Source organism: Schistocerca piceifrons, chromosome 3, assembly GCF_021461385.2.
Source record: "Schistocerca piceifrons isolate TAMUIC-IGC-003096 chromosome 3, iqSchPice1.1, whole genome shotgun sequence".
NCBI classification, from domain to species: Eukaryota; Metazoa; Arthropoda; class Insecta; order Orthoptera; family Acrididae; genus Schistocerca; species Schistocerca piceifrons.
The window spans coordinates 560,082,609-560,154,697 of NC_060140.1; the positions used below are offsets into that span (position 1 = coordinate 560,082,609).

At 42.7% G+C, this 72,089-nt stretch overlaps 1 protein-coding gene across 1 annotated transcript; it reads left to right on the forward strand.

The window, feature by feature from the left end:
* The first annotated feature begins 21,077 nt into the window (after window positions 1–21,077).
* On the forward strand, window positions 21,078–40,089 carry LOC124788838. The gene is made up of 2 exons (XM_047256121.1): window positions 21,078–21,582; window positions 39,734–40,089. The coding sequence occupies exons 1-2, from the start codon at window positions 21,078–21,080 to the stop codon at window positions 40,087–40,089; spliced, it is 861 nt and encodes a 286-aa protein (XP_047112077.1).
* Window positions 40,090–72,089: the final 32,000 nt, after the last annotated feature.

Here is a 72,089-nt window from a genome sequence, read left to right on the forward strand (position 1 = left end):
TTCAGAAAAAAATATTCTAACAAACAGACTAACTTTGCAAATTTTAAACCTTTACCGAATTACTTTTCCCATAAACAATTGAATTTAAACCTTCCACTGGTCTTTTTAGATAAAACACCTCACATAATTACTATCAGAATCGCCATGGCCGGCGTCGAAGGAAACCTATCACATTACTATACAAAACTTAGCGTTAATGACCGTCGTTCAACAAAAATTTTCTAACAAGTTAAAAAACACTGACTTTCCTTACGCATCATCGGGAAGAAAATACTTTCTTTATTTCGCAACAATTTCACTGCCGTCACTTATTATACAGGAAATCACTGTGGTGGACTTTCGTGGAAACCTACTGTAACAACATAACGCTTACTTTTGCACCGTCGCTGTAGAGGACTTACTTCCTTCTTACTCTTATACGTCGTTTATACCAATGGGAATTCGACTGAGATCCAGCGTCCAGTGATGAGAACTGAGTCTGGTTTCTGAGAGCCTCATGTGTGGTGCTGTAATGGTTTCGTACCTGCACAATACATTACATCTAAACCACGTGTTCACAAGTTTTTCCCCCTATGTACCGAAGTTAAGTGCTGTCGGTGGTGGCCGGCGCTTGGATGGGTGACCATCCTATCCGTCATGCGCTGTTGCCATTTTTCGGGGTGCACTCAGCCTCGTGATGCCAATTGAGGAGCAACTCGACCGAATAATGGGTGCTTCGGTCAAAGAAACCGATCCTCACTACAGGGAGAGCGGTGCGCTGACCACACACCCATCCTATCCGCATCCTCATCTGAGGATGACACGGCGGTCGGATGGTCCCGATGGACTACTTGTTTGTTGCCCCGGTTCGGAAATGTCGTAGATCTTGTCTGTGTACACATGATTACAGTGTTGCCAGATTGCCCAACTTTAACGTCCATTTACTGCTTGAAATATGTGCAAGACGAAATTTTGTGAGTGACTTTTTTTGTATGCGAGTATTTGAGGAATCGCGCTGCGAAGTCCCAGTGCGCTAATTTTTCTTCACCCTGTGTAATCGTAAGTTGAACCAACAGTGCCTTTTTATGGGCCGTACAATGTGCCTTGGAAAGTTGAATACAGGTAAATGAAGATTGTTGTTGTTTGTAATGTAGCCGCGCGGGATCAGCCGCGCGGTCTAAGGCGCTGCAGTCATGGACTGTGCGGCTGATCCCGGCGGAGGTTCGAGTCCTCCCTCGGGCATGGGTGTGTGTGTTTGTCCTTAGGATGATTTAGGTTAAGTAGTGTGTAAGCTTAGGGACTGATGACCTCAGCAGTTAAGCCCCATAAGATTTCACACAAATTTTTTGAACAATTTTGTCGGAAATGTGATAAGTGCGTATTGTAAGACAACCAGCACAGGAAAGTTTTCCATGCATTGACGTAAGTAATTCTGGGCTTTTTTATTTCCAACTTTTTATGTCTTTTTTCCGAAAGGTTTAACTGAGAATGTTAGGGCATATCATAGTAGTTTTGTTTATGTAGGAATCACTAATTATGTCAAAAATTGCGAAGAAATTTATTTGAAAAAAAGCCATACTTGCTTCAGTATCTCGGTAGGTATAAGAAAAACGAATCTGTACACTGTCCGGCAACGGCCTTGCAGCAGTCGTGATACCGGTTCCTGTCGGATCACCGATTTTCAGCGCTGTCGGGCTTTGCTAGCACTTGGATGGGCGACCGTCTGGGTCTGCCGAACGCTGTTGCCTATCTGGCTACACTCAGCCCTTGTGAGGTCAACTGAGGTACTAGAAGCTAAATAGGTTTGCGTCATTCCCCAAGTAAGTTATCCGAGTCATTCATGAAATACATGAGCGCACTATCGGAAAATGATGTGACTGGTTATCACTCTAGCAATTTTCGAGCATAGACTATATCAGTGTCTTGGCCTTAGTGTCATCAGTTGCAGTACAATTATTGTAGGTATTTGAAATCAGTCTTCTCGACTGCTATAAGAATGTGTAGGTTGTTTGTTTTACCATACCTGTTTCGTTTATTGATTTAAAACATTGTCATTGATATGGAATGAAATCTATTTACAATTTTGATTTGTTTTTTTGCTCTAATAACATTTAATTACGGTAAACGTAAAAGTGGGATTTTTACGTACAGCATTTTTTCTAGTTTCCGCTTATTTGAAAGTGTCGTCGGTTTCCTCATTTTCCACATATTTCTGTATTTAGCACCGTTTCTGGCCTGATTTCACCTTGAGTGGCAGGAACTTAAATTTCTGACGTAAAATATTTTCAAGTAGTTCACGTCAAGGAATATATATTGCTGTAGTCCAACGTGAAATTAGGCCAGAAACGATGCTAAGCACAGAAAATACATAATGTTCAAAGCAACACCCCTTCCAGTGCTCATCTCTTCCGACTTCTATTCTCCCACTCTCACTTTATGATGCATGTACGTCTTGTTTATTAACCCTGTATCTTTCCAGTTTATACCAACACTTTTTAAAATTGTTAGAAGCACATTCCAGCTGACACTATCGAATGACTTCTCCCAATCGATAAAACAAATATACACCTCCTAGGCCCTTTCTGTCATTCTTTTACCAGTCATCGTCAGGCAACCTAAGCTAACTCTTCTTCCTGGCGAAACACGTATGGTAAAACAAACACGTATGTTTCTGGTATTGCAAAGTTGGATTTGAAATACGCTGGTCAACAAAAGGCGTGATGTGTTACTGCCGACTAACAGAGTTCGATGGTACTTGGACTACACGCGGATAAAACTTAACACTATGCTGCAGAAGGCAACTGAAATAAAAAACGAATTGAGACAAACATAAATGACAGTTTTATTCATAACCAAAAATTACTCTGAAATCCTGCGATTCTTGATGATCCCCTAGTTCTTACATGGTGACAGTTATTGAACTATATGAAAAAAGTAAATTAGTTACAAACTACGGCGTGCACACCCTTTATTCAACATGTAAACACCACTTACAGATAGCCGGCCGGGGTGGTCGAGCGGTTCTAGGCCCTACAGTCTGGAACCACGCGACCGCTACGGTCGCAGGTTCGAATCCTGCCTCGGGCATGGATGTGTGTGATGTCCTTAGGTTAGTCAGGTTTAAGTAGTCCTAAGTTCTACGGGACTGATGACCTCAGAAGTTAAGTCCCATAGTGCTCAGAGCCATTTCAACCACTTACAGATATTTGAATTTAGATTATGACATGCTCGATATATCTGCCATCATTGGCGATATTGTGTCGCAGACGAATATTGAAATTCAGCATGACCCGCTGAAGTGTCGGAACATCGATGCTGGCGATGACATCCTGAATGGCTGTTTTCAGCTCACCGATGGTTTTGTGATTACTGCTGTACACCTTGTCTTCAATATAGCCCCACGGAAAGGACTTTTCTGAGTTCAGAACCGGAGAATATGGTGACCAGTCGAGGTCCATGCCAGTGGCCTGTGGATATCACATAGCCAGAATGTGGTCCCTAAAGTGCTGCTCCAGAACGTCAAACACACTCCTGCATCGATGGGGTGGAGCTCCATCTTGCGTGAACCACATTTTCTCGAAACCAAGGTCACTCTGGATGTTTTTGTTGTTCTGGTCTTGAGTCCAGAGACTGGTTTGGTGCAGCTCTCCGTGCTACTCTATCCTGTGCTAGCTTCTTCATCTCCCAGTACCTACTGCAACACACATCCTTCTGAATCTGCTTAGTGTATTAATCTGTTGGTCTCCCCCTATGATTTTTACCCTCCACGCTGCTCTCCAACACTAAATTGGTGATCCCTTGACGCCTCAGAACATGTCCTACCAACCGATCGCTTCTTCTAGTCAAGTTGTGCCATAAGTTTCTTTTCTCTCCAATTCTATTCAATACCTCCTCATTAGTTATGTGGTCTACCCATCACTCTGGATAATGGGGGTGAAATCATCTTCCAAAACATTCACGTACCGTTCGGCAGTGACTGTGCCATCAAGGAATATCGCATCGCTCATTCCGTGACTGGACATTGCTCACCACACCCGTTGAGGGTGAAGAGAGTTCTCATTCATGAAATGCGGATTCTGAGTTCCCCAAATGCCCCAGTTTTGCTTATTGACGAACCATTCAAATGAAAGTGGACTTCGTCGCTAAACCAAACCATACATCGCATATTAATTCACTTCATGCCGCGATGCCAATTGCGCAGTTTGAACGCCCTAACGCAAACCGTTCAGAAGTTATGACGATTTCATTTCATATCGTTCAACAGTTGTCACCCTGTAATATGGTATGCGATCACCGCGGACGGCAGTGCCTGCTCTAGAACGTGCTCCGATTCTGGACACACGGTTCGTAAGGAGTTGCTGTGATAGGCATGCCATTACTCCACCAGTGCGGTTGTAAACTGCTGGACCATCGTTGGGCTACGTGAACGTGCTGTTCAACAAAGGTCAATGAACGAAAACCAGTCGCTTCATTGGCCGAAATTCTCTTAGTGCCTACGGACGGCAAACTGAGCCAATGAAGTGGTCGACCTTGTTGCAGTTCCGAGTGCGGTGGTAATATCAAGTTGTTAGCGGTGGGTTGGGCTTGGGTCTCCTCTGAAAGTGCGAACACCAAGTCAAATTTTCCTTGGATCATTAGCGATTTGCAGTGTCTATTAAACGGGAGTGTATTTATTCTGTTTAAAAATGTTGGAGTACCGAGACGATATTAAAGCTGGGAGAGTTTCATCGTAAACAGGAATATTTCTTGGACCGTACTGACTGCGACTGTACAAGCGAATTGGGAAGATTAGCTGCTTGCAGGGAAATAAGTGAACCGGTAAAAAATAATGTCCGCGATGTGCAACGGAAAATTGAATCTCTATTGAGATCGTTTTGTTGCAGGAACGGTTATCCTTAGAGACGTGTCGGCGTTGGAAATTTTAGAGCTTGCTGAATGCAATATCAGTGCGAAATCTGTAACTTCCATTGGGAAAAAATTCAGATTCAAGGTGATACATCAATTTTGTCTCGTTGCTTGCTTCTTTTTAAAAGAGACGTCTTCCAACAGAGTCGTTTCTTCTTCTTCTTTTAGTGATGGACAGCTTCTTGTAGTAAAATAAATGCAGTACATACGACGACTGCTAAAACGTATTTCCTCCCTCAGATGAAAGTGTAATTAAAACGCTACATTATAAAAATAACAAATTGAGAAAAATCTCGACAAGTTATAAGAGCCCATCGGTATACCACATCGCCGATTCCCACGGACCCTAACCACTTGGCTTGTTGAGGATGAGAGACCGAACTGCAGCGCGTTGGCGGCAACACTCGGCCCGGTGCATTAGACACAGTCCGTCCGTTGGCCTTCTTTGGTCTGGTATGTACAAGCCTTTATGAACTCGGTGACTGACATTGGAGTACGTTGCAGAACATACACTTCGAACCGTGGTGATCACACGCCCTATTGTAGCCATGTCCCGGCGTTTGTAATGTCCCCTTATGAATGGCGGTGACTTCTGTGTAATCATTGTCTTTTGTAGTGTCATTTCAAATGGTGCAAATGGCTCTGAGCACTATGGGACTTAAGGGGGGTAGGACGTCAAACGGGCCGACATGGAGCAGGAGAGGCATCGCAGGACATTTTAATTTCCAGTGTCTATACTTTTACAAATAAATTCATAAAATTTTCTCAGCATCACCAGGAAGGATTCAGGATTCACATCCATTGCAGTGGAAGTTCGAAAACATAACAAAATAAATTTCTTTTACGTGTGAAATTTCTTAATTTTTTCAGTTACTAATGGCTGCATTTGTTGCTGTAGGTACACTTTTCTTCATAAGTTAGAGAGATTCTTCGATGAATTTTGCACAGCATACACACCATACTGACAGGTGTATGAAACTCTAGATTTTGTTTAATTTATGAAAAAACGAATGAACTGTTATATTTTAAACTTCATGTTTAGAAAAAACACAAATTTTATACAGGGTGTTACAAAAAGGTACGGCCAAACTTTCAGGAAACATTCCTCACACACAAAGAAAGAAAATATGTTGTGTGGACATGTGTCCGGAAACGCTTACTTTCCATTTAGAGCTCATTTTATTACTTCCCTTCAAGTCAAATTAATCATGGAATGGAAACACACAGCAACAGAGCGTACCAGCGTGACTTCAAACACTTTGTTACAGGAAATGTTCAAAATGTCCTCCGTTAGCGAGAATACATGCATCAACCCTCCGTCCCATGGAATCCCTGATGCGCTGATGCAGCCCTGGAGAATGGCGTATTGTATCACAGCCGTCCACAATACGAGGACAAAGAGTCTCTACATTTGGTACCGGGGTTGCGTAGACAAGAGCGTTCAAATGCCCCCATAAATGTAAGTCAAGAGTGTTGAGGTCAGGAGAGCGTGGAGGTCATGGAATTGGTCCACTTCTACCAAACCATCGGTCACCGAATCTGTTGTTGAGAAGCGTACGAACACTTCGACTGAAATGTGCAGGAGCTCCATCGTGCATGAACCACATGTCGTGTCGTACTTGTAAAGGCACATGTTCTAGCAGCACAGGTAGAGTATCCCGTATGAAATCATGGCGGTGAATCGAGGAAGTACAGTACATACTGACGAAACTAAAATGAGCTCTAACATGGAAATTAAGCGTTTCCGGACACATGTCCACATAACATCTTTTCTTTATTTGTGTGTGAGGAATGTTTCCTGAACGTTTGGCCCTACCTTTTTGTAACACTCTGTATTTCACTTATATTTAACATATTTCACGCCTATTTGTACACATACTTCACCTGTATCTATAGTGAATTTCGTCCTGCAGTTTCGATTTCAGGCAGCTCAATATCTACGACGCTATACCTTGAAGATAGTGTCGCACAATGACATAATTTTGCAGCTAAGTTCAATGGTATATTCCTATACTGCCTGCGAAACGTTTTGCGAATATAATCGGTTGTAAAGACGTAATAAATTACTATCATGCCTGATGCGTCAGGTTTACTGCATAAACCGCGAAAATGTAGTAAGCGGCAAAATTTTTTCCTTTCATAATTTTGTATGGGTTTGTAAAATGTAAACTTTCACGGCCGGAACTGTCACAATAAATAAATTAAAAAATGGTTCAAATGGCTCTGAGCATTATGTGACTTAACTGCTGAGGTCATCAGCCCCCTAGAACTTAGAACTACTTAAACCTAACTGCCCTAAGGACATCACACACGTCCATGTCCGAGGCAGGATTCGAACCTGCGACCGTAATGGTCGCGCGGTTACAGATTGAAGCTGCTAGAACTGTTCCACAGCGTCCGGCGTAGTGTCGTTTATGGAGCAATTTTACTATATGACACATCATGCGAAAGTAAGTTTTGTCCTTAAGTTTTGCACAGCAGTGGACGGTTAATAAAGACCTTTTAAGCAATCAGTGTGTTAGATGGATACCTTCCGTCTTCATATGAGGCTGCAAATATGTCGTAGGAGTAATGTTTGACGGTCGAGTAATTTTGCGTACGTTCCGGTGATCCTCTCCGAAGACAGCGTAACGTCGGCGAGTCATCCCCCGGGCGGACAAAGAAGAGAGGCCAGACGTCTGGTCCTCCCGGACCCGCCGGAAGAAAGCGGGGCCCGGCCCGTCCCGGCCCGGCCGCCGGCCGCGTGTCTGCGCTCGCCGCTCTGGGTCAAGGGCGGCCGGCACGGCGTGCTGTGGCCGCCGCTGCGCTCTCCCCGCCGCGCAGCCCGCCGGTCCAGGTGGCCGCCGCGGGAAAGTGACACCGCACCGGCTGCCCTGCATGCCGCTTCCGTCGCTTCCGCCGGGTCCCGCCACCCGGTACCCAGTGCCTTCTACCGGTGGCCACGACGGCGGTAACGGCACCGCAACGTCACTTTTTTAACCGACCACGTACCATCAGGCTCCAGAAAATGCTGTCAGTCAAATGAAAACGAAACAGCACCCTACCTAAACTGTTAATCATTTCAAAATTACTATTAATAACTCATAAAGCATTTATCGCAGTGTGAGGCAAGACAGTCAATACCTTTATGGACCAGCTGTGTGGCTCGATTGAAGAATTTTTAGCAAACAGAACACAGAAGAGTTGTTCTCAATGGAGAGAAGTCTACAGACGTTAAAGTAACCTCTGGCGTGCCACAGGGGAGTGTTATGGGGCCATTGCTTTTCACAATATACAGGGTGAGTCACCTAACATTACCGATGGATATATTTCGGAAACCACATCAAATACTGACGAATCGATTCCACAGACCGAGCGTGAGGAGAGGGGCTAGTGTAACTGGTTAATACAAACCATAAAAAAAATCACGGAAGTATGTTTTTTAACACAAACCTATGTTTTTTAAATGAAACCCCGTTAGTTTTATTAGCACATCTGAACATATAAACAAATACGCAATCAGAGCCGTTTGTTGCATTGTAAAATGTTAATTACATTCGGAGATATTGTAACCTGAAATTGACGCTTGAGTACCACTCCTCCGCTGTTCGATCGTGTGTATCGGAGAGTACCGAATTACGTAGGAATCCAAAGGGAACGGTGATGGACCTTAGGTACAGAAGAGACGGGAACAGCACATTACGTCCACATGCTAACACCTTTTTATTGGTCTTTTTCACTGACGCACATGTACATTACCATGAGGGGTGACGTACACGTACACACGTGGTTTCCGTTTTCAATTACGGAGTGGAACAGAGTGTGTCCCGACATGTCAGGCGAATAGATGTTCAATGTGGTGGCCATCATTTGCTGCACACAATTGCAATCTCTGGCGTAATGAATGTCGTACACGCCGCAGTACATCTGGTGTAATGTCGCCGCAGGCTGCCACAATACGTTGTTTCATATCCTCTGGGGCTGTAGGTACATCACGGTACACATTCTCCTTTAACGTACCGCACAGAAAGAAGTCCAGAGGTGTAAGATCAGGAGAAAGGGCTGGCCAATTTATGCGTCCTCAACGTCCCATGAAACGCCCGTCGAACATCCTGTCAAGAGTCAGCCTAGTGTTAATTGCGGAATGTGCAGGTGCACCATCATGCTGATACCACATACGTCGACGCGTTTCCAGTGCGACATTTTCGAGCAACGTTGGCAGATCATTCTGTAGAAACGCGATGTATGTTGCAGCTGTTTGGGCCCCTGCAATGAAGTGAGGACCAATGAGGTGGTCGCCAATGATACATTTACAGTCCACGGTCGCTGTCGCTCTACCTGTCTGAGCCAGCGAGGATTGTCCACGGACCAGTAATGCATGTTCCGTAGATTCACTGCCCCGTGGTTTGTGAAACCCGCTTCATCGGTAAACAGGTAGAACTGCAACGCATTCTCTGTTAATGCACATTGACAGAATTGCACTCGGTGATTAAAGTCATCACCATGTAATTGGTGATGTAGCGACACATGAAACGGGTGAAAGCGGTGTCGATGCAGTATGCGCATGACACTACTTTGACTCAGTCCACCGACTCTCGCAATGTCCCGTGTACTCAAGTGTGGGTTCATGGCAACAGCAACTAACACACCAACAGCACCCGCTTCTCCGGTGACTGGCCTGTTACGGACCCGTTTGCGTGCTACGACCATACCTGTTGCATACAGTTGGCAGTAGATGTTTTGCTATGTGCGGCACGTTGGATGCTCTCTGTCCGGGTACCGTTCTGCATACACCCTGCAGGCTTCAGCTGCATTTCGTCGACACTCGCCATAGATGAGTATCATCTCCGTCTTTTCAGAGTTCGAATACACCATGGTCACAGTTCTTACAACACTACACTATCACAGACGTCTGGTAACACGGTGTACTACAGTTGGTCTGCGTGCGGAGACGACTGCAGAATAACAATAGCAGCAAGCGCTATATGCGGACACTGCGACAGCTAGACCAAACCACAACAGTGCACTACAGCCACACTCGTAAACACGGTCGTCATCATAAACATGTCCCTGCAGATGCTGCTCGCCGACCGTGGCCCGTGTTTGTTACAACACGCAACTGAACGTCGGAGGTTTCAAGCGCCAATTTTAGGTTACAGTATCTCCGGATGTAATTAACATTTTACAATGCAACAAACGGCACTGATTACGTATTTGTTTATATGTGCAGTTGTGCTAACAAAACTAACGTGGTTCCATTTAAAAAAACGTAGGTTTGTGTTAAAAAACATACTTCCGTGCATTTTTGTATGGTTTGTATTAAACAGTTACACTAGCCCCTCTCCTCACGTTCGGTCTGTGGAATCGGTTCGTCAGTATTTGATGTGGTTTAAGAAATATATCCAGCGGTAACGTTAGGTGACTCACCCTGTATATAAATGACCTAGTAGATAGTGTCGGAAGTTCCATGCGGCTTTTCGTGGATGATGCAGTAGTATACAGAGGAGTTGCAGCATTAGAAAATTACATCGAAATGCAGGTAGATATGCAGCGGATAGGCACTTGGTGCAGAGAGTGGCAACTGACCCTTAACATAGACAAATGTAGTGTATTGGTTCAAATGGCTCTGAGCACTATGGGACCCAACATCCGTGGTCATCAGTCCCCTAGAACTTAGAACTACTTAAACCTAACTAACCCAAGGACATCACACACATCCATGCCCGAGGCAGGATTCGAACCTGCGACCGTAGCGGTCGCGCGGTTCCAGACTGTAGCGTCTAGAACCGGTCGACCACCCCGGCCGGCTGTAGTGTATTGTGAATACGTAGAAAGAAGCATCCTTTATTGTCTGATTATATGATAGCGGAACAAACACTGCTAGCAGTTACTTCTGCAAAATACGAGTATCTGGGAGTATGCGTGCGGAACGATTTGAAGTGGAATGATCATATAAAATTAATTGTTGGTAAGGCGGGTGCCAGGGTGAGATTTATTGGGAGAGTTCTTTGAAAATGTAGTTCCGCAACAAAGGAGGTGGCTTACAAAACACTCGATCGACTTATACTTGAGTATTGCTCATCAGTGTGGAATCCGTACCACGTCGAGTTGACAGAGGAGATAGAGAAGATTCAAAGAAGAGTGGCGCGTTTCGTCACAGGCTTATTTTGTAAGCGTGATAGCGTCACGGAGGTGTTTAGCAAACTCAAGTGGGAGACTCTTCAAGAGAGGCGCTCTGCATCTCGGTGTAGCTTGCTGTTCAGGTTTCGAGAGGGTGCGTTTCTGGATGAGGTATCGAATATATTGCAGCTCCTACTTATACCTCCCGAGGAGATCGCGAATGTAAAATTAGAGGGATTCGAGCACGCGCGGAGGCTTTCCGGCCGTCGTTTTTCCCGTGAACCATACGCGACTGGAACAGAAAAGGGAGGTAATGACAGTGGCATGTAAAGTGTCCTCCGCCACACACAGTTGGGTGGCTTGCGGAGTATAAATGTAGATGTAGATGTAGACGTAGAAAATGTCTGCGTTTACCTGAAGAACCATGATTGTATCCAGGCGCTCTCGGGTACCATCATCGTTCCGTAAGCAAACGCAAACATTTTTCCATAGAGGCACTGACCGTCTTGTCTCACAATGGGGTTAATGTTCTAACAGTTATGGCGGTTACTTTTGAAATAGTAATCAGTTTATTTACTTTTTTCCGCAGTTGTCTCGTTTTCATTCGACTGACCCAAACTAGGGCATACAGAAAAGTAATGCCTCCGAATGTTTTATGTGAAAACTCTTAAGATATTTTAAATACAACAAACGTTATTAACGTTCTTCATCTTAACGTTCTCTGCCGGTACAGAGGTCTGAATAGCAGCACGTGACATGGCGGTGTGTAACGCAACTGCGTCAGTGTGTGAGAACAGGGTGCTGTAACCGAGTTCCAAATTCGAAGAGCTCGTCCGTACGCGGAGCATTTGCTCCTTCATCATGACAGTGCCAGACCACACACGAGCGCTGCGACGTCTGCAACAATCCGACGCCTTCGATTCACTGTCATCGATCATCCTCCACACAGTCCCCACTTGGCCACATCTGATTTTCATCTGTTGCCAAAACATAAATGACACCATCGAGGAATTTACTTTGATAGTAATGACGCGATCCAAGCAAAGATTGTGGACCCTTCAACAACTAGATTACAGTTGCGACTCGAGTGACCTGAAGGGTGGCAGTTATCGGTAATGCAGTGAGACACGATTGTAGTTTATCCAATATATTATGGCGAGTGAAATTGCATTGCATTGATGGTCGCGAGGCACCACCTGGGAAAGTTCGCCAACCGAGTGGCTATTATTTTCAGGTGACGCCATATTGGGGCGTTAGGAGTCGATGACGATGAAATGATGATAAATGCAACACAACAACCAATCCCCGTGCACAGAAAACCTCCGACCCGGCCGGGAATCGAATCCGGGCCCGCTGCATGGCAGTCAGATTGCTGACCACTCCGCTAAGGAGGACGAGGATGATATTCACTCCATGTAATGAGCAAGCTGTGAAGGAAATCATCCAGAAATTTGGAAAGGAAATTAATGTTCGAGATTAAGAAATAGAAACTCCTAGACTTGCCGATGGCATTGTAATTCTGCCAGTGACGGCAGTGTTCTAATTAACACCGGTTAAATGGAATGTATGGTGTCTTGGGAAGAGGTTACAAGATGCCCATCACCGAAAGCAAAACACGACGGAGGAAAGTAGGTTGGGAAATGACACACTCGAAAAATGGTTCAAATGGCTCTGAGCACTATGTGACTTAACTTCGGAGGTCATCAGTCGCCTAGAACTTAGAACTAATTAAACCTAACTAACCTAAGGACATCACACACATCCATGCCCGAGGCAGAATTCGAACCTGCGATAGTACCGGTCGCTCGGCTCCAGACTGCAGCGCCTAGGACAGCACGGCCACTCTGGCAGGCGACAAGACAAATATAATTTAGTACAGGATTCGAGAAAAAAATACAGAAAGATGAAAAGAAAGCTATAAAAATGTTAAAAGGGGCAGTAGCCAATTTGTAAGAACTGTTATGGTTTATATGTGATACGTCACGACTGAGAAGGGATACTGTAACCACCGGGGACAGTGCCACAGATCACACGCTGCCACAGATCACCTCAAAGTCATAACACGACACTTACATGCCATTTAACACTCCCAAATCCAAGTGATGGTGGGGGTTTAGACCTTCCAAACGCGTTTCGGAAATAAATAAACAGTGACTGGTAAGAGTAAAGCCGTGTGGAATGGCCACGAGGTTTGAGGCGTCATGTCACGAACTGCTCGGCCCCTCCCGCCGGAGGTTCGAGTCCTCCCTCGGCAGGGGTGTGTGTGTTGTTCTTAGTATAAGTTAGTTTAAGTAGTTTGTAAGTCTAGGGACCGACGACCTAAGCAGTTTGGTTCCTTAGGAATTCACACACATTTGAACATTTTGGTAAAAGTAAACTTGTTGTTTCATTCGATATCAACAACAGTCGCGGTAAACGTTGGCATTTAAAATTATTGCTGTCAATAAACAAACATCGAAGCAAGTGTCCTTTGTAATATTTCCTTTATGACAGTGTTATTCAAGCTGAATGTTTTGTCGGGAATTTTTTCGAAGTACAATATTTAACATAGCTAAATTGTGGCTCACACGATCTCAGTAATGGATAAAACTTTTTATTGTGATGTCTAGATCGCTACAAGTGTGATACCGTGCCGTGTACGCAATTCAGTGTGATAGGTGTTCTTCTATGCGTCTAAATGTTTTTCCGCAAATACTACCTGATGTTTCTTGCACGGTCGTAACTGCACCACCAAATGGACCACGCATCTCAGTACAGAGTACCAATTTTGCGTCCACTTACCCGTTGTTCAGGCGAAAATAGGCGTTAATTGCTTTCCCTTGTCACATGTACAGGGTAGGCATTATTGAACTATATGAAATAAAATTATCATAACTTATGAACTGTTGCGTTAGGACTTTTAAGCTGCACGGTTGGCCGCGGTGTATGATGGGAGTCAGTATGCGCATTATTCGTCAATAGGCAAAACTGGCGCAGTTAGGGAACTGAGAATCCGCATTTCGCGATCGAGAAGTCTCTTCACTCTCAAAGGGTGACTGCATGGTGTGCAATGTCCAGTCTGGAATAATCGATGCGATATTAGCTGATGGCACGGTGACTACCGAAAGGTACATGAAGGTTTTGGAAGATGATTTTATCTCTTTTGTCCAAACTGACTCTGATTTCGACAATATGTCATTCATGCAAGACGGATCTCGACCGCGTCGAAGCAGGAGAGTGTCTGATGTCATGGAGAAGCACTCTGGGAAGAGCATTCTGGCTCTCGGGTACCCAGAGGCCAGTGGCAAAAGCCTCGATTGGCCGCCATATTCTCCGGATCTGAACACATGCAACTCCTTCTTGAGGGGCTTCATTAAAGAAAAGGTGTACAGCAATAACATCAAAATCATTGCTGAGCTGAAAACAGCCATTCAGGATATCATCGACAGCATCGATGTTCCGTCGCTTCAGCGGGTCATGCAGAATTTCGCTATTCGTCTGCGCCACATCATTGCCATTGTCGGCTGGCACATCGAACATCTCATAATCTAAGTCCGAATACGTATAGTGACGTTTACATGTTGAACAAAGCGTGTGCACTTCGTAGATTGTAACTAATTTACGTTTTTTTCATGTAGTTCCATAATTGCCACCCTGTACTTGGAGGTACTACCCAATCTTAAAACTTGTAATAACCAATTACCTGTGTACAAATGAAATAAATCCTGATGTAATGTTTTTCAGTACGCCATCCTCAGTCACCAACACTAATACAAGTACATGTTACATCACGTATAACGTGGCTTCAATCACAAATCTTAGTTATCTTCAAAATGGCTCCGAGCATTATGGGACTTAACAGAATGGTTCAAATGGCTCTGAGGACTATGGAACTTAACTTCTGAGGTTATCAGTCACCTAGAAGTTAGAACTACTTAAACCTAACTAACCTAAGGACATCACACACATCCATGCCCGAGGAAGGATTCGACCCTGCGACCGTAGCGTTCGCGCGGTTCCAGACTGAAGCGCCTAGAACCGCTCGGACACACCGACCGGCTTAGTTATCTTCAGGTCATACAGTCGTTACCGCAGTAATTTGTCTGTAAAGTAAATCAAAACTTTCCACATTGAAATGTCCTGAAGATGCCGGCGAAATACTTTGGAAACAGGGCACCATATACAAGTAAATTGTAGCGATCTATACATTAAAACTGAAAAGTTTTATGGAACTGGATGCTTGTGGCATCAGCAAGTGGACCACCGAGAGAGAAATTGCAAAGAGCCAGCCACATGAGCCGACACAGGGAGACTTCATCAGCTGAAGGTCCCGCGTGTGTGCGTGTCACTGGACAGCGGTGGTGGTGGCGGGGGTGGGGCGGGGCGGGGGCGGTAGCCTCGTGAAAAGAAAAGAAAACCGGTCGCCGCGAAATTACGGGTCAAGCGCGAGAAAGCGGCGAAAGTCAGCCGCTGCAGTAACCGCGCCAGTGAAAACAAACGCCCCGGTCAAACATAACCAATGAAATAACTTTCCCCTAACGGAATCATCATTACACTTACTGTCACCGAAGGGGCGTCGTGTTATTTTTGAAATCATATCCCTTATGACAAGTTCTTATTCTCATTTTTCTCGGCGCGATGTCAAGTGGTGTACAATGTCAGGAAAACATAATATAAGAGCAGCGTATTTCACACAAGAATGATAGATTTAAAGATTAATCTATAGATTTTCACGTTATGATCTTTCACGGATGTGGCTCATGTTAATGTCCTTACAATTAATATTTATTTACACATTTATAGATTGGTTGTAAATTTAATCTAAATATATACTTTGGCTGCGGAAGTCAATGAACATAAGAGTACAATGGTCATAAACGTTACAACTCAATATGAAATAGCATTAGCAGCGTGTGACATTATTAAAGATGTATACATCTATTACGAGGAAGCTCCACTACGAATTTCATTGCTAAAGCAGAAGCGGCCAGCCATTAATAAAAGTCCTTGAGGTTCCTCTTAAACTGTGCATTAGAAGGGGCGCCATTTTTTTTATTTGAAATGGATAAGTTTTTCGAAACGCATTGTTTCCAGTGTATTTGTTCCTGGGTGTTGATTGGAAGGAAGTGCGTGGTGTTAGAACAAATCTACAAATATCACTTCGAATCATATATTCTGAGAGGAAATATTTATGGAACAAATGCTATCAACCTTCCTCACTTTCCACAAGTAATTAATGTTATAGGGGAGAATCTTGTACCTGGGAACAGTTTTTAGACTTTCACGTCTAGTGAGCCCTGTAATACAAGGATAATATGTTTTCTTACTCCATCTTGAAATGATAGCATTTAGTTCATGTGTGCTTTAGTCCTTATTTGAAACTACAAAAATCGTCCCGGAAAAGTACGAAAAAGTAAGAAAACTAAGGTTTTTTCAATTGTGAAAAACTGTCAGCGTTAAAATGGTTATATACCTAAGAATAAATATTCTACAGAAATTTAAAAGTGTTGCACTCGAGAGAACCTCATTAATATTTTATTTAACAGTCTGTGCGTTACATTATTACTCTGATAGATACCAATAATCAGTAAAGTCGAATTAAAAGACCTATTGTCAAACACCAGGTACTTATATTAAAAACGTTTCGAATTAGAATCGACTGGAAACTAAGGTAAATTTTCATTTGCAAGATAGGGAAACTGTTAAGAGATCAAAGAATCTAAGTTCACTTGCAAAGCATCACGTATTCTATGGTAGAAGACATACAGTTTCAAGGTACAAGATAGTGTCCGATTTACGAAGTATGGCTTTACACTACACAAGATTTGCAACTTGCTTTAAAAAGTACAGAATTGTACTCACCGTAAGACACTGTAACTGAGGAATTAAGAATACCTCCCAAATCGCTTTATTGCGTATATTATACAACACTTAAACATGGGGAAGTAGCAATCTTTATAACCTTATGTTGCATAACAACAAATAAATAGAGAAGGCAGAAACCTCTTATAGCTGTGTTTAGTGAACATTATTCGTGCTATTCTAAAATGGGTCACAGCGACCAGGGAACATCAAGAGGCGCTGCTTTCGGTATTGGAGAACTTTACCTTAACTTTGGGGGTTACCACAAAATTTGGCAGCATATAACGTAATGTAATGCAACTGAGAAAATTAGACGAGGTTTTTTATTTCTGTCATCTACTCCTGACCACATTCACATTCCAGAAAACTGTTCACTCATATCATCAGGAAATTAAAGCTTTCAGCTTCTTGTATCTTAAACCCTGATGTTTTATAAAAACGCTTTTTCAGGCTTTGATAACTAAATAAAAAAACACGTTTAATGCCAATGTAGATTTGATTAGCAGATTTGGGTGAAAATGTACTCGAATTGCTACTTATTACAATATTTGTCTCATCTGCAAAATGACATCATCGTTTGTGAATATATTCGATGGAAGAAGCCGTATATAATTACGTTCCAAATCGATAATCACAATAGCTTGATGGCTTTATGAAATTTAAGACATCTCCCAAGCAAACACTTCAATCTGCCATTTGGAAACGGTTGCGACCAGTGCCGCAATGTGGAAGCTGGAGAGATAGTGACTTGGTACTGCAGTACTTAAAGTTCTGGCAAACACTGCTAATCTAGGAAAGAATCATCAAAGAAACGCATCGTGTCATCTATCGCCAAGAATTACATTTTTAGAAACTATGAGTATAATGTCTAAAGATGGAGACAAACATGCTGGTAACCTCATGACTATTCTGTGGGATCACTGTAAAAACTTGAATACCATTGACAGCGACATCACTACGCTATTGACCCAGTATCTACATAATTCTCTTGAAGGAGTCTAATAACGAAGTAAGAAATGAGAACCCAAAGTGAAAGGTTGGAATGAACGACAGCTTGCAAACTCTCGTCGACAGAGGTCTTTTTCATGGAGCTACTTACTTAGTTAACTAGTTAATTAATGTTCCATAGATCATTTAAACGATCCTTATCTAATTGATGTGGAACGAGGAAGTTGACAGGATATGTGTACATGATTAGATTTTCCGTAATTGTTTGTTAATATTAATGAACATATTATTTCTAGTCCTACCAATGCAATTACGCTCAAAAATAGTTTATAGTTTTTTACCAACCAGTAATTTTTAAACAAAATTTCATTCATAGATTAGATGGAGTTGTCCAGAAGAAATGATTTTAGATTAAATTTAAAACCAGATTTGCTTCCTATCAGACATTTTATGTCACTGGGAATATGATCAAAAGGACTTTTTGTAGGTATTGAGCCACTGACAGTTTTAATAATGGGTAATAAAGGCAATTTTTCTTCTAGTGTTGTTGAAATGGGCCTCACTATTCCTGTCAAACTGCAGTTTATATGACGAATTTCATTAGTGACGATATAACTGAGGGTTGGAACTTTAATGGTTGCAACTATTTACTTACAGCTCGTACAAAATAGATACATGTTTCAAATTTTTACCGAACTTCAAAGAAGTGACCAGCACTGTGTATAACCTGTTGCCAGCGATGTGGAAGTCGTAGGATACTGTTAGCAGTGCCAGTTGTGTTGACACTTCGAGCGGCGCGGTCTGTTGTCCGACGAATTTGTAGCAGTTGTGAAGCGAATGCCGTGAAGTGCTTCCTTCAGTTTAGAAATCCAGTTGAACTTACGAGGGCTTAAGTCAGGGGAGTGCAGTAGGTCGTATAGCACTTAGGAGCCCCATCAGTCAAACAAATCACTAACAGCTTGCACTGTACGTGCTTGAGCATTGTCCTCAAAATGATGGTCAGGTCCTACAGAAAGTGTCATCACTTCTGTCTCTAAGCTGGTCGTAAGTTGTGTTCCAAAAATGAACAGCATAGAGACAGAAGTGATGACACTTTCTGCAGGACCTGACCAACATTTTGCAGGAGAATGCCCAAGCACGTACAGTGCAAGCTGTTACTGATTTGTTTGACTGATGAGGCTGCTAAGTGCTATACGACCTACTGCACTCCCCTGACATCAGCCCTCGTAAGTTCGTCTGTATTTGTAAACTGAAGGAAACACTTCACGGCATTCGCTTCACAACTGCTACAAATTCGTCGGGCAACAGACCGCGCCGCTCAAACTGTCAACACAACTGCACCGCTAAGAGTATCCTACGACTTCCACCTCGCTGGCAAAGGGTTATACACAATGCTACTTTGAAGGTCAGTAAAACTTTGAAACACGTGTCTGTGTTTTACGAGCTGTAAATAAATAGTTGCCACTATTAAAAAATGGTTCAAATGGCTCTGAGCACTATGGGACTCAACTGCTGAGGTCATTAGTCCCCTAGAACTTAGAACTAGTTAAACCTAACTAACCTAGGGACATCACAAACATCCATGCCCGAGGCAGGATTCGAACCTGCGACCAGCGGTCTTGCGGTTCCAGACTGCAGCGCCTTTAACCGCACGGCCACTTCGGCCGGCCTGCCACTATTAAAGTTCAAATCCTCGTATATTATTAAGATGCAGTTCAAACGCCTAACTACTAGGAGAGGTTCGTACAAAGTTGCTGGTGAATACAACATATTATTATTATTGTTCGCTTTTGTGGAATAATTATTTTCTTTCTAAATGATGAATTCCCCTAAAAATTATTGTATTACACACTATTCTACGAAAGGATGCAAAAACTTTAGGAAACTGACTTGTTTGCTTCTGGGAGAAACAATTGTACGAACAGGTAAAATAGCTGAACTTAATAGTCTGAGCAGCTCATTAACATGCCTCCTCACGTTTTCTCTAATTTGTACATCCAATAATTTCGATAATTCTAATGTGTTTAATGCCTCCTGTTGACGTCCCACGTCAATTGTTGTACTAAATAAAATAGTGTGTTTTCTAATATTAAGGGAGAGTCCATTATCAGAAGCTCGCTTAATAATTCTTTGAAAGATATTATTAACAATTTATTGTCTCTCTGATGAGATTTATTATGATAATAGTATGGTCTGCAAAAAGTACCAATTCTGCTTGATGAGTGTCAAGTAAAATGTCATTCACATGTACTACGAATAGGAGTGAGCCCAAAGCTGAATTCTGTGTAACTCCCTCAACTAATGACGGAGAAGGAATAGGCCTTGTCTGTGTTGATAGATTCATCCCGTCGCTAATCGTCTAGAGAAATTAAAGCTATCTTAAGACCTAGGTTTGCCCCAGGCTTAAAGTGAATTCGATGCTGTTACCTGAGGGTGCTCTCCACTCTGGGTTTTTTCGTCGTTTTTTTCTTTGGCTATAGAAGTATGATGGAAAATGTAACAGTTTTGAACGATGTTTTCCGATCGTTTGGAAGCACCACTTTATGCTGCTGTAGACAGCGGAACAGGTAACGAAACATGTCGGTTTTCGTTTCCATAGATATGAGGCACTTGTGGTAAACGCAGGTGGGTTTTGTTCGTGACCGCCAGCCACGGCTGACCTTAAGAGTGAAAGAGCGGGACGGCTATCCGGCGCGCAGAAAGCGACGTGAGACGCTCGGGCAGGGAGGGAGTGAGGAAGGGAGGGAGGGAGGCGTCGGCCTCGGGCACACATCCAGACCAGTTTGACCAACCCATATACCAGACCGCGGCGTGGCCGCCTTCCCCTACCACTCTGGCTGGATCGTCCGTTTACTCACTCCTGTTTCCCTTCCACCTCGCGTCTGGAGTGAACTGCCGAACGAACGGAATGCCGAGTACCTCGCCGGCCCAGATGTTCCCCCTCCAAACCGAGGGTCCCCCCGCCAAACACACATTTCGCCCCGGCCCGCGGCACTTTTTTTTTTAGTAGACGGCACATATATACGTATATATATATATATATATATCACCTCTACTTTGCTGACACATTTTACGTTGTCTTTCACGTATCCGCGTTTCCTCCGCAGCCAAAGCTCTCGGCCAGCGCCGCGTTCCCGCTACAAATAAAAGACGGAGACGCGCCTTCCTGGGAGGTCATTCACAGCCGAGCGGCTAGGGACGTCACTCAGCAGCAGCGGACGGGGCCCAGCGTCGAGCGAACAGAGCCGGTGAGGGCCCGACGTGACACACACACGCCTTCCGCGCCCACAATGCGAGCGACAGCCATGCTGGCCAGGTGGCTGCTGATCCTGCTGGCGGTGGCCGGCAGCCGCGCCTTCCCCGCGGCGGACGAGGAGCCCGCGTCCTACCCGGTCGGCCCCGGCGAAGCCGACACCGACGCCGACGCGTCCGCCTCGGCGACGTCGCTGCTGGAGGAGGGAATCGAGGGCGCCTACCGCCTGGTCAAAGACTGCGGCGAGCGGCCGCTGACCGCCTGCCTCAAGATGCGCGCCCTCACGCTGATGGACCGCGCGCTCAGGCAGCCGGGCGACGTGCCGCTGGTGGAGGGCGTGGCGCTGGTGCGGACGACGCCCGTCTCCGGCGCCGCCACCGGCAGGGCGCTCACCCAGGAGGAGCTGGACGCGACGCTGCCGCGCGACGCCGACGAGAAGGACGCCCAGGTGGAGACGATGCTCGTCGACAGGGTGGCGCGTTTCCTGCAGAGCCATACGCTGCAGCTCAAGGTGCCCGACTCCGCCATCTCCGAAGTCCGCAGGACACTCGACGAAGGTACGACCAGGGCCCTCTTGTTCTCTATTACTTATAAGCCGCATGTGTTTCACTAGTGCTGTAACAAGCTACATTTTGAACGTTCGTGACACGTTAAAACTGCGTCTCCCAATCAGATCTGATGCTCTGAAAATACATTCTTACTACCTCTTCTCCATATCGAAGAAAATTTTCAAACTTCCACTAGTTTTGCACGTACCAGTACCGGTACTCAAGCGTGGGCTACAACGCTGTTTTAACATGTCTCGAACCTTTGGTCCGACGAGCAAATCAGTAGTGATTACTCCTCGCAATAGCTCAACAAATAGAGTATTCAGCTTTATTGACGATACAAAAGTGAAGACGGACAGCAGTCACTCGTAGAATCCGTAGTTTATTTCAGATCACGATTTCGTTTGTTTCTGCTAGTGTCAACTGTCACACATTTTACTCAGACATAGTTATGTCTATATGACTCTTCTGGTAACGCACAGATGATGTCTATGTTATAGTCGAAATCTAGACCTGCAATAAAACACGCATTCTGTGAATGACTACCGTTCCTCTTTACATATGAATATTCGACGGTCGCACCACTGATATCCAGTGGATTCCTCTCTAGTTTATAGACGATTTTGTCATTCAGTAGTAGTAATTAAATCCACATAGTCGATGTCTTCATGTATGTAACTCATTGCACTGGTATCTAAAAAAACCTTCAGGTTGTTGGTTAATACCAATATTGATCAGAACAATCTGATTATCACAGGCACAAAATGTAATGCGTCTTAAAGCTGAGTATCGAAACTATTAAATAAATAATTGCCAGAGCTGTCTCCACAAGTGGAACTGTCAAATATTGCAATACTGTTTCTTTGTTTTAGGCACAGAATCGTAAACTCATAGCTCTATGTAACGATCATTTGATTATATATTACAAGTTATGTATTACAGCTATAAGGGGATTTCAAATGAGACGGAGAAAAGTAAGTAAACTGTTTATAGTTTCAAAAGTAATCCTAAAAATTTTAATATATTTATGCCACTGTGCGATCAATGCCTTAATAGGAAAATGTTTGCGGATGCCTACGGAACAATGATTGTACCCAGGCGGCTACCGCTGCGTCCGAAATAATTCGGCGGCCACGAATGCCTTTCTTCATGGTTCCAGAACTATGAAAATCGCATAGAGTCAGATCGGGTCGGTATGGAGGATGTATAAGGGCTTCCCAGCAAAACGTGGACAGCGTAGTCGAAAACACGGTGGCACATGTCGGCGGACAGTATCATGCAATACAGTGATGCCGTCCGTCAACGTTTTAGGGCCTTTGGACTTGATGGTGCTCTTCAATTTCTGAAAAGTGTCCATAGTTATGGTGATTACTTTTGAATAACGAACAATTTACTTACTGTTTCTTATCTGTCTTATTCTCATTTGACTACCGCTGATACGGTCCAACTCCCATTCTCTTATTCCAACCTCTTTATCACTACGTACGAGGAGTTTCATTGAGTTAGGGATTGAAATTTAATGGTGCTCTGTCTATGTAATTGACTCGATAATTTTTGTGGTCTTCTTACACTTAGTTTCACCCTGCTGGTGATACACTATTAATAGATCTAACTTCTACACCTTTTAATGCCAACTATATGTAACAACGTCAATGATTCGCTCTTCACAATCCAGTTTCTTCCCCTGTCCTTCAAGCTTCACTTACTCTTTTGCAGGTAGTTATTTAGACGCCCCTTTCTTCTTCCACCTAAATTTCTTCTTAGTATCCGTTCTCCATACGCTCTTTTTTAAAATCTCCGTACTCCATACTGAAAATGATTCGCAGTTTCCTTACATCAGTTTATTTGAGTGATTGCTTGAAGAAGGTCATGTCTTTGTAAATTAAGCGAACAAAAGATATTTCGAATTTTTATTTATTTTTATATTGGAATGTAATAATGGTATTGTTCTTGTGGTCAATTTGATCGACGTAGTCAGTGCTACGTTCGCTGTTTAAATTCTCTCCATATTCTCATTATTAATCTGCGAGCATTACAGAAGTATGTAAGATCTCTTAGCTTCTTAAGAGTCTTGAACATATATATTCAGCGCAACAGCAGTAGAAATCTTACATCGAGATGACATGAACACCTGTTTTGTAATTTTTTACACATATACGAGAAACACTTTCTCCGTCTCTCCCTCTCTCTCTCTCTCTCTCTCCCACACACACGCACACACACACACACACACACACACACACACACACCGGACATTTCATCTGCGTTAGAGGGAAGAGTTTTATAAAAATTATACCACGTTGCAGAAGCCCTTTAATAAAGTTTGTATCATATGACGTTCACGATCGGTAAGGAAGACAGCCGGCCGGTATTTTGATAGGTACTGGATATCTTTCTTCCACTGAATACTATACAAGAATTTCATTTAGGGAACAGCCATTTTAGAAACAGTTCCATATCATTTTCTTAGTGCCGTGTTGATCGGCTATCTGCACGAACACCCGTGCTGAGAATATAACTGATACCATTCGTTTGATTCAATAATCATTTACATCGGTTGTCTTGCAAATTGTCTTCCATCAAAGCATGAAAATACTAAAGGAACTGCAAGCCGAATACACAATTCTCAGGAGAGTAAACTGCCACAGGAACATCTGTGTGCAGTATCGTCAAAGAACAGTTAACTTTTTCTCTGCACTCATACGCGCAACCGATAAACACAGCATTTGACAATCAGTTCAGATAATTACGGAATATTAAAGTGTCATAACCGTGTAACTTAATTATTTCTCTAGGAAAACCAGGTAAAACGATACTGTGAAATAAGATCCTTAATTTCAACGACCAATTTTTTTCAAATATTACAAAAATGAATGTGCTGTTCTCTCTTAGTAGATCATTTGTGAGTTAGTACGCATGTAAAGAGTAAATACTTCATTAGTTATCTTCTCGCGTGTATGGTAGAAAAATTCCAAGCGGATATTCAAATTCTGAAACGGCATATTTTTGAAGTCCTCTTACTATTGAATCCAGAATAGGTACTGAACATTCAAATGACTTGTTCAGAGTTTTCGTTCTGCGATATTTGTAAGAGTAGACTTGTGTCCTAGACCACAGTTTCCCTTTCGATTAGTCCACTTCCAGATAGAAAATACGCGTCTCGTTGTTGAACGTATCTGTGCAGAGTCATCTGTTTTGCGAAGTACGGTGCTGCTCGGCGTGACAAGCCGTGTATAAACATTGTGTCGAGAGGGAACAGTCGCCTTACGCAAGTGGATTAGCTGCACTTTCATCCAGCTAGCACTTGCACTCAGCCGGCACTGTTGAGCTGCTGACGTCGAAGCAGCCTCTGAAAAACAGAGGATGTTTCACTCCAGAGCCTTTGACTACTGCTGAATGGCGCTGTTGCCAAAGAGGCGCCGTGCTGCCTCTCTCCTGTTGAGTAACGGTCATTGCCCAGTCTCTGCTGTGTCATAAAGCCTGACTCATACAACAGCAACGCAGTTTATAGAAAACAAACATGTTGCTTGATTCAGTCTACATCGAAATCGGAACCAAAAAGAAACCAATGGATGCAAGATATGTACTAGTTATATGAGATATTTTAAATCTGTTTGTCTTTTTTTTCATTCTGAAGACAGCTGTTGACAAAAACGTGCAAAGTAGACCGCAGTCCAGTCCACACTGTGTTATAAAAAATTGAAATCCATATATACAGTTACAATCATGGACTGACTGCAAGCCATAGGCGCAAAATGTGGAGGAAAATTAGAAAAATTACCGACGTCATCATAAATCTTGAATGTCATAGCTCTGATATGAGGCAAACGAAGAGATATAGGCTCCAATTGCTAATAGTTCAAAGTAAAATAGCGTACGTGGTCGTCGAGGCAAAATAATTACTTGGTTCAGAAAGGAAACAAGCTGACCTCAAGTTTCGAATAATGGCATATTACGAATGGAAAGGGAAAGTGTTCTGTCGCCCATCAATACCAAATAACGGACCGACACTTGATCATGTGGTTAATATTTCAATATAAAGGATCTGGACTGTGACCATAACCAGCGCAACAGAGCCAGAACAGTAAGCTGCTGTTTCATGTGTAGTCGGAGATTAAGTTCTGTAATATTTAACAAACTCATCCGTCACGTGCGTTGCACTATTCTGTTCAATAAAAATACCAACAGGAACAGATGACGAGACTATTCTACCATACAAAAAACCTACTCGCTTCAATCATTAATTTACTAATAAAAGAATGCTGAAACAATAAGTATTAAAACCTATATTGCGTTAAGTTGTGAAAACAGCAAAGAAAAAATTCGTAAGAAGGTGAACCACAGTGAAAATAAATTATGTTGTTAAGGTAACTGACAGTTGGATTTACCCATAAAGAAGCAAATCAGCATTGCATAAAAGAAAACAAAGGATCGAAATTTCATTAATGGAGAGGAAAGAGAGAAAGGAAATGAGAAAGACAAATAAAGTAAGTCAGCGAAATTGATGAACGACAGGGAATTGGAGCTTGTGGTAAATAACAAGGATAGTGATGTAGCGCATACATGATGATAGCGTGGGACCAAAAAGCTAGAATAACCTCCGACAGCAAATTCTTATTTATGAAACTTTGGGCGCTTTTCATTGATTAGTTTCACGATTAGTTAAAAATAAACATAGCAGAACACTTCTAGTTAAGAAGATAACATTGTAGTGATAAAATCTGATAGAAAGGAAAGTAGTAGGGAAGAACAGACGAGATTATAGGTAGATGCACACACAGTGGGATAGTGGCAAAGCGAGAAGTAAAAGGACTAGAAAATAAACATTACGAATATGTTACAGAAATTAACGACACTTAAATTCCGAAGATGTTAATAGTGTTCACATTCTTGTCTGTAGATACGGACAATGTGTATCCACTGTTAGCTTAGATTGCTAGAAATATGTCGGAAACAAGTATCTTCCAAATTATTCTAAAATATTATTTTATTAGCAGCGAAAGGAAAGATCTACGAAGAAGTTGATTTGCTGTTAAGAAGATTGTGAACCACCTCATTCAGAGAACTGCCAGTTATATGGCCGCTGATGCAAAAGAACAGGGTGGGAATTAAGATACTCCCCACATTGTGATACTGAAAACCGACATATCACGTGGATACTTCAACATAGTCGTCGCCATTATTCTGATGTCAGAAGCTGACTATTCCACTTTGAAATTAAGTAAAAAATTCAGAAAGATTTTTGCTCTCTTGGTCTATAAACTAAGGCCTAGTCTATGAACTGATAAATGACGGACTACAATTAGCCCCTGACCCAGTTCAAGGACTCCTTGAAATAAATCGATGTAAGATATATGAGGGGGAAAAATTTGAATTTGAAAGCTTTGGCTCTGAAAAAAGGACGGGATGTTATCACATTAATAATAAAATACAATTACAACTTAGAATTTTGCAATACGTGGGACGCTATTGATATCAGTATGCCAGTTATGGCTACCAGTCATCGTCCTGTTTTGAATCTCCAACAGCAGCCGTGTCTGCTCACTAAATTATATGTATTCAAGTCCACCTGTTATTTAATATCTAATAGTGTTTCGGGATCTTTGTGCAATCACTAGTGGGTATATTTACTGAATTTTTTTCCACAGAACGTGAGGTTCCATATAATAATGTAAATAAAGGCCTACAGTATCTTTTGTTTAGAATGTTAGGTTCTGTATAAAACGGTAAAAGGTCCTACACAACTCAGATTCTAGAAAGTAAGAAAGTAAGACTTGAATGAATATACTCGCTGATGAGGGCACAAATGTGCCAAAACTCGTTTCGATTTTTTTTTAAAAATATAGATTTTTTTGTAAATAGAGAACATGATCTTCCATATGGTAGTGATCAATTACGGGAAAGTTCACGAGGTTTCCGTCTGACCTGGAAACGTAGAGTATCATGTTCTGATGTGGGAGAACTGACGGCCTCGGATGGTTCAGCCGAGACGAAGCAGGGCTAAGACAGGTTTCCGAGAAGTCAGTGATCGGGACGGTGCTCCGGTTCAAGGGCAGCGGACTGACCCACTTGCGGCGGCGGCGGCTCTTCCGGAAGCGGAGACGTCGAGCCTGGAAACGTGATCTGGGCAGAGATGCCGCCTGACCGCTACGGCTACTGGTATGCGGGCGCCGCACCTCCGCTGCCGCCAGCTCCGGATACGCTTACCGTCCTCATCTTGCCGGGCAGGTGCTGACGACTTTTATTGAAGCTCGCTAGACTGGACATGACGAAATCACAGCTCACTTTAGTGTGTCGAGATGGCTTCTAACTAAAGACAAATGTTGTGTTTGTTTATTTCACACGATCCGCTCTGACGGCAAGCTTGACGCTGGCCTAGTTTCATTGACCTAGGTCCCTATATACTTCCGGCAACAAACGTTACCTGTCGTTTACAACATAATACACACACACACACACACACACACACTATAGTGGTCTTCAGTCGAAGACTGGTTTGATGCAGCTCTACAAGCTACTCTGTCCCGTGTAAGCCTCTTCATCCGAGAATAACTACTGCAACCTGCATGCTTCTGAATGTTACTGTATTCGTCTCTTGATCTCTCCGCGATTTTACGATTTTACCCCCCCCCCCCCCCCGTCGCACACACATACACAAACACACACGCACACATACACCACACACACACACACACACACACACATACACACCTCCCTCCAGTACTAAATCAGAGATCCGTCAGTGTCTCAATGTACCCTACCAACCGATCCCTTCTTTTAGTCAATTTGTGCCAGAATTTTTTTTATCTCACCACTTCTATTCAGTACTTCCTCATTAGTTATATGATCTACCCATCTACTTTCTTCTGTAGCACCACACTTCAAAAGCTTCTCTTCTTGCCTCAACACAAATTCCTTGCCAATGTCAGTCCATACAGAGGAACCAGTTGACAAAACCAGCATTACCTGAGTACCCATTTTACCAGTTTTCTATTGGAAACTAAAATTTACCTGTACTTCTGCAGTAGACATGGTGTGATATGATACCCGGCAGTTCCTGTACGCTGGGCGCAGCTTCGCGTTTGTACAACGCTATTTTGCAAACGTATCTATGGTAAAGCGTCTTGATAGCTCCATAATTGGTATTTGTTTTTGTCTACAGCCGTTTGCGCTTCGCAGTTGAAATCTATAAGAACCACTGCCAGGTTTCAGGTATTTCCTTGCGTTGATTCGACTGTAATTCTGTCTTTTGCAATGAATGACCGTATTAAAGCTTCATTCATGATTCGTAATATTTTTTACGTATCTCGGTGTTTATGATGTCACATTTCTTGATTTGGGTGTTGTACAGACATATACATTTGTAGGTAAATCCAGCGGCATATATGTATACTGTATGCGAAGTCTGTCGTGAACAGAGTTAGTGGCAAAGGAATAACCAATTTAAACGTCATGCGTGATGCTCACGCATCTCAATGTTTCTGACGCCGTATCTCCTGATCCAGCTGCCACGCAATGATATAATTCTGTAGGTACATACAGCGCTATACGTGGATACTGTATCAAAATGTGTTGCGAATAAAGTTAGTAGCAATGAAGTAATAAATTTAAATGTCATGCACAATGCGGCAGCTTCCCACGTATCTCATTGTTTATGACGCCATATCCCCTAAATTAGTATTGGTAGATGGTTCTTACCCCAATAACGATTGTTGCTTGATGGTAAGGGATATGTATACCAAATTTGGATGGAATCAGTTCACTGGTTTAAGAGGAAATGTTGAACGTACGTACATTCACACATACAAGGGGCGTTCAATAAGTAATGCGTCACTTTTTTTCAGGAAGCAAGTTATTTTCATTCAGTATTCAAATGCAACATATTATTCTCAACTCTTTTGGCTAGAAAACCCTGTTCTTCAACATTATCTGCGTTCAATACGATGGCCTTACTGGGACCCGACGCCTTGCTCCATCAATAACCTCCACATCATCTACGTACTGCTCCCCGTGGAGTGCACCCTTCATTTGGCGAAACAGATGGAAGTCGAAAGGTGCGAGATCCGGGATAAAAGGTGGATGGGTAATAAAAGTTCACTGATGTTTTGCGAGCTTCTCTCTGTCGTGCAGATTTCTGTGATGCCCTGTGTGGTCATGGAGAAGGATGAGTAGGAGAAGAAGGAGAAGGATCGCTTCGAATAAGAGTGTCCGCACGTTCTATCACTGAATGTATCGCAGCTGTGTGAGTCTGGCTGGCACATGGAAGATAGGACAGGTTTGTGGGACCTTATTGCGATCATGACAGAGTCACCGGACGACTCAAAATCCTTTTGTTCACTTACAGGTCTCCGTAGGGTTTCTGCAAGCACCTACAGATATCCGCGATGCTCTGGTTATCCGTCAAAATAAACGCTGTGATCGATTTCTGCTAGGGACACACCTCCTTTACAGATGACATTTTGACGACTATGTATAGCGGCGCCATCCACAATGATTGACAGCAAATTTCTAATTTTTTCGACTGAAATTGCCCAGGACAAACGTATTACATTACTTGTTGATCTCACCTTGTACATACATATGTAAACTTTTATAATATGTGTCGATATAAACGTTAATTAGAAAATTCCATGATCCACATCTTTATACAGATGAGGCTCTCTGTTTTCTCAGATCCATGTGGAATGTTGATGTTTTAGATAAATGAGAACACAGTGTCATCACAGAAAATGGTAGACAAGAATCATTTCATATTCATACAGCACAATATGATCGAAGTGAGACTGACCAGGAAAATGTGAATAAATCAGAGTTGAAAAATGGAGGACTGTTTGTGTTTTAAAGTCCGATCGTTCGTGATAGGGAAACCACAGCGCAAATCTGATGAAGTTTTACACAAATGTGTTGGACTGTGCCTGTATTATGCACGTCGATCCCGTGACGTCACCCTTTTCAGTTTTGAGAGCACAGTGAGCACGTATACACGCCTAAAAATATCGTCTCCCGCCATGTATGAGTGACTGTTGAGAGACTTCGCCTGATTTCATGCAGCCCACATAACACAACTGTCATGCATTTTTTTTTTTTCGTGAAAATTCTCGGCCACATGCTGCAGGGGCAATGGAGACGCTCCTGTAGCATTTTCGATGGGAGGCGTCTGATCGTCAATAATATAGCCCGTAATGGGCTTCACGTGAGTTTCTTCTCTGATCACATGAAGTGCTGGGTTTGAAGACAACATTTTGGCACAGACATCGAGCTGAAAACCAGCGTAGAGGATTGTTGGAAAACACAGATGGGTGCCTTCTATGACGAGGGTTTTGAAAAGTTTGTACATTGCTACGTCATACGTCTAAGTCGGAGCGGCGGCTATGCACAGAAGCAGATGGAAGATGTAGCTAACTGTTACAAATAAAACATTATTTATTCTAACTGTGGTTTCCATTTCGTGACAGATCGGACCTTAATTAACGAATAGCCCTCGTACGTTACCTTACTTTAGAAACAGGAGAATTGTTCTTTTGGGGTTTCATAACGAACAGCGTGACTTCCGGTTTCTAATGATCTGTGTGTTGTCTGTGTTATATTTCCACCAGAAACTGTAAAAATTAATGGGGCAAGTTTCAGTTTGTTAATCACCTAAATGCTGCTTGTTGTTATTGTGGTCTTCAGTCCGGAGAGTGGTTTGAAGCAACTCTTCATGATACTCTATTCAGCGCAAGTCTTTTCATCTACGAGTAACTAGTACAATGTAAATCTTTCTGAATCTGCTTAAGGTATTAATCTCTTGGTCTCCCTCTACGATTTTTTCCCTGCATACTTCCCTCCAGTACTAATTTGCTGATCCCCTGATGCCTTAGAATGTGTCCTACCAACCAATTCCTTCTTCTAGTCAGGTTTCACCAAATCACCTCAGTTTTATTCAGTACCTCCTCATTTAAGTGGTATACCCTTCTAATCTTCGGCATTGTTCTGTAGCACCACATTTCGAAAGCTTCCATTCTCTTCTTATCTAAACTGTTTATCGTCCACGTTTCACTTCCATCCAGATTCTTTCAGAAAGGACTTCCTTAAATCTATACTCGATGTTAACAAATTTCTCTTCTTCAGAAACGCTTTTCTGGCCGTTGCCAGTCTACATTTTATATTCTCCCTACTTCGACCATCATCAGTTATTTTGCTTCCCAAATAGCAGAACTCATTTACAGCTTTATGTGACTCATTTCCTAATGTAATTCCACAGCATTATCGGATTTAGCTAGACTACATTCCATTATCCATGTTTTGCTTTTTTATGTTCATCTTACATCCTACTTTCAAGACACCGTTTATTGCGTTCAAGTGCTGTTCCAAGTCCTTTGCTGTCTCTGACAGAATTACAATGTCATAGGCAAACCTCAAAGTTTTAATTTCTTTCCAATGGATTTTGATTCCTACTCCAAATTTGTCTTTTGTTTCCTTTACTGCTTGCTCAGTATACAGATTGAATAACACCTGGGATAGGCTAGAACCCTGTCTCACTCCCTTCCCAACCACTGCTTCCTTTCCGTGTCCCTGGACTCTTATTACTGCCTTCTCGTGTCTGCACAAATTGTAAATAACCTTCGATCCCTATATTTTACCCTTCCCATGTTCGTAATTTGAAAGGAGTATTCCAGTCAACATTGTAAAGACAAATGCTATAAACGTAGGTTTGTCTTTCCTTAACCCATCTTCTATGAGAATTCGTAGGTTGAGTATTGTCTCGCGTGTTCCTACATTTCTTCGGAATCCAAACTGACATTCCCCAAGATCGGCTTCTACCAGATTTTCCATTTTTCCATTACCACATATTTGTCTTCACTGACTGGAGGCTAATGGCTCAATTATTCGTCACACGGCATTTACAGCCATACGTTACACGAGATGGAAAAAGACTGTGAAATTGAATATTATCCAATGAAGTTCGGAAAGCTATAAATGTTCCATTATAGTAACTTCATGGCAATATTTAAAATAGAATGGCTTTTAAACCATTTATTTCAATCTGAATTCAAAAGCAAGTTCATAATAGCAAGAGCTTTGATGCGAAAGTATGACTGTCAAAGTTCTTACTGGTCCTTTTGTAGGATTGGTAGTTCTTCCATTTATTCCTCTAATGCACTAGTCTCAATGAACTTCTTATACACATTAGTACCATTTGCTACTTATTACTCATTGCCCTCTGACGCTCACTCCATATTCGGATGGGGTGATGGCTGAGCTGAGTTATATTAACTGCATTACTCCTATGTAAATCGAAAGATGGTTAAACAGACTTATTTGAAAGCCAATATTGAATATTGAGTCCTTAGTGACATAAGCGACCTAATCAAAAACAATGATGCAGTGTCATATGCACCGCGGTCATACCAGGCGAAGTATCGTCATAGCGTTCGGGTTTGAACTTTTTTGGTTACTCTTTTGATTACTATCCCATGTTGCTTACTATCCCAAGACTGTGAGTGAACCAGCGTGCAGCAAGAATACATGGACTAGGAGATGTAATGGCTAGTAAATTAGAACAGCCTAAATGCAAATTACTGATAAAATTCTGGATTAAGGTCTAGAGTGAGAAGCTATCAACAATAAGATTTGATGCAAGTGAGGGAGAGTTAATGGATCTATAAATATAGGGAATAGTCTAATGAGAACAGGGTAGAGTTTGGGAGTAAACCAAAGTAAAACGAAAGTGATGAAGAGTAGCAGAAATGACATTTGCTCATTAACTTAGTTTCTGAATTGGGCATTGAAGTAAACGAAGTAAAGGCATAAAATACCTTGGTAGTAAAATTACGCACGATGGACAAAGCAAGGAAAGATATAAGTAGCACACTAGAAGGAGCCAAGAGGACATTCCCCGATAGCAGACGTCTACTAGTATCGAAATATGTCTTAATTTTGGGAAGAAGTTGCTGAGAATGTTCGTTTGGAACACAGCATAATATGGAACTAAATTATCGGTTGTGATAAATCCGGCAATAAGAAACTCAGAAGGTTTGAGATGTGTTGCTACACAAAGACTTGGAAAATTAGGTGGACATAAAATAAGAAGTGAGAGGAGATTTTCCGCGGAATAAGAGGGGTAAGGAATATTTTAAAAACAAATATACGAAGAACGAGCAGGATGATAAAAGATATGTAAATAGATCAGAGATAACTTCCATGGTACTAAAGGCCGCTCTAGAGTGTAAAAACTGTAGAGAAAAGCAGAGGTTGGAGTAAGTGCAAGATATAATTGACAGAAATATCAGGAGTGAATCTTATCATTAACACCCGTTCGTTCAGAGTTTTAATGCCACTACTAAACATTTGTTTACTACTTCGCATGTCGTAAGATATGAGCAGTAACGAATGTGAGGTCGTAGAAGGTGCTTTTGATTGATAATATCATCAGCGAATCCCTGCTTTGATCCCTATCTCTGACGGTATGACTTACCCATAAACGACATGGAAGTGGCTTGAAAGTGGCAGTGACGTTGCCACAAATTGGATATTACACGACAAATGTCTGCATTTCTATTTCCACCCCTGCATATGTTTTTGCCTCCAAGTGCCTAGTTTTTTGTGATATGAATATATTTAATGTTGCGCGGGTACCTGCGCGGTGCAGTCCTTTTGTATTCGACGCTACTTAGATGATTGAGTGTCCACCCCGCCCCTTATTTTGTGAAGCGGCTTCTCATTTGGCAACACGAGGCTGTGGATCCAGACCAAGACCTTTTTATGACTGCAAAACCTGGAATGGTACGTGGGAGAAGAGCTAAGGACTTCCGGCTTAGTATCCGGCGACGCTAAGCACCATATGGCGATGATGGCAAAGCTGATGAAAAAGTTTCTTTTAAATCATCGGTGTTAAGTCATTAGTGTAATAACTACATCTGTATCTATACTCCGAAAGTTCTTTGAGCACTCTTCCTTCTGCTTTCCCTCATCGATTCACGATGGTTCTTGAGAAAAATTATTGCTGGTAATCTCAAATTTCTCTGGTTGCTTCATCGTGGTCATTTCGTAATATATATATGGAAATTATAATTTCCCGACTCTTCTTGGATTGTACGCTCTCTAAACTTCAACGGTAAACCTCTCTGCGAGGTATGTCTCGCTTGTAACAAATGCTGCTGGAGTTTGTTGATTATTAATCTCTATAACGAACTTGTCACTCTTGGCTGCATCTTCTGTATCTCCTGTATTAATTTTGCTAGATAAGGCTCTCATGCTAATGGGCACTACGCAGGAATTCCTCGACCAAATATTCTGTAGGCCACTTCCATCGTGGACGCGCTGCATTTCCTTGAGATCGTTGCAGTAAATTTGGTTCTCGTACTACTGATTTTGTGTAATGAATCCAATGTCGCTCCGGATGATTACTCCTAGGTATTTTACGATAGTTTAGCGTCTCCATTGGTTTGTCGCCGATAGCCTACTCGAACAGTAATGGATGTCTTCGCCTATATGTATTTACGTTCAGTGTCAAATGTCAATCCCTGTACCATTCTTCGATCCTCTGTATGTTTTCCCGTATTTTGTGGCAGTATTGTTGATTTGAAACATTTCAACGTCTGTGAATAGATTCACAGAATCTCATATGTTACCCAGACGTACTGGCAGATTAAAACTGTGTACGGAACCTGGTCTCAGGTACGAGTTGTTCTCCAGCACACTGATCTACCAGGAAGTTTCAAGTGTGCGCACATTCCCCTACAACATGAAACTTCGTTTTGGAAACAAACCCTTTGGCTGTGGCTAAGCTATTCTCCGCAATATTCTTTCTCCCAGGAGTGCTAGTCCCACAAAACTTGCGGGAGAACTATAAAGTTTGAAAGGTAGGAGATGAGGTACTGGCATAAATGAAGCTGTGAGGGCTGATCTTGAGTTGTGCTCGGATAGCTCAGTCGGCGAGCACAAAATACTGAAACTAAAAGCAGCAAGGTTAGGGCTCCGATCCACCCAGGAAGATTCGTATCAGCACACCCTCCACTGCAGAGCGAAGATTCATCTGGCTCCAACACTAACCTCATAATTTATTTAATTTACTGTCACAGTTGCTTTCACATTCCTTAACTGTAACTAGTTCAGAATGAGTCCGTTCATTTATGAGCCATTTACAGGGTCTTTATGATGTGATTGTAAAATAATTTCAGTGCAATACATAAAATTTGTTTTCTGTTCTTACGGTATACATTCGAACTGTTTGTCGTTGCCACAGCTGAAATCTCTGGAATACGTCAACTTAGAAAATCTGGTTTACATTTATTTAGTTGAGCTAGTATCGGTTGTTCAAAAGACAGACAGTTCAAATGTATACTGCAAGGAGAGAACGAAACTTTTACGCAACGTGTTTCAAAGTCCTTGCGACAAACTTCCACAGGTGGTAGACCACGTAGTGGAGGACAACTTTCATTAGACACAAAATGTTTTCTAATGTCCCGCTTTCAGGAAGGCACGACGTCAGTAACTGTATGGTTTAGCAACTTAAAAAAGAAACTGCAGAGTACAGTTGAAGTAGCGATATTAATTTTCCATATTAGTTGATGGGTAGCTTGGAGCCTAAACTCATCATGAAATCATCCAATAAACTACGCAGTAAAGTACATTACGACAGCCACGTGACTGATGAATCTAGTTCGACACATCCTGTAAAACAGTGAAGGGCTTAAGTTTGTTCACTTAAAAAATTGTTTGCTGATGCTTCCCAGCGACGCCAGGCATCCTTCAGTTTATTCCGGCCCTAGGACGACGAGATTTCACCGAACTGACAGGATCCGCTAACCAGCAAACTGATAGCGGTTTTTAACAAGAAAAGCATTACAATGAGAGTCACTTAGCGGAGAAAAGTATTTTATTCAGCAAATCAGGAGTTTTAATTGGCCCGGACTACTGCTTCTCATGCGAGCAGATTACTGGGTAATACCCAACACGCATTGCATGCGAACACCGCAAAGTGCGTTCGTCCTGCCGTTTCTGAGGGGCATAGCCAGTCTTAAATGACGCCCAACGTCACCAGGAAGTGTCAGCGGACATATCCGGTGTAACAAAAGTTGTTCCCCATGAGGTGATCTACCACCCCTAGATATTTGTCGCAATGACTTTCAGGAACCCTCTAAGCAGAGGTGATAAAAGCCATGAGATGCATTCTAATATCGTGTCGGACCTCCTTTTTTCCGGCGTGGTGAAGCAACACGAGGTGGCATCCTCTCAAGTCGTTGGAAATCCCCTGCAGAAACACGCGCCTCTACGTCTGTCCGTAATTGTGGATGTGCTACCGGTGCAGGATTTTGTGCACGAACTGGTGTCTCGATTATGTCCCACAGATGTTCGTTGGAATTCATGTTGAGCGATCTGGGGGGCCAAATCATTCGCTCGAATTGTCGAGAAAATTTTCCAAAGCAGTCGAGAACAACTGTGGACTAGAGAGAATTGCCTGTCCAACATCGTACCGACACGTTTACGGCCAGCATTGTTTAAACCGTAACTAACGCTGAACAACGCAACTACCGCCTCATGTGGCTGCTTCACCTGACCTGCTATGCTCCACGACATTTTTATCATTTGCAGATGTTCTCACGTCTAGTAACATGACATCTTTGTTTGGGAACATGAGTTCCATGAATGACTGCAAATGGTCTCCAGGTAGGTGAACCTAACAATTTCCAGTCAATGATCGGTTCAGTTGATCCAGAGGACACAGTTCATTTCATGCAAACACAGCCCACACCGTTTTGGGCTAGCAATAGCTTGCACAGTGGTCAATGTATCCATGGCTTCGTGGCATCTGCGCCATACTCGACCCTACTATCAGCTCTTACCAACTGAAGTTGAGGCTCATATGAACAGGCCATCGTTTTCCAGCCGTCTGTGGGCCCAACCGATATGATTACGAGCCGAGGAGTGGCTCTGCAGGCGATGACGTTCTGTTAGCAAAGGCAGTCGCTTCGTTAGACTGCTGCATAGCCCATTAACGCCAAATTTCGCCATACTATCCTAACGGATACTTTCCTCGAATGGCACACTGTTTTCGGCGGTAATTTCACGCGGTTTTACGTGTCAGTTAGCACTCAAAACTGCGCAAACATCGCTGGTCTCAGTTGCAGGGGCCGTCGGCCACTGCGTTGTCCGCGCTGATAGGTAATGCCTGAAATTTGGCATTCTTGGCACAATCTGTGGATCTCGATATATTTAATTCGGAGGCGATCCTCGAAATGGAATGCCCAGTGCGTCTAGCTCCAACTAGCATTCCGGTTAAGAGTCTGTTAATTCCCGTCTTGCGGTCGTAATCACGTCGAAAACCCTTTCAAAAGAATCGCCAGTGTGCAATGGACTGTTCCGCGAATGCACTTCCCTTTGGTAACCCTTGTACGCGGTACTACCGGCATCTGATTATGTGCAAATCATTAACCCATGACTTGCCATCTTAGTGTGTATTAAAGAATATTTATTTTAGAGTCAGGTGATAAAATGGGGGCAATGTCACGAAAATGAGTGGAGTCTTTGGAAGTTGATGATGAAGTTTGGCTTGTGGGGCACTCAACTGTGTGCTTATCAACACCCGCATAAAATCCCAATTTTTACACAGTCCATTTTCTTCACAATCCAGTCTACACTACTGGCCATTAAAATTGCTACACCACGAAGATGACGTGCTACAGACGCTAAATTTAACCGACAGGAAGAAGATGCTGTGATATGCAAATGATTAGCTTTTCAGAGCATTCACAAAAGGTTGACGCCTGTGGAGACACCTACAACGTGCTGACATGAGGAAAGTTTCCAACCGATTTCTCATACACAAACAGCAGTTGACCGGCGTTGCCTGGTGAAACGTTGTTGTGATGCCTCGTGTAAGGAGGAGAAATGCGTACCATCACGTTTCCGACATTGATAATGGTCGGATTGTAGCCTATCGCGATTGCGGTTTATCGTATCGCCACATTGCTGCTCGCGTTGGTCGAGATCCAATGACTGTTAGCAGAATATGGAATGGGTGGGTTCAGGAGGGTGATACGGAACGCTGTGCTGGATCCCAACGGCCTCGTATCACTAGCAATCGAGATGAGAGGCATCTTATCCGCATGGCTGTAACGGATCGTGCAGCCACGTCTCGATCCCTGAGTCAACAGATGGGGACGTTTGCAAGACAACAACCATCTGCACGAACAGTTCGGTGATTTTTGCAGCAGCATGGACTATCAGCTCGGAGACAATGGCTCCGGTTACCCTTGACGATGCATCACAGACAGGAGCGCATGCGATGGTGTACTCAACGACGAACCTGGGTGCACGAATGGCAAAACGTCATTTTTTCGGATGAATCCAGGTTCTGTTTACAGCATCATGATGGTCGCATCCGTGTTTGGCGACATCGCGGTGAACGCACATTGGAAGCGTGTATTCGTCATCGCCATACTCGCATATCACCCGGCGTGATGATATGGGGTTCCACTGGTTACACGTTTCGGTCTCCTCTTGTTCGCAATGACGGCATTTTGAACAGTGGACGTTACATTTAAGATGTGTTAGGACCCGCGGCTCTACCCTTCATTCGATCCCTGCGAAACCCAACATTTCTGCAGGATAATGCACGACCGCCTGTTGCAGGTCGTGTACGGGCCTTTCTGGATACAGATTATCTTCGACTGCTGCCCTGACCAGCACATTCTCTATATCTCTCACCAATTGAAAACGTCTGGTCAATGGTGGCCGAGCAACTGGCTCGTCACAATACGCCAGTCAGTACTCTTGATGAACTGTGGTATCGTGTTGAAGCTGCATCGGCAGCTGTACTTGTACACGCCATCCAAGCACTGTTTGACTCAATGTGCAGGCGTATCAAGGCCGTTATTACGGCCAGAGTTGGTTGTTCTGGGTTCTGATTTCTCAGGGTCTATGCACGCAATGTAATCACATGTCAGTTCTAGTATAATATATTTGTCCAATGAATACCCGTTTATCATCTGCATTTCTTCTTGGTGTAGCAATTTTAATGGCCATTAGTGTAGTCAATGTCACAAATGATGACGGAGTCTTTGGAAGTGAGAGGAAAATGGTCACGTACGCCAACGCAGTATAGGAATTACAATATCGTTCCTGTACATTGTGCCGGCTAGGTAAGCGAGACTGATATTCGCCTCGGCTGTTGCAGCTCGCGGTAAGAAGAAGAAGCTGAAGATGCTGCTGCCGCTGCTGCTGTTGATGAAGCTGAAGGCGGCGGCCATCATCCCGCTGGCCCTGGGCGCGCTGGCGCTGCTGGCGCTCAAGGCGCTGATCGTGGGCAAGCTGGCGCTCGTGCTGGCCGGCCTGATCGCGCTGCAGAAGCTGCTCGCCTCGCGCCAGGGCACGCAGACCTACGAGGTGGTGGCGCACCCGCACTACTCGCACTCGCACGTCTCCTCCTACGGCGACGAGCACGGCCACTACGGCCGGTCACTGCCCGACGACGGCGCAGCCGCCGCCGACGCCCACCAGATGGCGTACAGCGCCTACGCCAAGGCGGAGTAGGCCGCTCCTACACCCGCGGCCTCCAGAGCTTCACCTGACCAGTGGTGGCCGTTAGACGCGTACGTCACACTCCACGCACTATCCGTAGGCGAACTCCCGGTTTATCAGGTGCCTGCCTACATCCCCTACATCCCGTGTCCTTTTACAGAGAAAGCAATTCATTCGCATCATCCACTTTCCTTCCATCGAGCTCCACTCTGCGACATACTGACTGCCCTCGTCATAGGTGACCTTTGACAAGGACATTACCTACTTGCCTGGACGAGTACAAGTGACAATCAGAACCTGCGTACGTATCTTAAATATTACGAATTAATGTTGACATCAAATTTGCCACCACACACTCCACACCCTCACCCTCACTCTCCCTGCTTACCGCCCACACCGCACTCTCTAGAAGACAGGAAGAAAAAATTAATCTTTTCGACATTAATACGAAATTTTGACAAGAGACAACTTCGTAGATCATCAGCACTCCCTTGTTTACTTCGTAAAGTCAGAAACTCAGAAAAAAACTAAATGACCTCACAACAATTTATTTCAAAAATCGTTGACTTTTAATCACATCCAGGACCTTTAAACAAATGTAGTGACGCAAAAAGCTGTCGACAAAAGTAACTTTCACAGCAGTTAAAAAAATATCTCGAAAAGGACAAAGACTTGTGGGCATCCAGTAGACACATGGACAGATTCTCTGTACGAAGGATGACGAACTGACCACACAGAAAGAAGCTGCACACGATGCGGTACGACTGACAGACTACGTGACATGGCAAGGAGGTGCTCCTCTCCAAACCCACGTTCATAATCGTCTCTGTTCGACAGTGGAGACGGCATGGTGGCTACGGGTGAAGCGACTGCAGAGGCGGTCCGCAGAAGCGGTGGGTCACCCGCGGCGGCAAAACAGAACAGTACAAAGTGAAACAGGCCAGCGCCACGAAGGGGGACCCGTGTGGTCTCTTCTGAGAATCAACAGTCTGCGCATTTATTTATCTATTAATGTATAGTGTGTATTGAAACATAATTGTTCGAGTAATCTTAACTTATTTATATTGTTAAACAATAAAAGAAATGAACACTTATGAAGTCTTTTCTTTTCTCGTCAAAACTTTAATATCACTTATCTGCGGAATAATTATTATTATTTAATTATAATACTTCGTCGAGTCGTTAAAATAACGCTGTTGTTCTGTTCTTTAAACAAATCTTCACAGTTACGAAAGGTTGTGACCTATGCGCCGAGAAGACATACTTTAGTAGTCTTCGTCGGTATTTTATTGAGTTTACAACAAACACAATTTATGACATACCTAGAAATACATGTTCAAATGGAATGAAGGATATCAACAAAGCAATCAACAATAATTGGTTTTTACTCAGTAAACAATATATATCACAATATTAATATAGATCATTTGGATGACCGGTCACAAATCACTTGGTGGTAATCTAAAATAGTGATTCCCTTAGACTGTACATACAAGGTTATCTGTCAGTACATCCCTGGTTTGACTGACGACTGCATGAAAATACAAGATATACAGAAAATAGACAGGTAAGAAGATTTTTACTCACATTTTTTTGAGACATCAGCCTTCTGAATGGTTTGATGAGGCCCGCCACCATTTTCTATACTGAGCCAACCTCTTCATCTTAGAGCAGCACTTGAACCAAATGTTCTCAGTTATTTATTAGCTGCATTCCAATATATGGCTTCTTCTACTTCGTTTTACCATCCGCAGCTCCCTCTAGTACCATGGAAGTTATTCCTGATGTCTCATCCTGGCCCTTCTTGCTGGCCGCAGTGGCCGAGTGCTTCTAGGCGCTACAGTCTGGAACCGCGCGACCGTAGTTCTAAGTACTAGGGGGCTGATGACCTCAGCTGTTAAGTCCCATAGTGCTCAGAGCCATTTGAACCATTTTTGTCGGATGAAAAAAGAACTGCAAAGGCGGCCATAAAAACAGTGCTCGGATTTGGTGACACCATACGCTATAGCCAAACCCTCTTTCTCAATTTGAGAATAATTTCACTGAGCCTTAGACAAAACTTTTGATACGAAAGCAATAGATCTGTCTTTAGCACCAATCCTGTGCGAAAGCACTGCTACGATTCCGTAAGAGGAAGCGTCAAAATGGTTCAAATGGCTCTGAGCACTATGGGACTCAACTTCTGAGGTCATTAGTCCCCTAGAACTTAGAACTAGTTAAACCTAACTAACCTAAGGACATCACAAACATCCATGCCCGAGGCAGGATTCAGACCTGCGACCGTAGCGGTCTTGCGGTTCCAGACAGCAGCGCCTTTAACCGTACGGCCACTTCGGCCGGCCAGGAAGCGTCAACTTGCAATACAACTGGTTTGCCCGGATCAGAGTGAACTAAGCGTCGATCACTCAGCAATGCATCTTTAAGTTTTTTAAAAGCTACTTCGCACTCACTGTCCAAACATATGGGACATAGAATGAGATTTTCACCCTGCAGCGGAGTGTGCGCTGATATGGAACTTCCTGGCAGATTAAAACTGTGTGCCGGACCGAGACTCGAACTCGGGACAAGTTTGGAAAGTAGGAGACGAGGTACTGGCGGAAGTAATGCTGTGAGGACGGGGCGTGAGTCGTGCTTGGGTAGCCCAGATGGGCAGTCGGGTTTCAGCCGTGATACCGTGCGGACGGACTCGGCGCGCCTGGCAAAGCTCCACAGGTGTTGTTGTTTACCCGCTAGCGCGCGGTCGCGCCGTTGTAGTGCCTTATAGTACCGGTACCGACCCGCCATGGCGTTCTCATATCGACAAGCTACAATTAAACTAACGTTCAACGCATCGTACACGAGACCGACGGCCCATCAAATTGAACGGTTTCTTCGAGACATCATGCACATAGAACCGCAAGAACTGATAGGCGTTCATTTGTCTATTGTATACAGCACAGTGTATCTCAAACAGATTGACGAAGCGGCCTGCGACAGACTACTCCAACGATTGGCAACCGGCTTTCTCTTCTGTCACGCAGACGGTAATGTGAGCGTGGTAGGAGTCGACCATGTTGGTCTGGGGGTGCGCACAGTGCGCATCTTTGAACTACCGTTCGAAGTTCCTGCCAAACTTGTCGTTGATGCGCTGCGGCCATACGGCACTGTTCTGAGCCACACAGAGGATAAATGGAAGAAATTCGAAACGTACCCTGTCCTTAACGGAGTACGACAAGTGCGCATAGAACGTAAGAAGCACGTTCCATCATATGTTTTCGTTTGTGGCGGCCGCGCAATTGTTATATATGATGGCCAAACGAGGACCTGCTCGGTCTGCGGCCAGGAGGCCCATGTTAGAACTGAGTGTCTGCAGCGACGCCTCGTTCAGGTGCCCCGAAATGAACTTCCCCAACGATCCACGATGACCTCTCTCCCGCTAACGTATGTGGAGGCGGCGTGTAATTATGTGATGGATGATCAAAACCTGCTACCTCCTCAAGCCGCTGCGAGCTCCGTTGGAGAGTCAGCGCTGTCGTCGACGCCGCAGCCAAACGTTGCAGAGGTTCTTACAGCCTCTGTCCTCCGCAGCGTCGTGGGCACCCAGCCGCCGTCACTGTCGGGATCGGACACAGGCATTCCTGGTGATCGAGACCGTGTCGAGCCCCGCCCTCCAGTGGATGTCGAATCTCGGACCCGCAAGCAAAAATCACCCAAGCAACACAAGAAGAGGCGATTGCCAGTTGAAGAGCGGAACAGGGATGTGAAGCCGGCGGAAGACATCGACTTCGTTGACTCGTCCACAGTTGCAACGGACTCCAGTGGCATCATTCACCAGAAGGCGCCTGAAGGCAAGGAACACTCTCCTACATCTGGTGGCCCAGAAAACGAGACGCATTGCGTCGACTCCCAAAATGTGAGCTCCTGTGAAGGCGACCAGCCACCGCTGGCATCACAATCCTCTCTTGTTGATTGGGCAGACGATCTGGAGGCCGATGATGCACAGCAAACATCGATATCGCCACCAGATCCCATGGCTGTTATTGAGCCCAGAGGGCTCTGCCAGTCAGGAGATCATACGGCACAGTAATGCACAGCATGCGGCTGGATGGTTGTGTGGTGTGTGAGATCACTGTGGGCTTGCACCAGCATACTGACTCCGCCACTAGATATGTCCCAGGCATACCGTGTGGGAACAGTCAGTGGCAATGGTGCCCACTCCGCTGTCAAGACCCGCATGTTACACGACACAATCAGAGCGGCAGATTTGGACATGGCCTTCTCCAGAAGGTCCGTCCCGAGCTGCGTTTAGACCTATATGGCTACACCACTTAAAGCCTACTTTTAGGTGATGGCGCAGGTGAATCTCTTGTATCCGGAACTGAAACATCTGCATCAGCTATGTGGCATCTAACGCATGCAGCTTTGGCGCCTGAGCAGGAGGCGGCACAGGTGGGTGAGCATGTTGGAACACGTAAATGTAACAAACAAACAAAAAAAGCGAAGAAAATATCGCAGCGTCCACCTGAAAACAATTATTAACAAAAACGACAAAAAACTGTTACAGTAAATAAAAGCCCCTGAAAAGTAAAGACAAGAGAGAATTAAGGCCCCAGCAAAAAATTACCTGGCTGGCTGGCCCTGAATTCAGCGGATACTCGGCGCCAAATGTGGGGTCTTGCCCACTCGCTACAGGGCGCCTAAAAGATGCTGCGTTCTCGGAATTCTATACAACAATTCAAGCAAAATCACATTAATAGTTTTTAATACAAATAAAAAGTATGACAATACTTAACTTGTATTTACAACAAGTGTCACAAGTGATGGGTGACATTCAAACTCTAATGTTCTTCGCTAGAGACAATGTTCAAGCAACCAATGGATGTTGTTGTTGTGGTCTTCAGTCCTGAGACTGGTTTGATGCAGCTCTCCATGCTACCCTATCTTGTGCAAACTTCTTCATCTCCCAGTACTTACTGCAACCTACATCCTTCTGAATATGCTTAGTGTATTCATCTCTTGGTCTCCCTCTACGATTTTTACCCTCCACGCTGCCCTCCAATGCTAAATTTGTGATCTCTTGATGCCTCAGAGCATGTCCTACTAACCTGTCCCTTCTTTTTGTCAAGTTGTGCCACAAACTCCTCTTCTCCCCAATTCTATTCAATACTTCATCATTAGTTATGTGATCTACCCATCTAGTCTTCAGCATTCTTCTGTAGCACCACATTTCGAAAGCTTCTATTCTCTTCTAGTCCAAACTATTTATCGCCCATGTTTCACTTCCATACTCCATACAAATACTTTCAGAGACGACTTCCTGACACTTAAATCTATACTCGATGGTAACAAACTCCTCTTCTTCAGAAACGCTTTCCTTGCTATTGCCAGTCTACATTTCATATCTTCTCTACTTCGACCATCATCAGTTATTTTGCTCCCCAAATAGCAGAACTCCTTTACTACTTTAAGTGTCTCATTTACTAATCTCATTCCCTCAGCATCACCAGGCCTAATTCGACTACATTCCATTATCCTCGTTTTGCTTATGCTGATGTTCATCTTATATCCTCCTTTGAAGACACTGCCCATTCCGTTCAACTGCTCTTCCAAGTCTTTTGCTGTCTCTGATACAATTACAATGTCATCGGCTAACCTCAAAGATTTTATTCCTTTTCCATGGATTTTAATACCTACTCCGAATTTTTCTTTTATTTCCTTTACTGCTTGCTCAATATACAGATTGAATAGCATCGGGGAGAGGCAACAACCCTGTCTCACTCCCTTCCCAACCACTGCTTCCCTTTCATGCCCCTCGACTCTTACAACTGCCATCTGGTTTCTGTACAAACTGTAAATAGCCTTTCGCTCCCTGTATTTTACCCCCGCCTCCTTTAGAAAATAAGAGTATTCCAGTCAACACTGTCAAATGCTTTCTTTAAGTCTACAAATGCTAGAAACGTAGGTTTGCCTTTACTTAATCTTTCTTCTAAGGTAAGTCGTAAGGTCAGTATTGCCTCACATGTTCCAATATTTCTACGGAATCCAAAGTGATCTTCCCTGAGGTCGGCTTCTACCAGTTTTTCCTTTCGTCTGTAAGGAATTCGTGTTAGTATTTTGCAGCTGTGACTTATTAACTGATAGTTCGGTAATTTTCACATCTGCCAACACCTGCTTTCTTTGGAATTGGAATGGATATGTATCACTAATAACTGTTCTGCGAGAGCCGGTCTACAACTATCCTTATACTGAGCCGATCGAGGCTCACAGGAGTGGCGCTTATATTCTCCTCTTGTAGAGGCCGCTCCTGTCGTGGTGCGGTCCTAATCAGCGCACCATTGGCCGACGTCGTTTCACCGCCATCCCTTCTCTTGCGTTCTTCGTTCCGGCGCTTCTGGTTACTCCGGAAGGAGAATCACCTGTAATACTAGAGAGCATATCATTTCTATAAATAAGGAACAGGAGTGGCCCCAGCACTGATCCCTGGGGCAGCCCCGCTTTGACTGTGCCCCACTCGACCCCACATCATATCCATTCTCAGTCCTGTGGAGAACGACCTTTTGCTGTCTGTTATTAAGTAAGAGGTGAATCACTTGTAAGCTGCTCCCCATATTCCATAATGGTCCAACATGTGCAGCAATATTTTGTGATCAACACAATCAAACTTCTTAGTTAGATGAAAAAAGATGCCTAGCGTTCGAAAACTTGTGTTTAATCCATTCGGTACCTTACAGAGAAAAGAGAATATAGTATCATCAGTTGTTACTGCTTCTAAGATCAAACTGCACATTTGACAGCAAATTATGTGAAATAAACTGATCAATCATCCTTTCATACACAGCCTTTTCAATAACTTTAACCGAGCGAGGTGGCGAAGTGGTTAGCACGCTGGACTCGCATTCAGGAGGACGACGGTTCAAACCCCCGTCCGGCCAACCTGATTCAGATTTTCCGTGATTTCCCTAAATCACTCCAGGCAAATGCTGGGATGGTTCCTTTGAAAGGGCATGGCCGACTTCCTCGTCCTTTCTTAATCCGATGAGACCGATGACCTTGCTGTTTGGTCTGTTCCTCCAAACAACTCAACCCAATAACTTTAGCAGACACTGATGGCACAGAAATAGGTCTAAAACTGTCTAAATTATCCCTTTTTCCCCTTTTTATAAAGCGGTTTTACTGCTGAGTTCTTTCGTCGATCAAAAAACTGATCATTCCTAAGGAAAAAATTACAAATATGGCTCAGCACAGGACTAATAGGTACATATCTGTGTGAGTCATTAGTCTTAAGTAATTTAACTATTGACTCAATTTCCCCCATCGAAGTATCACAGAAGTGTATTTCAGATATCAGTCTCAGAAAAGCGTTTCCTAACAATGTTACATGATCCCTTGTAGAAAATAAGTTTTTATTTAATTCACCAGTAATGTTTAGAAAGTGGTTGTTAAATATTGTTCTTATATGTGACTTATCAACAACAGAAATGTTTTTACTATGTACTGTCTTTATATCACTGACTTTCTGCTGGTGACCAGACACTTCCTTCACGTATAACCATATACATCTATTTGAGTACCACATACTCTTTACCTTCACAATAACATTTTTGGTCGTCTTTGATTACTGTTTGTAACGGTCTGCTGAAGCTCGGTTGAGACTAATTTTACTAGAAAAAATACAGTCAGATTTAACTCATATGAATTTAGGAGATCTTCCAACATCGTTTTAGTTGTCAGTCACATACAAAATTAATGTTGAAGTCAGCACACGCAAGTAATTTTTGGTACTTCTTATAAAATGAACCAAGAACCGTCACTAGCTTGAGCGGAAATGCTCTGAAGTCAGGGAGAGTTATGAGACCTATAAATGACAACAGTTAGAAGTTTAGTTTCACTAAATTCAACTGCCCTGATCAACATTTAAGTACCTGTTCAGGGCAGAGCTCTGATACGTCTACAGACTCAAATGGAATACTGTTCCTTACGTACAAAACCACTCCCCCACTCCGCTAAGAACTCCTTGAAATACAGCCAGCTAATCTGTATCCTGCGTTCTTAAGCATGCCTGTGGCCGTTTGGAAGCGACTTTGAAAACGTTCGGTAACGAGAGTGCCACAGCACCCACCTAATTTGAAGCGTTTCTCCCATTTGTAAATCATGCTTCCGAGGGAAGCACGGTATCGGTACGAGAAGCATTTGGCTAGAAATTGTAAGGTAGGTTGTGTGCAACTTGTACGTTGAAGAAACAATGAAGGAAGTGGAACTATATTCGGAAGTTCAAGGGGAACAGATATAATTGCTAGGGTTCGCAGATAACTCAGCTCCTCTTGGCGAATGTAACGAAGACTTATAAAACATGTTGAAAGAAATGGACCACATACTTAGCAAAGTACAAGGCTGACGGAAATTTAGAGCGAAGGTAAGGATGACGGAGAAATAGAGTGAAGAAAAAAGTGATTGAGAATATTGTAAACTAGGACAACTTTGCCTAGCAGGACAACTTTGCCACTTTTTGAATAAGATTATATTTTGCGCCTTACCAACTTCTCCAATCATTCAATAGAAGTGCCAATGCTTTCACTGGAAAGGGAAAATAATGAAAGACGAATCTGGAGAGCATTTTAGGTTTATTCATTGTTTCCTGGTATTTTTTAGTGTCTTTTTCTTTCGGTTTGTAGAAGATGCTTTTTTCTGGTTGTCTACAAAAGATTCTCTCACTGCCCCCTAATCCTTAAGGAAAACTATTTCTTTTGTCAAATTTAGTACATAATTACGTTTTAGAATCACTTTTAGAAATAAAAGAATGGGGTGTTGTATAACAATGTAACTTGGTAAAGTTGCATCAGGAAGCTATGTAAAAATGGGACAACTTTGTCAATTTGTAATTTTGCCTTTTCCTTGCCTCTTTCAGTCTTTTAATCGAGCGTTTTTTTGTCTCTGTACACTTAAAGTGCTAAGACTTATGCCAATGCTCATTAGAACTAAACTGGAAGCACACTGTTCCTGTGAAGTGGGCCATAATTCAGCCTTTCGTGAACATATGAAATGAATGCCAGAATTGCCCGTGGTCTTACACAACTAAACCTAGAAATGCTTCTTTTGTTAAAATTCTTGACAAAAAAGTTCTATGGGGACGGGAAGCTCGACGTGTCATACCTTCGTTCACCAGACGGGTCGGTGAGGGGGGGCGGGGAGGGGGGGAGGGGGGTCGAAAGTTTTTACTTCCCAGACGTGCCAGGTGAAGTCTCACTGAATGTAAAAGACAGGACATTGTGCATATAATTTATCCACCTTACAATAAAAAACAAACATATTTTTGTTTTGTGATAAAAATATCAAACTTCTCTTTTAACTTTTAACTGTGAGGATTTGAATTTTCGTGTGTACCCATCTAGATAACCTCCTTTGTAGCTATATTTGGGTTAAATAGTTTAATACTAATGTGTAAATTATTTTCAATGCATTAAATGGTTCAAATGGCTCTCAGCACTATGGGACTTAACAGCTATGGTCATCAGTCCCCTAGAACTTAGAACTAATTAAACCTAACTAACGTAAGGACAGCACACAACGCCCAGTCGTCACGAGGCAGAGAAAATCCCTGACCCCGCCGGGAATCGAACCCGGGAACCCGGGCGCGGGAAGCGAGAACGCTACCGCACGACCACGAGCTGCGGACATGCTTTAAATATTTTGCCCTATATTTTTCAGGTATTTTCCACTGATTTTGAAACAGTTGGCAAAGTTTTACGGTTTTCCTCGTAACTTTGAGGATCGTAACTTAGAGGACGGTCGTTTTCAGTTTTTTATAAGCAGACACGTAACTGAGTTGTTATGTATCCTCGTTCTATTATACCAGAGATCAAAACTCATGTTTTAGAATGGTTTCGGAAACTTTTTTTATCATTAGGTAACAAAACCGGAAAAAGGAAAAACATGTGGCAAAGATGTCCCAGTTTACAGTAGCAGAATGCATATTACCGTCCCCTTTAACTTCAAAACTGGGACTGACACAGCAGTGAAAGAAGCGATAGAGTTCTCTTATCTAGGATAAAGAGGACACAGAATGGGTAACACATACGCCAATAGCACACCATACGGCGCGTAATTCAGTAAGCGTGGCTCACGAGGAGCGACAGCACAATCTCCAGCCAAAGCCATTATGAACACGAACCGCGCCATCGACCAAGCGGGGCAGCAGACAATAGCGTTGCACTTGTTCTCCTTCGACATGAATGCCACTACATCGGAAATTTCGGTCTGCCTATTCATTCTACTTCAAATCGCATCGTCTTTTTTTTTTTTTTTTTTACTTTATTCCTTTTATCTGTGTTTGACGATCTATCTGTGTCCGTCTTTGTAAGGTGCTGTGTCAATAAAAGTAGTGGATACTACATTGGCGATGAGGCTTCTGTTTTGTATTCATGTCTGTTATGGAAATGGTAGCTGACGAAACATCACCGACGGACGTTTGAACAGCAGCATGAGTAGATGGCACAGCAGCAAAAACAGAGTAAGCATCAAGATGAGACACACCTGTAGTAACTGGACTTCCTTCGTCAGTCGTAATGAAACAGGATATGTGGGACCGTCGTTTCGCGACATTCAAGTTCAGTTGCTTAGACTGTCAACACTTCTACCCAATGTGTTGTACACATAACGGTATTGCTCATGTGTCAGTTCCGCTTGGGACGCGACAGCGATCGGACGTGTCGGTACTTCCGCGTAGTCGTAGCGCCGCAAGCCGTGTTTATAGAAATTCTTGGATTGTGACCTGTGATATTCTCAGTGCTTCTTCACTACCGTCGTACACAAGCTTCTTAATTTACCCACAGCGGTCCCGACCTCTCATATAGTGCAGTTATGGCTCCCAGTGTACCACGTAAGAATACCCTGTGTTTTGGATTTGAGAAATCTTCCAGGAATGTGCAACCGAGTTCTCTAGAAATCCATGACTGGATAGTAGGTATTATTGGCATCACATCTGATCAGGTCCACACAGCATATTATGACATGGCGGAATACTGTTTCTTTGTGAAGTTTTTAGACCAGATACAACTGGAGAAAATTTTGGTGAATACTGGTGGGAAAACAGAGTTCCGACATCGTGATCAGTCGGTGAGTACAGTTTCAATAACTAACGCTGACATTATAAACAAGTGCGAGTGTTCAATTTGCCACCTGAGGTTGAGAATTGTTTTCTTAGAGATGTCCTCGCCAAATACGGTGACATCCGACAGATTAGAAACGAAAAATGGTCGAGCCGTCACAAACTCCAATGTTATAGTGGGGTTCGCTCAGTTGACATGGCAGTTAAAGTCAATATCCCATCGTATATAATGGTTTGTGGTTATAAGGCTCATGTCATTTACGAGGGGCAAGTAGTCACTTGTTTTATCTGTAACACGAGTGGCCATTTACGAGAGGATTGCCCACGGCGAGTTGTGGTACTTCAAAACAATCTGCAACAACGATAGAGATTAACGTTGGCTGATGTCCTAACTCAAAACCAGACGCCTTCTGTGAATGACTCCCAGCCGAGTGCATCTGTGTCAGAGGACAACGATCTCGGCAACAGCACCTTCCCACCCTTGCCTCAAAAACCCGTGGCCAGTCACCCCTTAGCCACCGGTGTTGCATTATCTGTCGGTAACAAACGACGACGTACTATAAGTGACGGTAGTAGCTCTGGCGAACAGGTAGTAAAAACTCAAACCGATGATGCGGTGCCACGGGCCTCCACACAGGACACGCATGTGTCGGATGGCTCAGTTACGACCCGCCAAATCCCCATTCAACCGCCCGACGCAGAAACTGTCAATTCGAGTGCAGCCGAGTGTTTACAGCAATCCGTTCCGATGCCGCTTGCCGACTCGCCGCAGGTGGTCAACACACAAGAGGCGGCAGTCAGTCAACTGCAACTCGTAAACACGTCGGATGAAGCACGCGGTGTAGAGCATAACACAAGCAGCCGCCACCTCGAAACTGCTTCCAAACAACACGAGGACCCGGACAGCTGTATACAAACAGCCAGTGCGGCTCCAAACAAACACAGTGAGCCAACTGAAGCCGCGTCTTCGGACTTGCCGTCACCCGTTCCGAAGCAAGGACTTTCACATTCTGCTTACGGCCATGACTCGCCGACTCCGCCGTCTTCAATGACACTTCGGACGCCTTTGCGACGGTAAAATAAAGTTAAATCAAAGGACTCCGTGGCTGGAAGTAACTCAAAAAGTAAAGTCAGCGCAAAAACTGATACAAAATCTGCGGATGTAGGTTCGAAGTCCGACGGTGAGATGGACTGGGCTTCCTACGCTTCCCATCACCCACAAGTCTCGGACGATCATGAGTCAAGCTTATAAGTTTTTGTCCCTGAACATTAATAGAGTTAGAACAGATTTAAAATTAGCAATGCTACGGCAGTTTATCTATGAGTCCGAAGCTGATATAATCCTGTTACAGGAAGTGTCTATCTTAAGTTTTCATGTATCAGGATTTGCAACAATCGTAAACAACGTGGCGGACGGGGGTACAGGTACGGCCATTCTATCACGAGACGGAATCCGAGTGAGCAATATCGAAATGTTGGACTCCGGTAGAGGCTTGCCAAATTTTTGACGTCACCCTCGTCAATATCTATGCTCCATCTGGAACGACCTTAAAATCAGAAAGAGCTAACTTCTTTAAACAAGACATCATATACTTGCTACGCCGCAACCCAACCCAGTTGATAATTAATGGTGATTTCAACTGTGTGATCCACAGGAAAGACCAATCGCCAAACTTTAATTACTGTAGGGAACTACATGATCTTGTGCGTCACCTGCATCTGAAGGATGCGTGGGAACTAAAATTTCCTACCCTGGTAAAGTACACGTACCTGACCACCACCGCATGTAGCCGTCTAGACCGTTTGTACATCTCTGAGAACATTTGCCAACATGTTCTGGACGCCGATGTCCTTCCGGCTAGCTTTTCCGACCACTGCGCTCTCTGTGTCACGATAAATCTTGCCAAACAGCATACTAAATGGCATAGGATTCCGTGGAGCCTAAATGTTTCTATTCTCGCCGATGCCTTGCTACAAGATGTCATCTCCACGACATCGGCGGATTGTCTCAAGCAATGCTGCAGATATCCGAGCAAGATAGCGTGGTGGAATGCTGTGGTCAAACGGAAAATGCGATTATCTTGAAGAAACTACAGTTGGCAACGGGCGCAAGATGTCAAACGCACGATTGATTTTTACCAAACAGTTCTGCGAGAGTTGTATGCGACTACGACACCAACCAACACACAGCTGACGACCATCAAACAAATAAAGGCGAAGCTTATAGGCATAAAGCGAACGCAGCTTGAAGGACTGAAGATCAGATCTAAAGCAAAATCGCTTCAAGAGGACGAACTTGCATCGCTGTATCACCTCATAAAACATCGTGCCCATCGCAAGCGAGCTTTTATCGGGGAGCTGGACACAGATGATGGACTCCGTTTGACCCGACAGAGTGAGATTCTTACTGCAGTTTACCGGTACTTCACGGATCTGTACTCGCAATGCGATACATATGGTGATGACGGCGGCGATATCGTGAGTGATCTGCCCACCGTAGTCACGCCTGCGGACAACTCGGCGGTCGTACACGATTTTGCTCCAGACGAAGTCCTTGAACTGATTTCTGGCTCGCCATCAAATAAATCCCCTGGCCCTGATGGTTTGCCACGGGAATTTTATGTGCGCTTCTGGCCCATAATCGGACACGCATTTACAGATGTTCTCAATGAAGTGATGCGAGGGAGTGACGTCCCGGCCGAAATGAAGGAAGGCCGAATTGTATTGGTACCAAAAAGCAAACACCGAAAAACCTTAGATAACTTCCGACCTATTACTTTACTCAATTTTGATTACAAAACCTTCGCCAGAGCACTCAACAGCAGATTGTCTCCGTTAATGAAGCAAGTGATTCACAACCATCAATCATGCATCCCTGGTCGCACTATTATGACGCCCCTTTCGGAATATAGAGATGTAATAGCGATAGCATCAGTCACTAACGTGAATCTCGCATTGCTGTTTATCGACTTTTGCAAGGCCTTTGATCGCGTCCGCCACGAGTACCTCCTACAGCTAATGCAGCGTTGTGGTTTTGAGCAACGGGTTATAAATGTCGTGCAACATTTCGTCACGGGCATTACAACCAGAATCAGCGTAAATGGACAGCTTACTCAACCCATCGAGGTCCGAAGAGGAGTGCCGCAGGGGAGCCCTCTCTCCATGATGTTATTTGTTTTATCGCTCGAGCCACTCTTACGCTCTATTCATGACAAACTTGCAGGCCTTTCGATCGCCGGGACCTCCTTCGTGGTTCGTGCTTACGCCGACGACGTCGGAGTGTTATTGCGCAACGACAGAGACGTATCAACCCTCAAGACCGCGGTAGACGAGTACTGTCGTGCTTCCGGTGCTAAAATCAACGCCGGTAAATGCACCTTTGTCAACATTCGAGGATTCGACGCAGTTCTTATACCTTGGGCGAAGCGTGTCGAAACCCACACCACTCTGGGGATGATTATCGACAAATGTCCGCTAAAATTGAATGCAAAAAATTGGAAGCAGATCACCAATAAAATGCAAGGTGCCATCTATGAAAACAATTGGCGGTCCGTTAACATTCTCCAACGCATACGACTCCTCAGCAGTTACATATTCAGTAAAGCGTACTATATGGCCCAACTATTTCCAGTCCCCAAGATGCAGGCCATACACGTGATGAAACTCTCTAATAGATTTGTCTGGCAAGGGCACCTGTTCAAAGTGAAATACACCACGCTGACGTCTTCCAGACAGGCCGGCGGACTAAACATGCCTGACATTTACCGAAAGTGCACTGCGTTATATATTAAACGAATCACCCATTTGTTGGACAAGGAACCTCTCAGCGTAACCAGTTGGCTCTTCCGAACCTTACAACCCACCGATACGCATCCACCCATTGATGTAGGTAAAATACATTACAAACTACGACATGTCAAGCAGTTTTTTTTTTTTTTTGAAGTAAGCTATATTGATGGACATTATTTCACGCAGGATTTACCGACGACGCAGCTGTTATTAAGAAGATGGACATCTCCAATAGTCCGGAATCCCATTGAACTTAAATACCCGAGTGTTCATTGGAAGGCAGTTTGGGACAACATAAGTTTAACTGTCCACACTGCTGAAGTGGCGTCCACATGGTATAAAGTGGTTAACGATGTTATACCCACTAATGAAAGGTTGCATAGAATCGGTTTAAGTGACAGTGATAAATGCGTCCGCTGTGGTCTGGTCGACACCTTACGCCATCGCTTCACTTGTGGCGGTCATCTCATTAACTGGAAATGGGTGCAGCAGAGGCTGGGCCTGATTACCCGCAGCAGCCCAGCCAGCCACTGCACCGACATCCTACTCTGGCCGGACGCGAAACATTTTCCCGCTACCAACAACACCGTGATGTGGATGTTAGGTCGGTTTGTGACATATATCATCATCCACAATAGTGAAGATAATCTCATTAGTTTCGAGGCTTACATGAGAACGGCACGCTGGAAGATGAAACGTTACCCAAATTTCAGGAAGATGTTCGCTAACATGTTAGACATAATTTTTGAAAAACAAGGCGTAGGGTAATTCTCGATGCCGGTAAGGACACAAATCACATGCAAGACCATGCAGCGAACAAAATACACAACGAATAAGGGGTTATACCAGTTCCTAGGACTATCCCCGACTTCTCAATGGTGTAATTAACTTCATTATGACGTTTTCATAATTTATGTTCCTGTGCATCTCTTGTTATCCGTTTGTGTGCTCCAAATGACTTTGAGTTTGGACGGTTATGAATCAAATGACAGAGCTGTCATTCCAGTTAAGACAATCAATTATATATATGTTTGCGTTTCGGATCTATGTCTCTGTCTGGACTGAAGAGGCTATTGTCAGTTTACTATTTATGTTCTATTTTGTAAGCTTACAAATGTCACTATATTGAAATGTGTTATTCAGTCTATTGTACGATACAATTCGTGTTGAATCAGTTCCAGCACATCAATAATTTGTTTTTGTGCTTATGTACATATATGGTTGTTTTAATAAAGGTAAAAAAAATGTGGCCTTGTGGTAGCGTGTTCGACTAGCAAGCGAAACGTTCTCTGGCGCGGGTTCGAAACTCGTCTCCCCTTAATTTTTGATTAATAACCAGCATTGGCCCCGGAAGACTTCCGGCATAATAAGTCCCCTTATTCTGCCAACAGCAGGTTGAGGGCACTCACTTGCCCATAGGGCGACTGAAGACTACGGACGGAAGCATCAGCAATAATGAGCGCCATGAGGATGCAGAAGACAATGGAAACCACTGCATTAAAGACAGATAATGTGTATACTCAAGACATGTGGCCTGTAATTGAGTAACTATCATGAACTCTCCATTGGAAAAAGAATTCGGAATAGTCCACCATTCGGATGTCCTGGAGGGGACTGCCAAGAAGGAGGTGACCATGAGAAAAAGATTTAATAATGAATGAAAGGCTAACGTTTTACGTGTCGGGCCATGGAATATCAAAGTTTGAACATCTTAGGGAAGCTTGAAAATCTGAAAAGAGAATTGCAAGGCTCAGTCTAGATATAGTGGGCGTAGGTGAAGTAAACTGCAAGGAAGGCAGGGATTTTTGGTCAGATGAATATATGGTAATAGCAAGAACAGCAGAAAACGGTATAACAGGAGTAGGATTCGTTACGAATAGTAAGGTAGGGCGGAGAATGCGTTATCGTGAACAGTTCAGTGATAGGGTTGTTCTTATCAGAGTAGACAGTAAACCAGCACCGATAACGGCAATTCAGGAACAGATGCAAACGTTACAAGTTGAAGATGACGAGACAGAGAAATTATATGTGGGTATTGAAAGGATAATACAGTATGTAAAGGGAGATGAGGATCTTATACTCATGAGGACTGGAATGCAGTTGTAAGGGAGGAGTAGAAGAAAAAATTACAGGAGAATATGGGCTTGGGACAAGGAATGAGAGAGGAGAAAGACTAATAGAGTTCTGTACTACATTACAGCTAGTAATAGCGAATGCTGTGTTCAAGAATCACAACAGGAGGTGTACTTGGAAGAGGTCGGGAGGTACGGGAAGATTTCAGTTATAACAAATCATGGTCAGACAGAGATTCCGAAATCAGATATAGGACTGCAAGGCGTACCCAAGAGCAGATATATACTCAGATCATAATTTAGTACTGATGAAGAGCAGGCTAAAGTTTAAGAGATAAGTCAGGAAGAATCAATATGCAAAGAAGTAGGATACGGATGGACTGAGAGATGACGAGATACGCTTGAAGTTCTCTAAGGCTTTAGATACAGCAGTAAGGAATAAGTCAACAGACAGTACAGTTGAAGAGAATGGACATCTCTAAAAAGGACCATCACGGAATTTGGAAAGAAAAACATAGGTACAAAGGAGGTAAATGAAAAGAAACCGTGGATAACAGAAGAAATACTTCATTTGGTCGACGAAAGAAGGAAGTAAAAAAAAATGATCTTGGAAATTGAGGAATACGGAAATACAAGTCAGCTGAGGAATGAAATAAATAGGAAATGCAGGGAAGCTAAGACGAAATGTCTGCATGAGTAATGTGAAGAAATCAAAAACGAAATGATTGCAGGAAGGACTGACTCAGTGTATTGGAAAGTCAAAACAACATTCGGTGAAATTAAAAGCAAGGGTGGTAACCTTAAGGGTGCAATCTCAATTCCAGTGTTAAATGCAGAGGAGAGAGCTGGCAGGTGGAAAGGTTACACTGAAGGCCACTATGATGGGGGAGACTTGTCTGATGTGATAGAAGAAGAAACAGGAGTGCATTTAGAAGAGATAGAGGATCCAGTTGTAGAATCAGAATTCAAGAGAGCTTTGAAGGACTTACGATCAAATGAGGCGGAAGGGACAGATACCATTCCATCACAATTTCTAAAATAGTTGGGGGAAGTGACAACAAAACGACTGCTCTTCTTGGTCTTTAGAATGTATGAGCCTGGCGACATACCATCTGACTTTCGGAAAAATAACATCCACACAATTCCAAAGACTCCAAGAGATGATTAGAGCTAGAATTATCACACACGATCAGCTCAATAGCACATGCATCCAAGTTGCTGACAAGAATAGTATACAGAAGAACCTAAAAGGAAGTTGAGGATGTGCTAGATGACGATCAGTTTAGCCTTAGAAAAGGTAAAGGCACGAAAGAGGCAAAAAAATGGTTCAAATGGCTCTTGTACATATTGCATCCTGCTCGAGGCTGGATTACAACCTGCCACCGTAGCGGTCGCGCGGTTCCAGACTGAAGCTGCTAGAACCGCTCGGCCACTCTGGCCGGCTGAAAGAGACAATTCTGATGTAGCGGTTGATAATGGAAACAAGACTAAAGAGAAATTAAGACACGTTCATAGGATTTATCGACCTGCAAAAGACATTTGACAATGTGAAATGGTGCTACATGTTCGAAATTCTGAGAAAAATAGGGGTAAACTGTAGGGGTAATATGCAATATGTACAAGAGCCAAGAGAGAATAATAAGAGCGGACTCACAAGAAGTGCTAGGATTAAAAAGGTTGTAAGACAGGGATGTATTTTTTCGCCCCTACTGTTCAACCAGTACATCGAAGAAGTAATGACAGAAATAAAAGAGAGGTTCAGGAGTGGAATTAAAATTCAAGGTGAAAGTACGTCAACGATACGATTCGCTGATGACATTGCTACCAGGAGTGAAAGTGAAGAAGAATTACATGATCTGCTGAATTGGATGAACTATCTAATGAGTATAGAATATGGATTGTCAGCAAATCGAAAAAGACGAAAGTAATGAGAAGTTGCGGACATGAGAACAGCGAGAAACTTAACATCGGATGGTCTCGTAGTAGGTGAAGTTCAGGAATTCTGCTACCTAAGAAGTCAAATAACCAATGACAGACGGATTAAGGAGGACATCAAAAGCAGACTAGCAAACGGCAAAAGGGTCATTCCTGGCCAAGAGATGTCTACTAGTGTCAAACATAGGCCTTACTTTGAGGAAGAAATTTCTGAGAATGTACATCTGGAGTACAGCATGTAACACCATAGCTCTACTGCTCTACTGATTTATTTTTGCCTTTTGTTTTATTTAGTGTTATATCGTTGAGTTTCTGTAAATGTTGTTGAATTGAATCGATACCATGAGAGTGTTTATTCTTTTCAGTTAAAAACTTTGATGTCTTGTAGAGTATAGGAAGTGTTCTCTGTAATATGCACATAAGAGCAAATGATATGTTTTGTCTGTCTCACATAATCTCTTTGGATATCTTTGAGTTTGAATAATTTTGTTTAAATAATTTTTTTGTTGAAATGTCAATATGTGCAAATGTTATGTTTTAATTAATATGTTTGGCTGTTGTTATGTAATTGCTGATCCTCTTTTAGGGTTCTTAGTTATTTTGTATGTAAAGGGTATTGTGGTTCCCCTCGGGAACGGAACTGTGTAGCGCGCTCAAATTACGGTTGGTCTAGGTAGAAAAGGTGGAACTAAGAGTCAGTCGGAGACGAGCCACCAAACTATCAATTGCTCATGTAAAAGTTGTGTATTGTGCTGGTTCCGAGAGAGGCTTTTCCTGACGCTTTCCAATGCCTCGGATGGATGGATAAAGAGCTGGAACTATTCTGGAATTGGTATCTATCATCGCCACCAGGAAATGACAGAGTCCAGCAATTATACCTGAAAATCCACCTACCAACATGCAATCGCCACCACATTGCGCAATCACTGTAATGGACCACTATAGTAATGTACAGTGAAGGATCAGCTTAATGGTTGTGTTAGTGTGCTCAAATATAAGGTAATTTATAACTGAATTTATGTACCTACCTCGATGTTTTTCCTTATCACAACAGCTCTCAGGTTCCTCTCCGTTTGAACTAAAGTGATTACCGAGTGTCCTTATTGAAAGAACATTATAGTCCAGTGTTTTACTAATTAATGCCTCTCGAACATATTAAAAGTGCTTATTAATGTGTTGTTGTCAACTTCAAATTAAAAGTTCTTAAAACTGAGGCTTATAAAGTTTTGCTTACTAAATGCTCACATTGCCGCCTGTTGCAAATCGCAAAAGGTGAGTCAGTATCTTACAAATATGTTAATTTTGTGTCTCACTGTAGTAAAAGTAGAAAACTGCAGTTGTGGAAAGTTATATACTCATGCTTGCTAAGTACTTGTTTCTCATGTGTATTGAATGGGCATATTAACAGTGTAATAGGATCCATAGTTTATCCTTTATGCTCTTGATAAATAACAGTTAATAGAAAGACCACTATTTATGAAAACAATAATTTATTTATTCAAAAGACAGTGAGAAGTTATCTGTTAGTGAATTCCATTTAACTTTCATTCTAAATAGAAAAGTATTTAGCTGAGAGAGACTTAACCTGTGACCAATTCATAATTTTGCAGTGAACGTCAAATAGGAAAATGTTTAAAAGTAATACTGAACCTATGTCCAATTTATGATTCTACAGTGAATATTAATAGTAATGTTATAAAGACCATTCAGTTTGAATGAGCCCTGAAAGTAATAGTGAGTGTTGTTATCTATTGTTTTTATGCCAATAGTTTGTTCTGGTCTGTTAACTCCAACCTTAACCTGAACACATTGTATTCAGGTGCCTGAGTTCATTGCATTCGTGTGTGGCAAAGTATAGGTTGTGTTTGTCCGTTAAAGTTACTCATAGCTATTTTTTTAACAAGGATGTTAATCATTCTCTTGCCTAATTAGCCTAGCGACCGTTTTCTTTATCCTTTGAACAGTGTGGATAGGTTAAATATTGTTTATTACTGTTTGAATATTCACGTAATTCTGAATTTCACTTCCGATAAGCCATCTCCGTTAGGTACACACGGTCAACGTAACAAAATTCCTCTCAGAGGGTATCACTGCTTTGTTGCGTTATACCATAATTGCTTTAACAAGATTGTTTTGTTTCACGACCTGCCTCCAACTTTAAGGTTATGGTACAGCAGTAGCGGACAGAAGTGTTAGGGTCGTTTTCCGTGACAGGACTAGTTGTTCTGTTGGGGGCATAGTACGTAATAGACCAAATTTGGTATTTTATTGCACAAGCTACGTATAACAGTGTTATAAGCATTGTATGGTAGTCAATCATGGACTGTGAGAAAACCGGAACAGAAGAGAATCGAAGTATTTGAGTTGTGGTGCTACAGACGAATGTTGAAAATCAGCTCGACTAATAAGATAAGGAATGAGGAGGTTCTGTGCAGACTCTAAGAGGAAAGGAATATGTGGAAAACACTTATACGAAAAAGCGACAGTGTGATAGGACATCTGCTAAGACATGAGGGAGTGACTTCCATGGTACTAGAGGGAGCAGTAGAGGGCTAAAACTGTAGAGCAAGACAGAGACTAGAATACACCCAGCAAATAATTGAGGACGTAGTTTGCAAGAGACAAAGACAATGGCACAGGAGAGGAGTTCGTGGCAGGCTGCATGAAACCAGTCAGAAGACTTATGACTTAAACAAAAAAATACGTAGTAGATGAAATGGTTAATAACGATGCGTACATGATAAGAAATGTCAGTTTTTTGGTATTTTTCACAGTTTATTTGAAATGCTTGCTGCTTTGTGTATATTTGCATGCCACACACATGAGTGATACGTATTCTCTGGCTACCTGAGGTTGATTGAGTAGAGCTCTGTCGAGCGAGGGAGTTGGGATCAGTTGTCGGACTGAGTGTGAGAGAGAGTGCTGGATCATGACAGAATGAGGAGCTAGGAAGGCGGATGTGCCGCATGTAGATCTTTATTTGTGATGTTCCGTGACGTGTCATTGAAGGCAGAGACTGATTTTACATTATTGTGTAGAGAGACCGCTCATTTGGAAAAAGGTAATTTGCTCAGTTTACTTACGTCCAGCACTAGTTTAATAATTAATACAGTGTAAAGATTTTGTGTTTAACGGTATCTACGTGCTAGTATCCAGGGAGAATTATCAGTCATATGTTCAGTATTATGGTTATTTCCTCACATCTAGATATTTTATTAGGAGTCTAAGAGAGTATATTTTGCATGACTTAAAAATGTCTCTGTTAGAGGTATTCAGTATGGTGTATGACAATGCTGAGAAAGATAACGTTGAGAAAGACGTATGGTTCATGTTAATTCGGTTTTTCTTTTTGTGTTATCAAAAGGTTTCAGTCTAACTGCAAAATACCCTCTTATTCATTTACAAAACACTCCATTGAAGTTTATCTTCAGTGTATAAATTTAAAAAAAAGTGTTTGTTGAAATTTTGCACTGTCACGCCTTGCCCACTAGGTGAACAGCGACTACCATTTAGGAAAAAAAGGGACAGTAAGTGTAATATGCTAATGCAGCCTAGTAAATGAATTAAAAATCTAAACTGCCGCACAGTGATTTATTTCAGTTCATCATTTGTGCAGCACAGACAGAGCAAAGCCGAAGTATCCATTGCCAGGGTAAGAATCTACTGTAAGCTCTTAACGAGCCTTTCAGAGAATATTAGAAACAGTTTTCACTTGCATAGTTTCATATGTATTCAGTGGATACGTTTTACGATAGTTAACAGTTTTCGTTGCGCGACAGTTAGTCATTGTGTGCGATTGTTTCGGGAGAAAGTGATTCTGAGTATAATTGTTAACCCTTCCTTCACTCACTTAGTGATAGATGAGTCTTAGATTGAGTAATTGGTATCACACACATCAGAAGTAATCTCTACAGTTATATTTGTGCTTAAATGGAGCGTAGCAAATGCTATTGTAGATGAGACTCTGCAATAGGAATTTAAAAATACTAGCTTTCACTTTGCTAGCGAGAGTTATTGGCACACACACAGTACGCAGTTACTAAAAGTAAAAGTACAGTAGTTTCATGTTTTTCCCCTTACTCAGTCACGCTGTGCAGGGCGTAAGAAAGGTGGCACGCCGAAGAATAGCCATTACTGACGCAAGCTACCATAATCCCCAAGAAGTTTATTGAAGCATGGCCGTAATCGTCGTCCTCACTGACGACCAGTTTGCGAGTATTGCAGCGTACAGGGCCACGTAACAACTCCACAGCTTCCCGTACAGCCACAATTATTCTGAGGAAGCAAGATTATGGAAGTAAACAGCGTCCCGGGTGTGCTTCAACAAGAAACTAATATTCGAAGCAAATTACACTGGGACGGCAGGAACAATGTACCTCATTCTACGATTTATTAGCTCAAATGGAGCCTTCAGCAGGGTAGCGTGTAGCAGGAATGATGTCATTTTCGTTACAACGGGTAGATGGACCGGGATGCATGGTACTTTTCTGATTAAAGCGTATCTCAAAGCAATTAAACACTGAGAGACATGTAGGAGTGCCTGAATGGCACACAATTCGGAGGTAGGATGATCAGTTTCGTGCTACCGCAGGTGCCAAGAATAAGAAGGGGACAGTATGGATAGCAGAAATCATTGAGAGGGTCCACGATGCAATTGACAGAAGTCGTAGGCCTTCAGTAAACAAACCTGCTGCAGTTTTATGTTCGTCAGGCAGAAGTTCCCAACGAAGATTTATCTTATCATCCGTACAAAATCCAGGTGACCCATAAGTTATCCGGGACTGAGTATGCTCGCAGGAACAACTCAGTACGAAAATTATCGCCCTATAGGACGAGAAGAGGGACATTCTTCCTAACTTATTTATGTTGGGTGAGATACACTTTGAATTTACAGGCCATGAGAAAAAGCAAAACATAACGACACTGGAATACGGTGAATCCACAAGAATTGTACGATACTGAGAAAGTCACGGTTTCGTGCAGGGTTTCGGCCTCCAGGATTATTGTACACTACTTAGTCATAGTAAACTCAGAATATTACAAAGCCCTCGTGACAGCTTTCCTGATCCGTGAATTACAGAGACAAGGTGTTGATTTTACATCAGTTTGTTTTCAGGGAGATGGGGAGCAGCATATCGAGGCACGATGACAAAGTTGCGTATGGTGTTCGAGGGCAGCATTTTCCGACGTTTCAGGGCATCCCGTGGCCAGTCAAATCCCCCGGTCTGAGTACTTGCGACTTATTTTTCTGGGGGTACCTGAATAGCCGGGTGTTTGCGTTATGTCTCACAAAAATTCAATTTTTTTTACACAAACTCAAATTCCATATCTTGAAACAAATCTTTTACTGTCTAAAGATTTTATTGTAAATCCTTTGTTGCCTTTGCGAGGATATCACAACTTTTCAAGACAGTAAACTGTATTTTCTGCTGTTTGAAATAACAAGTGCATCTCATTTCGTTTGAAATTTTATTTACGTGGTTAAAACAATCTTTAATTAAAATCCACTTTTGTATTGCCAAATGCTGTAACAAATTTTTGAAACCTTTGGTTTACTTTGCCTCCAACTTTAACCACGTCCGCTGTAAAACGAACTTACTTACACACCTTTCTTTTCTACGTCGTTCGTATGCATCCTCACCGTGAATTTCCTTCGGTATTTTGATATTTTCATCAAAAAAATCTATGAAGTATGTGAAAATATGAATACGTTTTGGAAGGCTTACACCATTTTTTTCTCCGCATTATATCATAACGGATGAAATGTGACGTTCACCAAACATTAATTCTGTTTTATCCTGTTCAGTTTCTCATTGTTTTCAATTGATCTTTTATCATATTTTTTCGTTGTCTTAAACCTTTCCATAGACGTTGATAAATAGTTTTATTAACTCTAGAGTATTGTATCATTGTCCTATTACCGTTCATTCTAAAATATCATCTTGTGTTGTAGCACCATAGATGCTTCGTCCCAATTGCGGATTTGTATCTTTGTATTTGTGAAGTCTCTTACGGCTTCCATAAGTTCTTGTTGTTGTTGTTGTGGTCTTCAGTCCTGAGACTGGTTTGATGCAGCTCTCCATGCTACTCTATCCTGTGCAAGCTTCTTCATCTCCCAGTACTTACTACAACCTGCATCCTTCTGATTCTGCTTAGTGTATTCATCTCTTGGTCTCCCTCTACGATTTTTACCCTCCACGCTGCCCTCCAATGCTAAATTTGTGATCCCTTGATGCCTCAGAACGTGTCCTACCAATCGGTCTCATTAGTTATGTGATCTACCCATCTAATCTTCAGCATTCATCTGTAGCACCACATTTCGAAAGCTTCTATTCTCTTCTTATCTAAACTATTTATCGTCCATGTTTCACTTCCATACACGGCTACACTCCAAATAAATACTTTCAGAAACGACTTCCTGACACTTAAATCTATACTCGATGTTAACAAATTTCTCTTCTTCAGAAACGCTTTCCTTGCCATTGCCAGTCTACATTTTATAACTTCTCTACTTCGACCATCATCAGTTATTTTGCTCCCCAAATAGCAAAACTCCTTTACTACTTTAATTGTCTCATTTACTAATCTAATTCCCTCAGCTTCACCCAAATTAATCAGACTACTACATTCCATTACCCTCGTTTTGCTTTTGTTGATGTTCATCTTATATCCTCCATTCAAGACACTGTCCATTCCGTTCAACTGCTCTTGCAAGTCCTTTGCTGTCTCTGATACAATTACAATGTCATCGGCTAACCTCAAAGTTTTTATTTCTTCTCCATGGATTTTAATACCTACTACGAATTTTTCTTTTGTTTCCTTTACTGCTTGCTCAATATACAGATTGAATAACATCGGGGAGAGGCTACAACCCTGTCTCACTCCCTTCCCAACCACTGCTTCCCTTTCATGCCCCTCGACTCTTACAACTGCCATCTGGTTTCTGTACAAACTGTAAATAGCCTTTCGCTCCCTGTATTTTACCCCCGCCTCCTTTAGAAAATAAGAGTATTCCAGTCAACATTGTCAAATGCTTTCATTAAGTCTACAAATGCTAGAAACGTAGGTTTGCCTTTCCTTAATATTTCTTCTAAGGTAAGTCGTAAGGTCAGTATTGCCTCACGTGTTCCAACATTTCTACGGAATCCAAACTGATCTTCCCCGAGGTCGGCTTCTACTAGTTTTTCCATTCGTCTGCAAAGAATTCGCGTTAGGATTTTGCAGCTGTGACTTATTAAAGTGATAGTTCGGTAATTTTCACATCTGTCAACACCTGCTTTCTTTGGGTTTGCAATTGTTATAAGTTCTCAAAGAATGGCTTATTTCATCTATGTCAGTGAAATATAGAACTTGTTTCTTAATTTAATATGTTACACTTCCGTATTTTCAACTAAAGAATAGACAGAGCACACAATGAAATAACCGAATCAACGTACTATTGTACCGTCTTAACCGATAAGAGAATGTATAGTGCACACAATGAAGTGCAGCACTTAACAGCAATGAATTATATATATGAACTTGATGTGTCCGAATTTTGGTCTTCTTTTGCGTGAAATTATGTCAACAGTTATAAATGAAATTGGACACTTCAAGTGCATTTGGTGTAGCTCTCATAAGGTCTTGCATGGTGCAGGTGGTTGATGATGAGGAACACTGAAGGAAATGGCTTTCAGTCTGCTCAACGCCTCACTGGCAAAGAACTAAGTCCACAGAGAAACCCCAAGTCCGCAGATGCAATCTCGTTGTGTTTGATCGTAATCTATTGAGAGACCTCCATACTGATCACTTCTCCGAATGTCCTGGGGGAAGTTCTTCCTTTGGATCCATCCATTCTCTCAAATACTGACATTTCTCCTGCCATCGCGATACCCTTGCTGTATGTGGATTCTCGAAGTGAGCCTCAGTAGTTGTCAAGAAGCTCTTTCTTGATTTCAGCCTAGGTTGTGCAGGTTGACGACCATATAGTGGATGGGCTTCCTTCGTTGTGACCTTACTTTTCTCATATCTCGCAGGTACCTCACGTCTGATTTCAGAGGGGGCTATGCCAGCGAGGCAATGGAGTTTGTCCACAGGATTAGGTCTTAAGCAACCCGTGATAATCCGGCAAGACTCATTTAGAGCCATATCTATGATCCTGGCATGACTGGACTTGTACCATACCGAACATGCATATTCAGCAGTGGAATAACACAGAGAAAGCGCACTTGAGCGCACAGTGCATGAATTAGCACCCCATGATGTACCTGTCAATTTTCGCACTATGTTATTTCTGGCTGCCACTTTGTCTTTTTATATGTTAGAGCGCGATCCAGAGTTACTCCAAGATATTTGTGAGTAGAATTATGTTCGAGTACGATCCCTCCCCAGGATATACTTAAGGAGCTATTTGCCTGTTTATTCTTCAGGTGGAAAGTGCAGGTCTGAGTGCCGGCGGGATTAGGTTTCAAGTAATTCCCATGATAGTAAACAGTGAATTCTTCCAACGATTTTGATATCGTATCTTCTACAGGCTCGAACCAGTCATCATCCTGAGTAGTGGTAGCGCAGTCATCAGCATAAATAAAGCTTCGAGTTCCTTCAGGGGTAGGTTGATCGTTGGTATAGATGTTGAATAATAGCGGCGCAAGCACGCCCATTTTCTGAGTTCTCCATCTACTTTTCTTACCCTGAAATTCCACAAATCTGCGGCTCTGGAGAAGGTTTCTAATGTTGCACATGAGTGTGATGTTTTTAGTTATATCATAAAATTTATTCATAAGGAGCCGATGGTTGAACGTATCGTAAGCCGCGGATAGAGCGATAAAGGCAGCACCTGTAATGAGCTGTTTCTCATATCCATCTTTGATATGTTGTGCTAAGTTTAATATTTGAGACGTGCAACTTTTACCTTCTCTGAAACCTGCTTGCTTTCGTATGTGAAGAGGCTACACCTTTCGAATCATTCTCTGAGGAATGAGCCTCTCCAGTATTTTGCAGAGGTGACAGAGTAAGGAGATAGGTCTATAATTTTTGGGATCTTCTTATCCTTTCCTGGTTTCGGTATGGGAATTACTCTAGCTTTTCGCCATACTTTAAGGATCTTGCATTCTCGAATACAGTTGTTCATAAACTCTACTAACCAAAGCATTGTATCAGGACAAGAATTCTTGATTTGTTCAGTTCTAATGTCACCCAATGCTGCTGCTTTTCCCAATTTACATTTATTCTGGGCTGAGTTATTGAGAATTTGGTAGTTAAGAACTCGACCATTTTGAATAGCGCAACTGACAGTCCCACAACATATGAGAACAAAACAGAACACTAACACCGTCCTAAAACTGTACGTGAGTTACTTTCAGCGAAAAATTATGTATTCCATCATAAGTTACATTAAAATTATGATACTGATGGAGAAATGACTTATCTAGCAGTAAAACTGTGGCCGACAGAAAACGGAGATTAAATCTACATGCACTTCTTTGTTATTGAGCCACGTTTAGTAAAATACCATCATCGCTAAAACTGCTTTTAAGGCGCCCCTTTCGCGGTATTGCTCACCACTTAATTTTCATACGACGGTTGAGTTCTGGTTTTAAGGGTCCTGCACTTGCCTAGCTTACTGACTTTACTGCAGAACCTGCTAACAGTGTATTGTACAATTATACGCCGGTACTTGGGTGGCTTCATCGTTGCTGACCTGGGAAAGTAGGCAGTTGCAGGACCGCCGAGCTTCTCCGCCTCACTGCTTTGACAGCCGGCCGCCTCTACCTCACACAATGCGTGACCCGTTTCGGTGCTGGGAACACAGCCAGTCTTCCGCTAATTAACTTTCGCTTGTATCTAGGAGCGAGAGTGTATAAATTTGCAGTTTTCCTGAGATTTGGTCCGTTGATGCTCTGTATATAGCCGCAAGTTTTCCCCAGCTTTCGTTTCACTTCTGTCAGCGCTGCAGACGCGGTAACTTGTTATACGTGTCTCGTTCAGTGGGCGAGGTGCATTCATTCTTCAGACACTTCTTTAAACTCTCGGAGTATCTTGTTGCAATTTTCCGTATTATTTTTGTGACATTAACAGGTGAAGTGTAACAAATTTTTGTAACAGTGACGGAATAAAGTAAGCGACGTGACATTGATGATACGGTCACGGGGAAACTTCACGTAACGATTTGCTGTCGTTTGGAGAGGTCCTCATAACCTCGGGATGCGGCTCTTAGGCGGAGCATTGATTTGCCTTCTGGTAATAGCAGAGGCTGTCTTGTTGCAAGATGAAGAGGACGCCGCTTCCATTCTGCATCACCGCAGCAAATATCTGCCTGCTGGTTTCGCAGATGCTGTTCACACGTGCCTCGCTAGTTCTCAAGGTAAGAAATTGTAGATAATCTAACTAGCGGGCCAACAATAAGTAAATTTATTGAGTTCTACGTTTTGTATTTCACTACACATTTACAGAAATTTATCATATTCAAAATAGTGTCCACTGTCCTTTGACTGCGTTTTCGGTCGATTTACACAGTTAAGACGCATAATAACTGAAGGGATTTTCTTTTCACCGCACTTAGTTTCAGGTACGCTCTCATTCCAGGAAACAAATATAAGATAGTGCCATCCTTACAAAATAGAATGCGATCTCCATAATTATCACTTTATTTTTGACCAAATATAGCGGTGACAGACCGGGAGGGTTGTGGTAAAATATTTCTTAGGTGACAACGCCTTCGGCATTTGCTTAAGCAATTGAAGATAATAATTCTATGGATATGCGATACTGGTTAGATGAAATTCATATTCTACTTCCTTCAAGGGTAAATAATAAACACACACTTTTCGCTTTGGTTTCACCTTTCCTCTTTTCATAGAGTGGCTGAAGACTCCGCGCTTCGTCCCCGTACGCTTTCTGAAGCAGAGTGAACGTTTCTACCGCTAATGACCTTAACATAGTCAAGAAGGCGGTATTAACACGATGGTCTGTTATTAATGCAATTCGAAAGTAGTCATTCATATGAAAATATTTAACTCAAACAACTTGTTACACCTCAAAGTCCCTTAGTCACTCATGATGATTCATCAACTAATTCAAAATAATGAATATACAACGCAGTTAATTGTGGAACCCATCTTACCGGCTCTTGTCACTAGGGAAAATGTCTTGTTGTCTTTGGCTGCACCCTTGTCACCAAAACGAGCACCTTATTTTGATTTCTTCAAAATAAAATGTATCAATACTTAAATGTTCCTCATACAACTGAGATATCAGAATGAATTTATCCTGAAGTGGTATAATGATATCGGGTATTAGTTTAAGCTAGGAACGACCTCTAGGCAGGAAGCACTTGGATTCAATATACCATTGCCCCTCAACGGCTGGTGTGTTACGTGCTTAAGAATCACCTATCCAGATAAGCAACTTTTAAATACTTTCAAAGCGACTGAAGAAAGTCATCTATAAACGGAAAAATCCAAGTTATAATACCTAGAGTTAATCGGTTCCTGCTGCTTTACATCCGTGAAATTTAGTAGAAATTACAATAATCAACGAAATATTTCATATTATGCTGTAGTTTAAACCTGATACATCAGCAACAATGTGTTTCAAACTGAAGTTTCGTCGCGCTTTGTCAAATGGCCATCAGATTCATTTTCCTTAGTAACGCCTGTTCGGAGCAGTAATAATGTTATGGAAAACGGAATAGCTCCTGCGACATAATTCTTGTTATCAACAGAAAGATCGTGGGGCTGCGCATGAAAAAGTTATATCGGTGAGCAGCATTACAAGAAACATAATGGATTCCTAGTTTTAAAGACAAACGTGTGGACTCGTTTTATATCAACAGCGCCATACTTGGATACTACATACTGGAGGTGATTTGTCTTTTCCTTCTGCCGACTTTTGAACAGATACTTGGGAGCTTAAGAGTTTAGTTTGAATTTTTATTAGTAAACATTTGTCGAAGAAGAAAGAAGCGATAAGCAACAGTAAGTGTCATAAGATCGACTGGAGATTAAAGAAATTAATTTTTGGTCTTGTAGCGTGCTGATGTACTGATATGATTTAAGCACTATCTGAAGCATAATGCTCTAATAATCAGCCCCGCGCCAGTTACAGAATTTTTTTTATTTTAATTTGAGTGGTGGTCCAGTTTAACAATTCTAATTCACCGTAACCTGATATGTAGCCATAAAATGTGATTATAGCCATAGACATTTCATCGAATGACCCCACTTCACCAGTACCCAACGACCTCGGTAATTACATAGTGTGAACGGAATCCTTATTAAGTGACGTTCTGACAGTGACATAAACTGTGTGTGACGTAACTCGTAATTGTTGCTGAGTAATAGAATAAATATCAGGAAGTAGAAGGTTATGGATGAACAGCCAAAATCAAAGGTCCTACATGGAAGTTATAAACATGTACTATACGGGGTGATTCAAAGTCATGTCCGACAGGACAAATAGGGTGAAACGGAACTACACCGGCAAACTCTCAAAGGTGGTAGTATAGACAAATACAGGACAAAATGTGTAGTAACCAAGGGCTCTAAAATACATAAGGTATGAGCATTTCTTCATTTTCTGTATAGTTAAATAAATCTTTTCTACTGTAAGCTCTTTGCTTTCCGTATTTTGAGAGGTGTTAGTATGGACCAAACAAGAATAAAATGTCCAGTAAACATGGGCTCAAAATGCATATCTTACGAACTGTGAGCATTTGTTTATGTTCGCCACTCTGAAACACATCTCATCTACTGAAAAAGTATTCATAATTCTGAAGTAAGCACTTTAGAGCTGTTGTTTATGGGACCTTTTTTGTCGTTTTGGTCCATACTACTATCTCTCAAAAGCAAACAGCTTGTAGTACAAGAGATTTTGTTCGTAATATAGAAGATGAAACAGCGCTCGTACCTCTTAACGTACTGGTAAGCATTTTAAAGCCCAGTTTATTAGTTTTGGTCTATATTACTACCTCTGAAATATTGTCGAAGAAGTTCTGGTTCACCTTATTAGTCCTAAGGGATATTACAGTTGACTCACCCTGTATATTTTAGTGTCCGCCTCCGTAGCTGAGATGGTGAGAGTTAGTGGCTGCCATGTAGAGGACCCCGGGTTCGATTAGCGCTTCCTTGATGGAACGTATGGTGCGAAGTGCAACC

Coding starts and splice junctions, on each gene's coding strand:
- LOC124788838 (XM_047256121.1), top strand. CDS start 21,078: ATGCTGGCCAGGTGGCTGCTGATCCTGCTGGCGGTGGCCGGCAGCCGC. Junction 21,583..39,733: donor CCGCAGGACACTCGACGAAG/GTACGACCAGGG, acceptor CGGCTGTTGCAG/CTCGCGGTAAGAAGAAGAAG.